Here is a 72089-nt window from a genome sequence, read left to right on the forward strand (position 1 = left end):
ACCCCAATGTTCATAGCAGCAATGTCCACAATAGCCAAACTGTGGATGGAGCTGAGATGCCCTTCAACAGACGAATGGATAAAGAAGCTGTGGTTCATATATACAACGGAATATTACTCAGCCATCAGAAAGGATGAATACCTGCCATTTGTATCGACATGGATGGAACTGGAGGGTATTTTGCTAAATGAAATAAGGTAATCAGAGAAAGGCAATTATTATATGGTTTCACTCATATGTGGAATATAAGGAATAGTACAGAAAGAGAAATCATGGATCGATCCCATTTACAATTCCAACAAAAACCATAAGATACCTAGGAATAAACCTAACCAAAAAAGTAAAAGATCTATACTCTGAAAACAATAAAACATTTATGAAGGAAATTGAAGAGGACACAAAGAAATGGGAAAAAATTCCATGCTCATGGATTGGAAGAACAAACATTGTTAAAATGTCTATAATACCCAAAGCAATCTACACATTTAAGGCAATCCCTATCAAAATACCACCAGCATTTTTCACAGAGCTAGAACAAACAATCCTAAAATTGGTATAGAACCATAAACAACACTGAAAAGCCAACGCAATCTTGAAAAAGAAAAGCAAAGCTGGAGGCATCACGATTCTGGACTTCAAGCTATACTACAAAGCTGTAATGATCAAGACAGCATGGTACTGACACAAAAACAGACACATAGATCAATGGAACAGAATAGAGAACCCAGAAATGGAGCCTCAGCTCTATGGTCAACTAATCTTCGACAAAGCAGGAAAGAATATCCAATGGAAAAAAGACAGTCTCTTTAACAAATGCTGTTGGGAAAACTGGACAGCCACCTGCAGAAGAATGAAACTGGACCACTTTCCTACACCATACACAAAAATAAAATCAAAATGGATGAAAGACCTAAATGTGAGACAGGAAACAATCAAAATCCTAAAGGAGAACACAGGAAGCAACCTCTTTGACCTTCACCGGTACAACTTCTTACTAGACACATCTCCAAAAGCAAGGGAAAGAAAAGCAAAAATGCACTATTGGGCCTTCATCAAGATAAAAAGCTTCTGCACAGTGAAGGAAACTATCAACAAAACTAACAGGCAGATAACGGAATGGGAGAAGATATTTGCAAATGACATATCTAATAAAGGGTTAGCACCAAAATCTGTGAAGAACTTATCAAATTCAACACCAGGGGAAAGGACACAGGGTTTAAAACATGGTGGATGACATGGACTGGCAACAATCTACCAACACTGCAGAAGAGTCCCTGGATCTCATCGGGCTCAGCCTGGATGAGCAAATTTATGTGAAAATGAGAAATGACTGAGAGCTTCAAAGCAGATTATGTGTTATGATCAGCATTTAAATATCATGTGGAGGAAACGGTGACCACTATAGAAATTGATGAGGAAACATACTAAGAGATATAGAAATCAACAAAATGGACTATTCTGATGCTTGTTGTCTGAGGACATGGCATTGTATTAGTTGTCCCACCATTAAGGTTAAGAATTTATTGTGTATAGAGTATAGAAGACTTTGTATGACTGCCTCTTTAAATGTAGAAGACATTCAAAATAGAAACCTGTGTAAATTTTGATATAAGAAATGATCAAGGATTCTTCTAACTACTGAAATGAGTTAATTCGCAGATAACTCAAAAATTCTTAATCTAAAGGGCTTTTAATTTTTTTCCAACTGTTTCAATAAATGTGATCACCAAGATGCAGAACTCTTTTTTCAGGAATTGATTTGCTCTGTTGTTTTCTCAGACAACTTCTGATTTTTTTTCCTTTAAATTAAATTCGATGTTTCCTTTTTTGAAAAAAAAAAAACAAACTCAATACCCAAAAAACAAAGAATCCAGTTAAGAAATGGGCAGAAGTCATGAATAGACATTTTTCCAAAGAAGACATCCAGGTGGCTGACAGACACATGAAAAGGTGCTCAACATCACTCATCATGAGGGGAATACAAATCAAAGCCACGATGAGATAGCATCTCACACCAGTCAGAATGACTAAAATTAACAACACAGGAAACAACAGGTGTTGGCGAGGATGCTGAGAAAGGGGAACCCTCTTGCAGTGTTGGTGGGAATGCAAGCTGGTGTAGCCACTCTGGAAAACAGTATCGAGGTTCCTCACAAAGTTAAAAATAGAGCTACACTATGACCCAGAAATTGCACTACTAGGTATTTACCCAAAGGATACAAAAATACAGATTTGAAGGAGTACATGCACCCCAATGTTTACAGCAACATTATTAATAATAGCCAAATTATGGAAAGAGTCCAGATGTCCCTCAGTGGATGAATGGATAAAGAAAATGTGGTAGATATATACAATGGAATATTACTCAGCCATCAGAAAGAATGAAATCTTTCCATTTTCAATGACATGGATGGAGCTAGAGAGTATTATGCTAAGCTAAATAAGTCAGTCAGAGAAAGACAAATACCATATGACTTCACTAATATATGGAATTTAAGAAAGAAAACAGATGAACATATGGGAAATGGGAAAAAGAAAAAAGAGAGGAAAACAAACGGTAAGTGATTCAACAATAGAGAACAATCTGAGGGTTGATGGAGCAAGATAAGTGAGGGATCGGCTAGATGGGCAAGGGGGGAACTTGTTGTGATGAGCACTGGGTGTTGTATGTAAGTGATGAATCACTGAATTCTACTCTTGAAACCAATAATGCACTATATGTTACCTTCCTAGAATTTAAAGAAAAACTTGAAGAGAAAAAAAAGAACATTTGCTTATCAAAAAACACCACTGAGAATAAAAAGGAAGGCACAGACTGAGAAAAATATATGTGCAGTAGATACAAACAAAAAGACGTTATACCCAGAGTATGTTTTTTAAAGATTTACAAATCAAAAGACAAACAACCCATTTCTTAAAATGGGCATATACTTGAGAACAATTTCCAAAAGAGGATATCCAAATGGCCAATCATTGTATGAAAAAGCTTGCCTGGCTTCATCCATGTCTGAGTTCTAAACATTGCAACCAGAACCCCCACCTCTCATGGTTTTGACCTATAAATTTATTTTTCCATCCTAGACCTCTCCTCTAAGATCTTGACCCACAGATTAGATTACTCACTGGATGTCACATGGACAGCTCAAAATAAAAGTGTTCAAAGGTGAATTCATTATCCTCACACTCACAGTTCATTTCTCAATTTATTTCTGTAACTCTAAATGGCACCTCCTTCTGTTCTGTTACTCCTGCAAGAAATCCAAGAGTCACCTCCGGGTTCACCTCCTATATCCATTCTCCTCTTCATCTTTAACAATAGAATCCCACATCATGTTTTATTTATGCATGAATTAGTTTATTTATAATATAACGAACACTCTGACACAAGAACTACATATTTCTAATAATTTATATCTCTCTATTGCACCCTGTTCCTATTTTCTGCACCATTCTGTCCCCATACCACCCCACTGGTGGTAAGTGCTATTCTACATTTGTGTTTTTAATTCCTTTGCATCACAGATAAGTAGGGAGGGAGGTACACAGAGATGTATGCCTAATCAACATTGTTTAGCTTTGCTTGTATATAGTCCTTCTACAAATGGTATTATACTGTACATATTTTTCTAGGACTTGTTTTTTTTCACTCACCATTGTTACAAAGACTCAGCAAGGTTGCCACCATTAATTGTGGGGCACTTCCTTTCATTGGCACTACCATTTCATGGTGCAGCTATACCATAATGTATGTTATCTGCTCCCACAAGTGGGCATCGCAGTGTTTTCAATTTTTTGCTACCGTGAACAGTGTTGATATGGACATCCTTGCACACATCTCCTGAGGCTCATGTGCAAGAATTTTCTAGGCTCTATTCATAAGTGTTAAAGTATGCAAGTATTCAACCATCCAAAGTCATCTCAAATTGTTTTCCAAGTAGTCGTTCTAAATCACATTCCCTTGACCCCCAACAATGGATCCACTTCTGTGTTTGGTAATGTCAAATATCTTAATTTTGATCAATGAAGTGTCTGTAAAATTATCTTAATGTGGTTTTGGTTTTCATTTCCCTGATTAATAGAAATTAGGGATCGCTTCATATATTTATAGGCTAAAAGCTTTTCCTCTTTTCAGAATTGCCTATCATATCAAAGGGGGGTTAGATGGAGTGAGGTCATATTCTTTTTATAAATCTGATAGAGACCTTGTTATGTAAATGTGAATAGTTGAATGTGCTGATTTTCAATGAGGCATAAGTTGGTGGAAAAAAGAAGAAAAGTGAAATGAATTCATGCCAGTGGTCCCAAAAGGTGGGAAGTGTAAACAAGACGTGTTTGGAGAAAACGGGATGAGAAGGATGAACCAAAGGAAGAAACGGAAAAAGAATCCGAGAAAAATCAGGGTCATTACTTCAGTGGGGGAAGATGGGTGTTTGGAGCCACACGTCTGTGTCATCCTGGGGTGGAGAACTGCCAGGACCTGGATTGGAGCCTGTGTCCATCATTCATTCACAGGAGTAACATAATCAGATCAAGCAAGTCCGACTAGCTGTTTGAGCTCAGGCCTCGCCCAAGACCCTGGTAAAATCCCCAGATAGGGGTCCCTAAGGATCTGTTCTGTGGTTTCAAAAACTCAACTTTCTTGATTCATCCACTAATTAGGAATCTGAGGAATCAATTCAAGCAAAACCCGCAAGAGACTGTGAGTGAAAATCCCACCACTTGACAATTCACCCTGCTGTCGGTAGAGGGCACCCTTGCCCAAGGAAGACCGAATTCAGATGCTCAACTTGTCCAGCAAACCAAGAAATCAAGTCAGCTGGATTATGGGTAAACTATTTTCTTTCCTTTTTTCTTTCTTTTTCAGATCTAGAAGAGTTTATTTTGGAGAAGGTCTGTTTTATTTTCTATTTCTCTTTCTACATTTTACAAGAGCGATACTATGAGCATATATGACTTAAATGATCAGGGGGAAAAAAGGTTATTTGAAAATAAAATTCATTCTTCAACTTTCTAGTCAAATAGTACAAAAACTCATAGGTATTTGCCATATGGCAAATATTAATTGTTGTATCATCTCAGTAGAAGAAATATGAGTCTTCTTGGCAACTAGTCTTTCTTTTTCTTTTCTTTTTTTTTTTTTTTTAGATTTTATTTATTTATCTGAGAGAGAGAACATGAGAGGAGAGAGGTTCAGAAGCAGAAGCAGACTCCCGGCTGAGCGGGGAGCCTGATGCGGGACTCGATCCTGGGACTCCAGGATCATGACCTGAGCTGAAGGCAGTTGCTTAACCAACTGAGCCACCCAGGTGCCCTGGCAACTAGTCTTTCAACTTCTCTGTGGGTTTGAGACTTTTTGTAATAAAACTCTGGGGAATATCTTGAATATAAAATTGAGAAAAGTTTTGGGAGAAAAAAAGAGATTCACGTCTATGAATTCAAGGACCACTTCTGCCTACATATTAAAACGAGTCTCTTAGATACCCTCCCTCCTAGGTATTGATGAGTAAATGTTGAAAAATTCTTATTCTCAAAGTATTTGTTCAAACATTACCTTCTGATTACTAAAATCTTCTAACATTTCCATAACAGAACATAGACTACCAGGCACTATTGTCACTTAACAAATTACCCCAAAACTTAGCATCATAAAACAACCATTTGAGTTTGCTCATTGTTTGTGGGTCGTTAATTCAGGAGGGGCTTGCCTGGGCAGTTGTCCCTTCGGATGTCCCATGCAGATGCACTCAGATGTTGGCCAGCTGCAGATGCAAGATGGCTCACTCACATGGCTGTGGTCTCTCCAGCAAGACAGTCTCAGGGTCATGAGACTTCGGACATGGCAGCTCTGCACAAGATGCCAAGCTGGAGCAGCTCAGCAAACCAGGCAGAAGCTGGGTCCCTTTTCATGATCTAACCTCAGACCCGCTGCATGGCTTCATGGAGCTGGCTGAGCTGGTTGGTCCCACGGTGTGTTGCTCCTGTTGTCTTCATCAGGAGGGCATCGAGCGCTCTGGTGAGGCCTGATCACCACTCACCTACCCCATTTGGGGCTGATCACCACTCACCTAGCCATTTGGGGCTGAGGGGCTGCTCTCTTTTCCTAAATAGAAGCTTTAAAAAAAAAAAATAAGCAAACGTGATCTTCAAGGAGAGATTTTTTTTAATTAATTAATTTTTAAAATTATTATGTTATGTTAATCACCATACATTACATCATTAGTTTTTGATGTGGTGATCCACGATCCATTGTTTGTGCATAACACCCAGTGCTCCATGCAGAATGTGCCCTCCTTAATACCCATCACCAGGCTAACCCATCCCCCGCCACCCTCCCCTCTAGAACCCTCAGTTTGTTTCTCAGAGTCCACAGTCTCTCATGGTTCGTCTTCCCCTCCGATTTCCACCCCCGCTTCATTCTTCCCCTCCTGCTATCTTCTTCTTTTTTTTGCCATCAGGTCTGTGATTCAACAGTCGTGCACAATTCACAGCGTTCACCATAGCACATACCCTCCCCAATGTCTATCACCCAGCCACCCCATCCCTCCCACCCCCCCCAATCCAGCAAATCTCAGTTTGTTTCCTGAGATTAAGAATTCCACATATCAGTGAGATCATATGATACATGTCTTTCTCTGATTGACTTATTTTGCTCAGCATAATACGCTCCAGTTCCATCCACGTCATTGCAAATGGCAAGATCTCATTCCTTTTGATGGCTGCATAATATTCCGTTGTATATATATATACACCACTTCTTCTTTATCCATTCCTCTGTCGTTGGATATCTTGGCTCTTTCCATATTTGGCTATTGTGGACATTGCTGCTATAAACATCAGGGTGCACGTACCCCTTCGGATCACTACATTTGTATCTTTCGGGTAAAACCCAGTAGTGCAATTGCTGGATCATATGGTAGCTCTATTTTCAACTTTTTGAGGAACCTCCATACTGTTTTCCAGAGTGGCTGCACCAGCTTGCATTCCCACCAACAGTGTGGGAGGGTTCCCCTTTCTCCACATCCCCGCCAACATCTGTCATTTCCTGACTTATTAATTTTAGCCATTCTGACTGGTGTGAGGTGGTATCTCACTGAGGTTTTGATTTGATTTCCCTGATGCCAAGCGATTTTGAGCACCTTTTCATGTGTCTGTTGGCCATTTGGATGTCTTCTTTGGAAAAATGTCTGTTCATGTTTTCTGCCCATTTCTTGATTGGATCATTTGTTCTTTGGTGTTGAGTTTGATAAGTTCTTTATAGATTTTGGATACTCGCCCTTTATCTGATATGTCATTTGCAAATATCTTCTCCCATTCTGTCGGTTTTCTTTTGGTTTTGTTGACTGTTTCCTTTGCTTTGCAAAAGCTTTTTATCTTGATGAAGTCCCAATAGTTCATTTTTGCCCTTGCTTCCCTTGCCTTTGGCGATGTCTCTAGGAAGAAGTTGCTGTGGCTGAGGTCAAAGAGGTCGCTGCCTGTGTTCTCCTTTAGGATTTTGATGGACTCCTGTCTCACATTTAGGTCTTTCAGCCATTTGGAGTCTATTTTTGTGTGTGGTGTAAGGAAATGGTCCAGTTTCATTCTTCTGCATGTGGCTGTCCAATTTTCCCAGCATCATTTGTTGAAGAGACTGTCTTTTTTCCATTGGACATTCTTTCCTGCTTTGTCGAAGATGAGTTGACCGTAGAGTTGAGGGTCCATTTCTGGGCTCTCTATTCTGTTCCATTGATCTATGTGTCTGTTTTTGTGCCAGTACCATGCTGTCTTGATAATGACAGCTTTGTAATAGAGCTGGAAGTCCGGAATTGTGATGCCACCAGCTTTGCTTTTCTTTTTCAACATTCCTCTGGCTATTCGGGGTCTTTTCTGGTTCCATACAAATTTTAGGATTATTCATTCCATTTCTTTGAAAAAAAGTGGATGGTGTTTTGATTGGGATTGCATTAAATGTGTAGATTGCTCTAGGTAGCATTGACATCTTCACAATATTTGTTCTTCCAATCCATGAGCATGGAATGTTTTTCCATTTCTTTGTGTCTTCCTCATTTTCTTTCATGAGTATTTTAGAGTTTTCTGAGTACAGATTCGTTGCCCCTTTGATTAGATTTATTCCTAGGTATCTTATGGTTTTGGGTGCAGTTGTAAATGGGATTGACTCCTTAATTTCTCTTTCTTCTGTCTTGTTGTTGGTGTATAGGAATGCCACTGATTTCTGTGCATTGATTTTATATCCTGCCACTTGACTGAATTCCTGTATGAGTTCTAGCAGTTTTGGGGTGGAGTCTTTTGGGTTTTCCACATAAAGTATCATATCATCTGTAAAGAGTGAGGGTTTGACTTCTTCTTTGTCGATTTGGATGCCTTTTATTTCTTTTGGTTGTCTGATTGCTGTGGCTAGGATTTCTAATACTATGTTGAATAGCAGTGGTGATAGTGGACATCCCTGCCGCATTCCTGACCTTAGGGGGAAAGCTCTCAGTTTTTCCCCATTGAGAATGATATTTGCTGTGGGTTTTTCATAGATGGCTTTTATGATATTGAGGTATATACCCTCTATCCCTATACTCTGAAGAGTTTTGATCAAGAAAGGATGCTGTACTTTGTCAAATGCTTTTTCTGCATCTATTGAGAGGATCATATGGTTCTTGTTCTTTCTTTTATTAATGTATTGTATCACAGTGATTGATTTGGGGATGTTGAACCAACCTTGCAGGCCAGGGATAAATCCCACTGGGTCGTGGTGAATAATCCTTTTAATGTACTGTTGGATCTTATTGGCTAGTATTTTGATGAGAATTTTTGCATCCATGTTCATCAGGGATATTGGTCTGTAATTCTCCTTTTTGATGGGGTCTTTGTCTGGTTTGGGATCAAGGTAATGCTGACGTCATAAAATGAGTCTGGAAGTTTCCCTTCCATTTCTAATTTTTGGAATAGTTTCAGAAGAATAGGTATTAATTCTTCTTTAAACGTGTGGTAGAATTCCCCTGGGAAGCCATCTGGCCCTGGGCTTTTGTTTGTTGGGAGATTTTTGATGACTGCTTCAATTTCCTTAGTGGTTGTAGGTCTGTTCAGGTTTTCTATTTCTTCCTGGTTCAGTGTTGGTAGTTGATACATCTCTAGGAATGCATCCATTCCTTCCAGGTTATCTAATTTGCTGGCATAGAGTTGCTCATAATATGTTCTTAGAATTGTTTGTATTTCTTTGGTGTTGGTTGTGATCTCTCCTCTTTCATTCATGATTTTGTTGATTTGGGTCATTTCTCTTTTCTTTTTGATAAGTCTGGCCAGGGGTTTATCAATCTTGTTAATTCTTTCAAAGAGTCAGCTCCCAGTTTCGTTGATCTGTTCTGCTGTTCTTTTGGTTTCTATTTCATTGAATTCTGCTCTGATCTTCATTATTTCTCTTCTCCTGCTGGATTTAGGCTTTATTTGCTGTTCTTTCTCCAGCTCCTTTAGGTGTAGGTTGAGGTTGTGTATTTGAGACCTTTCTGGTTTCTAGAGAAAGGCTTGTATTGCTATATACTTTCCTCTTAGGACTGCCTTTGCTGCATCCCAAAGATTTTGAACAGTTGTGTTTTCATTTTCATTCGTTTCCATGAATGTTTTTAATTCTTCTTTAATTTTCTGGTTGACCCATTCATTCTTTAGTAGGATGCTCTTTAGCCTCCATGTATTTGAGTTCTTTCTGACTTTCCTCTTGTGATTGAGCTCTAGTTTCAAAGCATTGTGGTCTGAAAATATGCAGGGAATGATCCCAGTCTTTTGGTACTGGTTGAGACCTGCTTTGTGACATAGGATGTGATCTATTCTGGAGAATGTTCCATGGGCACTAGACAAGAATATGTATTCCGTTGCTTTGGGATGGAATGTTCTGAATATATCTGTGAAGTCCATTTGGTCCAGTGTGTCATTTAAAGACTTTATTTCCTTGTTGATCTTTTGCTTAGATGATCTGTCCATTTCAGTGAGGGGGGTGTTAAAGTCCCCCACTATTATTGTATTGTTGTTGATGTGTTTCTTTGCTTTTGTTATTAATTGGCTGCTCCCGTGTTAGGGGCATAGATATTTACAATTGTTAGATCTTCTTGTTGGATAGATGCTTTAAGTAGGATATAATGTCCTTCCTCATCTCTTATTACAGTCTTTGGTTTAAAATCTAATTTGTCTGATACAAGGATTGCCACCCCAGCTTTCTTTTGGTGTCCATTAGCATGGTAAATGGTTTTCCACCCCCTCACTTTCAATCTGGGGGTGTCTTTGGGTCTAACATGAGTCTCTTGCAGACAGCATATCGATGGGTCTTGTTTTTTTATCCAATCTGATAGCTTGTGTCTTTTGATTGGGGCATTTAGCCCATTTACATTCAGGGTAACTATTGAAAGATATGAATTTAGTGCCATTGTATTGCCAGTAAGGTGATTGTTACTGTGTATTGTCTCTGTTCCTTTGTGGTCTATGTTACATCTAGGCTCTCTCTTGGCTTAGAGGACCCCTTTCAATATTTCTTGTAGGGCTAGTTTCGTGTTTGCAAATTCAAGGAGAAGTTTTTTTGACAGGTTTTGCCATATTGCTTGTACCCAGAGAAGGCTGATCTATCTTATGGGGTGAGAGAAGTTTTAGCTGAATATATGGCTGACACTCCATTTCCTTAGTCTCCCCTGAAAGTTGGGGAGCAAGAACAAGTTCTTGTGAGTGGGAGGTGAGGGAAGGTCTTCTGTACAAATTCTGGGTTCTGTTCTAAAACAAAAGAGGCTTGTCCTCTCCTCTTCTCCTCTTTCCTGACGGGAGCCAGGACACTATCTTTGACTGGGGTCTGGGATCCATGTGTTGAAGATACTAGGATGACAAATGAAAGACAGCCCTGGTGGGTGTGGATGCGCTGTAGCAGCCCAGAAACACCACCCATGTGGATCCTTGAGCAAGTGAGAAACAGACCATCTTATTTAGGCCAGGATCATGCTGGGTCTCTATTCCAGCTGCCAGACTGACCCCCTATCAGATAAAGGACCTCTGCTTTTTAATACAGCTGTGCAGGGCATCTCCTGGGAAAAGGCACACAGCTCCGTTGGTACATGGCTTGGGCAATGGTCACAAGAATGTAAATCCCTTCTTCTTCCCTTAGAAAGAAAGAGCAGTAGGAATAATAACATCAAAAAAAAAAAAAGGAATAAAAACATCAAACATGGAGATCAGTCAGAAGGTGCCAAGCCCTGACTTTTCCTGGAAGTTTTCCCACAATAGTGCACCTGCAGGCAGAAGGTCCAGGAAGGATGTGGGGTATAAGGAGGGGCGCCTGGGTGGCTCAGTTGGTCAGGGGTTGGGCAGCTGACTCTTGGTTTCAGCTCAGGTCATGATCTCAGGGTCCTGGGATCGAGCCCCACATCGGGCTCCATGCTCAGTGGGGGGATATGCTTGTGGATTCTCTCTCTCCCTCTGCCCCCTCCCCCCCCACCCCCCGTTTGTGCTCTCTCTCTCTCAAATAAGTCTTTTTAAAAAAAACACCTAAGGGAAAATAATCTGCTCCCTTGTCAATAAGCATTTCTGGGGCTAAGTGGCCTTTAAGAATTTCAGTTGTCATGTGTGACCCTGGGAAAGCCTTGCCCCCGTAAGCACATTGGCCATGCTTCTCACACAATCCACTAGGATTAGGGCCATAGGAGGCTTAAAGTCGGCCCCTCTCCAGGTCAAGGTTCCTAACGCACTCCTCAAAATCTCCCCACCATCCTGCCCTCTCAAATCCTCTCTGTCATTGTCCCAAGTTCAGTCTCCCAGGACAGTGTGTGCCAGAAGTCCCGAAACTTCCCACACAATCACTGCCTTCTTCCTTAGCAAGAGGAATCATAATCTGATTCTGCTGAACAGTTACTTTTTGCAGCAGACGTATGTGTGTGTGATCCGATTCCGGCCCAGGAGCTATAATCGGGCTGTTTGCTGGCTTCCAAGAAAGGGGCACTGGCTGCAGGGATTCACCTTTTGCCCTTCTTCCTTCCTCTTTCTTCCTGCCTAAAATGTGAGCATGATGGCCAGGGCTCCCACAGCCAGACTGACACCTAGGATGGAAACCTCCTGCTAAGGGGTGAGACGAGAGACAGAAGACAGCTGGGCCCCTGGTGACACAGGAGTTGTTACGCAGCCCTCTCCCACCTGACTCTCACTTACATAAGACACCATGACGAGCCGTTTCTGCTGTGTGCGGCTGAACCTAATTCAACATCCTGTCTTAGCATTTTAGTATAAAGAGCCAGATTTCAAGTAAGCTGAAGGGACAGTGGGAGAGAGAGTAACAGCCTCAGGACCACCCAGGCCCCTTCCTCTCAACAGCTAAGCCTGTACCCACTCTGCTCCCTCCCACCATAAATAAGGTGGGATCAAAAATGAAACGGGAAAGACAGCACCAGAGACAGAGATTTCTCGAGGACGCACACGGTTGCTTTCACACATACTAATCTTCGCAATCACCCCAAAGGGAGGCACTACTCTCCCTGCCTCACAGGAAGAGGTTCTGGCAGGACAGACGGCTGGTCCAGAGTCAGACATTCAGACAGACAGGCAGTGAGCTAGAGCTGGGTCTCGAGTGGTTCCTTCACATGATGGGACTTAACCACCGGCCTGGTCTTCGTGCCTCCGAACGAAAGAGGGGGTGCTCCTCCCCTCCCCTCTGCTCCAAGTATAAATTCTCTGTGACTTGCCCAGGTGAGCCCAGAAGGTGGATGGGACAAGGTTCAAGGGCCTTGCAGATTCAAGGGCCCCACTGGAGGCAAACCACTGATCTCTACAGAAATCCCGTCAGGAAGCCTGAAATCCAGCATTTGTTGAAGATTATCAAGAAAGAGGGTAAATGAGGAAAATTATGGGGCAGGTAAATATTTGACATGGTTAGGAAACAATGTATAGGGTATATGTAAGTGTTCAACTCATCTAAAGCCAAATAAATATTTCTGTAACTTCGTGGGTTTTATTGATGAATAGATGTTTTATTTATTTACGCAAGAAAGAAACCTGGTAGGTATAAACAGAGATGAGGGGGAATGTGGAAGTGTGAATGTTTTTATTATTATCCACTTCCTGATTTTCTACAATGAACATGTATTGCTTTTGTAATAAGAAAAAAGTAAGTTACACTTTTCATTTTTTAATTATTTTTTTAAGATTTTATTTATTTTTTTGACAGAGAGAGAGAGAGGGGGGGAGAGAGCACAAGCAGGGGGAGAGGCAGGCAGAGGGAGAAGCAGGCTCCCTGCGGAGCAAGGAGCCCAATGTGGGACTCGATCCCAGGACTCTGGGATCATGACCTGAGCCAAAGGCAGCCGCCCAACCGACTGAGCCACCCAGGCACCCCTACTTTTCACTTTAAAAGGGCATTGTAACTAACATTCAACACAGACCCCTCCAGCCCAGCCAGGGCCCCAGCCTCAGCCCCTGCTCCCATCCTCGGTCCCCCCTGTCCCACTCCTAGCCCTGGCCCCTCAGCCCTGGTGGGATTCTGAACACATCCAGGGGGGTCAGCTCAGGAACAGCACTGTCAGGGACTCCACCCATGTGTCCACACCGAAGGTGACTCACCTCACAAATGAGATTCCACCAAGATGACCCAGAAAAGAGAGAAGACTGTTAAAAAGAAACAAGAGATCCAAAATGGAGTCCCTTGTGCTAAACCCACGCCACTAAACGGGGCTTCATACCTAAGCTGATTGCAGTTTCAATCTTCCCCAGGAATATAGTTTTAACCGGTTTGGAATTTCCTGGTCAGCACTGATGGGGTAATCCACCTAAGACCCTTTTGTTCCCCGAAGGGAGGGGACCTTGCCCAAAATAACTTTTTTGTTTATGACTTCCTTGTCCTGCCTTCAAAAACCTTACCTTCCTGTAGCGCTTTAGAACTCCTTTCTGCTTGCCAGATGGGATGCTGCCTGATCATGAGTCGTTCAATAAGGCCAATCAGACCTTTAAAATTTACTTGAGAATTTGTTAACCACGGCAAAGGACAAGAGACTGGTGGAGGGAAGACTCACGGAGGGACGGCAGACACAGAGGTTCTTGGGAACCAGGAGAAGAAGGGGGCTGGCAGGAAGTGAAGGAGGGGCTGGGGGACACAGGTAGGGGTGGAAGTGCCAAGGCCAAGCCAGACAAGTGGTGGCCTGGCCCGAGCAGCTGCTGGACCCACAACCACATGGCATCCCTGCAAGGCCTTCCGTAGGCAGCTGAGACCCTCCACCCATGGGAACTTGCAATGGGCACCAGCCATGCCAGTCGGTCACCAGCTATTTCGGGGAAGGCCCACCTGGCAGGGGAGCTGCAGGGAGCTGGGTGAACTCTTTGGATTTACCTTTAAATCTCTGAACTCAAGGTTCATCCTGAAATCTTTAGTACGTGGTGCTTTTGCATTTGGTGTTTGCACATGCTTTGCGTCCACAGGAGGATCATGGTTCTTAAGGGAGAGGAGCCGAGTACACATGAACCACACCTGAAGATGACAGGGCAAATGTGGCCTGAGGACCTACATGGGAAGGAAGAGAAACGGGACCCAGAGACCCCTGAAAGTTCTCCTTGCTTCAGGAGAACTGAGAAACCAGCAGGTATCTTCTAAGGGTGGCATCTCCTCTCAAATCTCTCCCGGGGGGGCTGCCCCTGCCCAGCCCACCACCTCAGGCAGACCATGTGCTGCTTGGCCAGGAAGTCAGGCCCCATCCACGACCCTGGGGCTTGATGGAGGGGAGGCCAGAGACTGAGGAGGCCTCCCTGGCGGAAGGCAGTAAAGGACAGAAAGTGAACGGTCCAGTATCAGGTGGTAGTTAACAGCACGCGCCCCTTTCAAATCCACCAGTCCACCCCAACTAGGTGTGTGACCTCGGGCAAAGGAACCTCCATGTGCCCGTCTCCTCACCTCTAAAACAGGAGTTCTTGCCACCCACAACTGCTCTGAGGATTAAATGAGTTCATGTTAACCACGGAGCACTCAGACCAGTGTGCTTGGTGAGCAGTCGTTTAGTGCACCGAGTGTGAAGAACATGGACTTTGGCAGCCAGAGTAGTCCCGCCCAGTGTGTCACTGGGCCTTTCCCTGCCTACAAATCATGGGTAACGACCACCTCCCTACCCCCAAACAGGGTTAAACGATCCATCGAGGAACACATGGGAAGACAAACTAGCTGTACAGAAATCCGAAAGACTAAACTGAACGTCCGGCCCCACTCCCCTTAGCACACCCAGCATTCCTAAGCCCAGGAGAGGGGAGGCCAGAGCTACTCCCTTTGGGACCAGGTGACCCCACTCCTCCCCAGCTCACACGTGTGAAGCTCCAGAACGGTATCTGTGAACAAAGTCGCCTACCCAGGGGTTTCAAACCCACTAATGAATCATCAAAAAAAAAGAACAGAGAACAGAGACTCTCAGCGTGTGTTTCACGTGCTGTACGTCTCAGAGGACGCTTGCCGCTCTGCGTGTGTTCTAGGCGGCCGTGGGTCGTGGTCAGCACTCTGGGTGCCACTCCCTGACAGAGCTTACCCTGGTATCAGCTCTGCACCCCGGAGCTCAGGGACAGGCCCAAGAGGCCCAGGAAATGCAGCGCCCGGCACAGAGCAGCCACTTTGTCAGGGACTGCCTGGGTCCCCTCCGACCAGGCCTTCAGCCTTACAGCAAGCTCAAGTCCACCGAGGGTTCACAGCCCAGCTCCAGAGATTAGCAGCAGGGGACTGCAGCCGTGGACCACCCCCCTCCCCCACCTCCACGCCTGGCCCTTCTTTCACACCCAGCCCCCCCAGCTCCCATCTTCCGGTCATCTGCTTTCCTTCCTTTAGCTGATCCACTTCCTCTTGCCATCCAGGCCTCTCCCTCAGCCCTTGTTCTCCCTTCCTTTTCCTTCTTCCTCTACCCTTCACCTCCTTCTCCAGCCCCTCGTCCTGTTCCAGGATACATAAACACACACACACATACACAGTTTTTCAGACAATTCAGCCTTTATTTTTGAAAATAATTCTGTAGCTTCAACTTTCTTCCATGAACTGAGGTCAGGCCAGAAGCAAAAACACACACACTGCTCCCCAACCCGCCATCCTCATCCTGATCTGAGCAGACAGGGGAATGCCTGGGGGACGGGGGAGGGAGGCAGGAACCATCCGGTCTCGGCTGCCCACCTACCCTGCGAGGGCCGCCAGAAGCCTCAACCTTCCGGGCAGAGTCTATGCACCAAACCCCAGGGGAGCAGGGACACAAGGAGCTAACTGCTCTCCCACGAGGCCAGCATGAAACCTCCTACAGCAACAGAGAAGGGATCAGTTTTTAGAAAGGCTAGGGCCCGGGAACAGAGTCTGTTTCTTTGAGGCAGGGTGAGGGATGCACGTCCCCGCACACCAAGGCTTTCTCCCTACCATGCCTCCCCCGCCCCTTCCCGCTTCTGGGGATAAGGTGACGAGAAGTCTTGCTTTTCCCCTTCAACTTTTCATCTTAGAATCACAAACTGCTAAGCTGCAAGGAAAGAAGAGCACAGAGGAGGTGAGGGATAAGGACAGGGGTAGCAGAGAAATAGGGGTGGGTGGCGGTAAACCCCGAAAGCCCAAGAGCTCCACCCGACTCTGATGATGACACCCCTTTGGTTAGTCTCATTTTGGCCACAGATTAAGTCCCCTTTTCAAATAACCCAACAACCCCTCAAACTGGGGGGAGGTGAGGATGGGGAGCAGATACAGGAGGTGAGCTCGCACCCTGGCTGGAAGAGCCAGGACAAGGGAAAGAGAGCTCAAGCTGCCCAGCTCTCTGCAAGCGCTCTAGGAAAAAACCTGGAACACGGCAGTCTGTGGCCCCACATGCCCGAGTCCCTCCCGACCACACAGTGGTTTCCTGCCTGACACCGCCCAACATAGCCCAGCGAGGTTCCCCTGATTTGACCCCCCGGAGAACAGGAGAATAACCCTCCCCTTTCCTCTGTGCTCTCGAATGCCATTCGGAAAAAGAAAAGACAGAAAAAAGGAAAAAGGAAAGGTAAATGTACCCGAGAGAGACACACGGAGAGGACGAGGTGGCCCAGGGCCCCGGCCCCCTCGCGGCCCACGGGACGGCAAGCAGGGGCCCGGCCGCGGCGGACGGCGCAGCTAGTTCCAGCTCGGGTCGTAGCCGTCCCACGTCTGCGGCGGGGCCAGGTGCACGCGGCGGCCGCGGAACAGGAAGCTGACGATGCCCCGGTAGCCGGCCCTGGGGACCCCGGACTTGAGGTCGTCCATGACCCCCAGCGCCTTGGCGAAGGCCTTGAAGCTGTCCCGGCCGGTGTACTGCACGCGCACCTCGCCCAGCTCGCTGCGCTCACTGGTCCTCACTGTCTCCACCTGCAGGAGCGGAGCACCGTAGACGCGCGCGAGGAAGGCCCTGTCGTAGGCCTCCCGCCGCAGGTAGGACAGGTCCAGCCGCGTGAAGGGCACGAAGTGCTGGTTCAGCTTGATGAACTTGAGGTGCTGGTCGAAGAACTGCCCGTGGCTCACGCCCTTGCGGCCGAAGGTCATGGTTCTGGAGACCTCGGGGCGCACGCAGGCCCGGCCCTGCCGCTGCTCGGGCCTGCGCATCCAGTCGTCCCAGAAGGCCCTGGGCCACTTGGGCTCCAGCTCGGCCCACAGCTCGGCCAGCAGCAGCCAGCCGAGGCCCGGGAAGAAGTCGGTGCGGTAGAGCAGCTCCGGCCGGCCCGCGTCCACCATCTGCTCCTTGCCGTTGTCGTTCCAGGCCGACACGCACCACAGCGTCGGGTCGGCGCGCAGCAGCGGGTAGGTGGCCTCGAAGTACTCGAAGAAGTCGGGCGCCACCTCCAGGTCGTCCTCCACGACCACGGCGGCCGGGAAGCCGAAGCGGCGGAACACCTGGCCCAGCGCCCAGCGGTAGTGGCGCGCGATGCGGTAGTAGCCCTGGAACTTGCGGTGCTCGGGCGGCACGGCGATGCTGCTCAGGTCCGGCTGCCGCAGGTGCGTCACGGCGCTGCCGTACGAGGCGATGACGCGCGCCGTCTCCTCGTGCCCGCAGTCCTGGCTGACGAGGATGGGGAAGTGCTCGGCCGACGGCCGGTAGCGCAGCAGCTTGTCCAGGCAGCGGCGCACCGTGCTGCGGTCGCACGCGATCACCAGGACGGCGATGGCGGCCGGCGGCGCGGACGCGGGCGCGCGCGGGGGCCCGGGGGGCGCGGCCGTGGGCCGCCGCCCCCGCCGGCTCCAGCGCGCATGGTGCTCCCGGATCTGCTGCAGCAGTCCCCTCTGCCGCTCCAGCTCCAGCTCGGCGTCCTCGGCCAGGCGGATCACCTCGCGCGTGAGGCCGGCGGGGTCGTCATCCAGGGCGCCGTCCGAGGGCGGCCGGCCGGGCGACGGGCGCGTCCAGAAGAAGAGCAGCAGCAGGGCGTTCCAGGCCACGAAGAGGATGGCGCCCCACAGCACGAGCCCTGCGGACTGCTTCTTCAGCATCCTGGCCCCCACGGGGGAGGCCGGCAAGGGTGGGCTCGAGGCTGCCCTCGGCTTGCCTAGTGGGCTTCCACCGCCCGAGGGACGCTCCCTCCGGCCTTCAGGGTCAGGAAGCAGCCATGCACCTGCAGCGAGGACAGAGAAAACCAACCTTCATCACAAAGACGGGGGCTGCGCCAGGCTGGAGGCCGGGGGGCCCGAGGGGCACCCGAGGGTAGGAGCAACAGTGGGGGACGAGGGAGGCCGGGAAGCTCACCCCAGAGCTCTCTTAGAATGGAGCTGCCTGTCTCCTAATCCAGGATAAACAGGATAGGACGACGTACTTCCCCCGCTCCACAGTGAGTCCATGAGTCCTCAGAACAGCAGTATAGTTTGAGGGGGAAGTAGAGAGTGATGTTGTAAAGGAGGAAGCAAGGGAATCCTATTTTCCCTTCCATACCTGGCAGACTTCAGTTCCATCCTCCATCCAGAGTTTGGGGGCAGGGGTGAAGGGGAGCCCCCCTGTCCCCCATTCCTCAAATCAAACTGCTCAAAGATGACGGATTTAAAAACCCTAGTATCAGGGGCGCCTGGGTGGCTCAGTCAGTTAAGTGTCGACTCTTGCTATCAGCTCAGGTCAAGATCTCTGGGTCCTGAGACTCCGGCTCCGCGCTCACCGGGGAGTCTGCTGCAGTTTCTCTCCCTCTGCCCCTCCTGCCAGCTCATGCGTCCATGTTCTCTCTCTCTCTCTCTCAAATAAATAAAATCTTTAAAAAAAAATAAAAATAAAAACTCTAATATAATCACACCTTTAGGCAAAAGCCAGATCCTACCTAGTAAGGAAGCACTAGAGGCCTTCCCACAAACGTCAGGGGCAAAGCCAAGCTGCCCACCATCTACATGACTATTTAACATCCCAGTTGGAGGGATCAGCCAGTGTGAATGGACTACAGAAGACAAAGGCAGAAGTAGAAAAAGAAGCATGACTATCTCTATTTGTTGATACTATAAGAATATGCCTGGGAAACTCTAAGAGAATCAATGATAAACTCAAACAACTGAAGAATTGAGCAAAGTAGCAGGATATAAAAATTAATATGCACAGGGGCGCCTGGGTGGCTCAGTCGGTTAAGCGTCTGCCTTCGGCTCAGGTCATGATCCCAGGGTCCTGGGATCGAGCCCCACATCAGGCTCCCTGCTCCTCGGGAAGCCTGCTTCTCACTCTCCCACTCCCCCCTGCTTGTGTTCCCTCTCTTGCTGTCTCTCTGTCAAATAAATAAATAAAATCTTTAAAATAAAAATAAATAAATAAATAAAAATTAACATGCACAAATCAATAGCCTTCATATTCACAAGTAATAATTCATTACAAGTCACAATGGATGAGAAAACCCTATTTACGACAGCCATAAAAATGATAAACTATGTAAGAATAAACTTAACAAGAAATATTCAAAACCTACATGAACAAGACTACAGTTCCTAAAGACATAAAGGAGGACTTACATATCCTTATTCTTGGTTAGGACATCTCACCATCATCAGAAATCTCAAATAAAAATACGTTTTTTGGGAGCTAGACAAACCAACACTAATGTGATGAGCACTGGGTGTTATATGCAACTAATGAATCACTGAACATTGTATCAAAAACTAATGATGTACTAAATGTTGGCTAATTGAACATAAATTAAAAAATGAAAGAAAAAAAAAAATACAAGACCATCTAGGAAAATAATGAAAACAACGTGTGAAAGAGGGACTAACCCTACCGGCCATTAAAATACTACACATGACAAAGCTTCTATAATTAAAACTATCTGATGCTAGTAGGTAAATAAACAGATCATCCAAAGGAATACAATTTAAACTACAGAAAATAGACCCAAATACATGTAGAAACCTAATATATGATATAGGCGGTATTTAAAATTACTAGGGCAAAAAAAAAATGGTCTTATTAGTTGTTATAACAACTATGTAGCTATTTGGAAAAACAAAATTAGATCTGTACAGAAAAATAACTTCCAAGTGGATTAGAGATATAAATATAAAAAATTTAACTATACAAGTGCTAGAAGAAAACACGGGTCAATTCCTCTATAACCTGAGTACAGATAAAGGCTTTCTAAGTTTGATTCAAAATCTAGATGCAGTAATAAGTAAAACACTTTTGCATGTTATGAACACCATTAGCCAAGTTTAAATACAAACTGGGAGAAAATGTTGCAATATACATACAAATAAAAAGCTAAGAGACAAAGAACTTTTAAACTGAGGGGGTAAAAAGCCAAAACTCCTCGTCTTTAGACAAGGGCAACTCACAAAAAGATATTGAAATGGTCCTTAGACATACGAAAAGATACTCACTTCACTTACAAGAAAAATGCAAATTAAACTCTACTAAGATAAAATTTCTCACCCATCAGATGCAAAAATCCAAACAGTTGTCCTCTTAAGAGTGTCAAATGAAAAACAGAAGTTCTTAATTTTATCTTTATTTTTTAAAAAATATTTTACTGATTCATTTGAAAGAGAGAGACAGAGCACAAGCAGGGGGAGAGGGAGAAGCAGACTCCCCACTGAGCTAGGAGCCTGACAACTTGGGGCTCCATCCCAGGACCCTGGGATCATGATCTGAACTGAAGGCAGACACTTAACCATCTGAGCCACCCAGGAGCCCCAGAAGATCTCAATTTTAATGGTATTCAATTATCAAGGGTTTCATCTTTTGTGGATCATGCTTTTCACATTGTATCTAAGGAATCTTTGCCAAAATCACACATATCTTTCCCTATGTTTTCTCTTTCAGGTTTTACATTTAGGTTTATAGTTCATTTTGAGTTAATTTTTGTATATGGTGTGAGGTATGGAATTAATGTCCTTTTATAGCAGTTTGGTAGTTTGTCAAAATGCCAGAGAGTTACCAAGTCCACTCTTACATATATAGCCAAGAGAAATAAAAACATGCATCCATACAAAAACTATCTGGAATGTTTATAGCAGCTTTCTTCATAATCGCCAAAAACTGGGAAAAACCCAACGCCCATCAACAGAGGAATACGGATAAACAAATTGTGGCTTACCTATAAAATGGAATAATATTCAAAGGAATAAACTACTGACACATACAACACATGGATGAATCTCAAAATATGTGATTTGTGAATGACCGAAAGAAGAGCACATACACTGATTCCACTTATGTAAATCTCCAGAAAATACAAAGTAATCTACAGTGACAGAAAGCAGATCAGTGGTTGCCTAGGCATGGAGGCAGTGAGGACAGTGAGGGGAGGTATTACAAAGGGACAGTAGGAAACTTTGCTGTTATTTTGTTGGGGTAACAGTTTCATGGGTGTATTCATACATACAAACTTATCAAATTGTACATTTTAAGTGTGTGCACTTTATGTCAACTATACCTCAATAAAACTTTTCCTTTAAGAAAAGGCATTATTGGGTCAAATGACAAAATTGGAATGTAGGTAGTCAATTAAAGTATCCATGTTGACTGATAAATAGCCATACTGTGGTTATGGAAAATAATATCCCAATTCTCCACCAATTCAGACTGAAGTAATTAGGAGTAGAGAGTCATGACAGATGCAACTTCTCAAATGGTTCAGAAAAAAATATCATGTACACATAGAGCGTGCAAATGTGGCAAAATGCTAATAGGTGAATCTGAGTAGGGAAGGAGTGTCCTTATACTATTTTAATTGTTGCATCTTTTTTGTAGATTGAAGTTATTTCCAAATAAAGTTTCATAAAATCAATATGGGGACGTGGCCCACAGTTCTGACTAGCTTTGTCCAGTATGGCCCCAGCTAGGCACGTCAGTAGGCGCAATTGAAGCAACCCATTTGTCCTCAACTCCTTAATCACTCATCACACACCTGCTGACTGCCGGGCTCTGGGAAGGGACTGGGACAGCATCTTACTAGAGAAAGGCATGGCCCTACCAACCCTCTTCCCCTACCAGAACTCCCTACTTGAAAGGATCTACCACACCCTCCAATTTCCAGACAGTTGACATTACGGACCATGCCACTTCTCCCTGGCTTTCCTACTTCTAGTCTCCACTCTTCACACCCTGAAGCTTCAGGTATGTGCCCTGTTGTGCCCGCTGCTCTGCCAGTTACCCTCTGCCTCATGGCCGCCAGAATCTCAGGTTCCAGATCTCATCTCTGCACTTCTGGGCTCTTGAGCAGGCAGATCCAGTGTCAAAGGATCAAAGTGTTGATCCTGAAGGATCTCTAAAGGAACCTGGTTCTGTCTCCCTCCTGGGGAGACTCCCCAAGCCCCTGCCAGCAGCACCCCCACCTCTCTTCTTCTGAGAAACCATCCACCTCAACGCCAGAGCACCAGTCCCTCAGAAAACTCAAGTCCGGGAGGGGGCAGAGCAAGATGGCAGAGGAGTAGGAGACTTGGATTTCGTCTGGTCCCGGGAACTCAGCTGGATAGGGATCAAACCATTCTGAACACCTACAAACTCAATAGGAGATCGAAGAAAAGAATAGCAGCAACTCTGCACTGCAAAGGGACCACTTTCTGGAAGGTAGGACGTGCGGAGAAGTGAATCTGAGGCGATATTCGGGAGGATAGATGGCGGGGAAGGGGCCTCCGTCGGCCGCTCCTGGCAAGTGATAGAGCAGCAGAGCACAAAATCGGAACTTTGAGAAGTTGGCTCCACTCAGGGACGTTGCTTCGGTGGCTAAGTGGGGGGTGGAACCCTCATGGGACAGCGTGGTCTCAGGACCCTCGGGGTCACAGAAAGACCAGGGCTGCCTGAGTGTAGCAGAGCTCCCAGGCATCGGAGCGGAGAAGCCGGCTGCATACACGGAGCCGACGCGCGGGCTCTCAGCTCCGGGTTGCCATAAACCGTGATCCGGGCACAGTCAGGCCACTGCTCCTCCAGCAGGGACCCAACAAGCGGCCGATCCGGGGAGACTCAACTTCCTCCCCCAGGAGGAGCCGCGCGGGAGCGCACCGCAGGGATCTGCTGGGTTTGGAGACTCCACCCGGGGTCGGGTGCCAGAGATAGAAACGCTCGGTCACAGGCCGGGGGAGCACGGAGTGCGGCCGGAGACCGGGGAGACGAGAGTGACTGGCGGCTTTTCTCTGGGGGCTCACTGAGGAGCGGGGCCCCGAGTTCTCGGCTCCTCTGGGGCGGAGATTGGGAGGCCGCCATTTTCACTCTCCGCCTCCAAAGCTGTACGGAAAGCTTGCAGGGAACCAAAGCTCCGGAGAGCAAACCGGAGCAGATTACTTAGCCCGGACCGGGCAAGGGTGGGGCAATTCTACCTCCAGCAAAGACTTTTGGAAACCATGGCAACAGGCCCCTCCCGCAGAAGATCAGCAAGAACAGCCAGCCAAGACCAAGTTTACCGATCAATGAGAACAGCAGAACTCCAGCACTAGGGGAATACTGCACATAGAATCCATGGCTTTTTTTCCCATGATTCCTTAGTCTTTAAAAGATAATTTTTTTAACTTTTTCTTTTTTTTTGAATTTTTTTTTCCCTTTTCCAACCAACATCTTATCCCTTTTTTTTTAAAAATCTTTTTTACTTTTCATTTTTAGAATCATATTCTATCCCTTCATAGTAGTTAACCTTATTTTCCATATACATATATATATATATAGTTCTCTCTTTAAAATTTTGGGATACAGTTTCTTCTAACAGACCAAAATACACCCTAAATCTTTAGTGTATGGTTTTGTTCTAGTCTCCTGCCTGATCACATTCTCTCCATTTTTTTTTAATTCCTCTTTTCTTTTTTCAACAAACTTATCAATTCCTTTTATAAAATCTTTTATAATTTTCATCTTTACAGTCATGTTCCATCCCTTCATCATATTTACCCTTATTTTTGAACATATATAAGTTTTTCTTTCTTTAAAATTTTGAGAGACACTTTCTTCTAACAGACCAAAATATACCCAAAATCTAGTGTGTGGCACTGATCTATGCATCAGCTTGATCATATTTGATCATATTCATTTTTTTTTTAATTTTTTTTTTGGAGATTTTATTTATTTGAGAGCCAGAGACAGAGATAGCGAGTGAGAACACTGAGCGGGGAGGAGGGGGAGAAGCAGGCTCCCCACCGAACAGGGAGCCCGATGCGGGGCTCGATCCCAGGACCCCAGGACCACGACCCGAGCCGAAAGCAGATGCTCAACCAACTGAGCCACCCAGGCGCCCCCATATTCATTTTTTTTTAAATCTTTTTCTTTTTTCTTTCTTTCCCTTTCTTTTCCCCCGGTTTCAGTTCTCTTCTGATTTGTTTAGTGTATATTTTTCTGGGGTCGTTGTTACCCTGTTAGCATTTTGTTCTCTCATTCATCTATTCTCCTCTGGACAAAATGACAACACGGAAAAAATCACCTCAAAAAAAAAGAACGAGAGGCAGTACCGACTGCCAGGGACCTAATCAATAACGGACATTAGTAAGATGTCAGAACTAGAGTTCAGAATGATGATTTTAAAGATACCAGCTTGGCTTGAAAAAAGCATGGAAGATATTAGAGAAACCCTTTCTGGAGAAATAAAAGAACTAAAATCTAACCAAGTCAAAATCCAAAAGGCGATTAATGAGGTGCAATCAAAAATGGAGGCTCTAACTGCTAGGATAAATGAGGCAGAAGAAAGAATTAGTGATATAGAAGACCAAATGATGGAAAATAAAGAAGCTGAGAAAAAGAGATAAACAACTACTGGATCACGAGGGCAGAATTCGAGAGATAAGTGATACCATAAGACGAAACAACATTAGAATAATTGGGATCCCAGAAGAAGAAGAAAGAGAGAGAGGGGCAGAAGGTATATTGGAGCAAATTGTAGCAGACAATTTCCCCAACCTGGGGAAGGAAACAGGCATCAAAATCCAGGGGGCACAGAGAAGCCCCCTCAAAATCAATAAAATTAGGTCAACACCCCGACATCTAGTAGTAAAACTTATGAGTCTCAGAGACAAAGAGAAAATCCTGAAAGCAGCTCGGGAGAAGAGATCTGTAACCTACAATGGTAGAAACATTAGATTAGCAACAGACCTATCCACAGAGACCTGGCAGGCCAGAAAGGACTGGCATGGTATATTCAGAGCATTAAAGGAGAAAAATATGCAGCCAAGAATACTATATCCAGTTAGGCTGTCATTGCAAATAGAAGGAGAGATAAAAAGCTCCCAGGACAAACAAACACTAAAGGAATTTGCAAACACGGAACCAGCCGTACAAGAAATCTTGAAAGGGGTCCTCTAAGCAAAGAAAGAGCCTAAAAGCAACACAGACCAGAAAGGAACACAGACAATATACAGTAACAGTCACCTTACAGGCAATGCAATGGCACTAAATTCCTATCTTTCAATAGTTACCCTGAATGTAAATGGGCTAAATGCCCCAATCAAAAGACACAGGCTATCAGATTGGATTAAAAAACAAGACTCATCGATATGCTGTCTGCAAGAGACTCATTTTAGAACCAAAGACACCCCCAGATTGAAAGTGAGGGGGTGGAAAACCATTTACCATGCTAATGGACACCAAAAGAAACCTGGGGTGGCAATCCTTATATCAGACAAATTAGATTTTAAACCAAAGACTGTAATAAGAGATGAGGAAGGACACTATATCCTACTTAAAGGGTCTATCCAACAAGAAGATCTAACAATTGTAAATATCTATGCCCCTAACATGGGAGCAGCCAATTGTATAAGCCAATTAATAACAAAAGCAAAGAAACACATCGACAACAACACAATAATAGTAGGGAGACTTTAACACCCCCCTCACTGAAATGGACAGATCATCTAAGCAAAAGATCAACAAGGAAATAATGACTTTAAATGACACACTGGACCAAATGGACTTCACAGATCTATTCAGAACAGTCCATCCCAAAGCAACGGAATACACATTCTTCTCTAGTGCCCATGGAACATTCTCCAGAATAGATCACATCCTAGGTCACAAATCAGGTCTCAACCGGTACCAAAAGATTGGGATCATTCCCTGCATATTTTCAGACCACAATGCTTTGAAACTAGAACTCAGTCACAAGAGGAAAGTCAGAAAGAACTCAAATACATGGAAGCTAAAGAGCATCCTACTAATGAATGAATGGGTCAACCAGGAAATTAAAGAAGAATTAAAAAAAATCATGGAAACAAATGAAAATGAAAACACCTGTTCAAAATCTTTGGGATGCAGCAAAGGCAGTCCTAAGAGGAAAGTATATAGCAATACAAGCCGTTCTCTAGAAACCAGAAAGGTCTCAAGTACACAACCTAACCCTACACCCAAAGGAGCTGGGGAAAGAACAGCAAATAAAGCCTAAATCCAGCAGGAGAAGAGAAATAATGAAGAGCAGAGCAGAATTCAATGAAACAGAAACCAAAAGAACAGCAGAACAGATCAAAGAAACTAGGAGCTAGTTCTTCGAAAGAATTAACAAGACTGATAAACCCCTGGCCAGACTTATCAAAAAGAAAAGAGAAATGACCCAAATAAATAATATCATGAATGAAAAGGAGAGATCACAACCAACACCAAAGAAATACAAACAATTCTAAGAACATATTATGAGCAACTCTATGCCAGCAAATTAGATAATCTGGAAGAAATGGATGCATTCCTAGAGATGTATCAACTACCAACACTGAACCAGGAAGAAATAGAAAACCTGAACAGACCTATAACCACTAAGGAAATTGAAGCAGTCATCAAAAATCTCCCAACAAACAAAAGCCCAGGGCCAGATGGCTTCCCAGGGGAATTCTACCACACATTGCAAGAAGAATTAATACCTATTCTTCTGAAACTTTCCAAAAAATAGAAATGGAAGGAAAACTTCCAAACTCATTTTATGAGGCCACCATTACCTTGATCCCAAAACCAGATAAAGACCCCATCAAAAAGGAGAATTACAGACCAATATCCCTGATGAACATGGATGCAAAAATTCTCACCAAAATACTAGCCAATAGGATCCAACAGTACATTAAAAGGATTATTCACCACGACCAAGTGGGATTTATCCCTGGCCTGCAAGGTTGGTTCAACACTCGCAAATCAAACACTGTGATACATTAATAAAAGAAAGAACAAGAACCATATGATGCTCTCCATGGGCAGAAAAAGCATTTGACAAAGTACAGCATCCTTTCTTGATCAAAACTCTTCAGAGTATAGGGATAGAGGGTACATACACCTCAATATCATAAAAGCCATCTATGAAAAACCCACAGCGAATATCATTCTCAATGGGGAAAAACTGAGAGCTTTCCCCCTAAGGTCAGGAACGCGGCAGGGATGTCCACTATCACCACTGCTATTCAACATAGTATTGGAAATCCTAGCCACAGCAATCAGACAACAAAAAGAAATCAAAGGCATCCAAATCGGCAAGGAAGAAGTCAAACTCTCACTCTTTACAGATGATATGATACTTTATGTGGAAAACCCAAAAGACTCCACCCCAAAACTGCTAGAACTCATACAGGAATTCAGTCAAGTGGCAGGATATAAAATCAATGCACAGAAATCAGTGGCATTCCTATACACCAACAACAAGACAGAAGAAAGAGAAATTAAGGAGTCAATCCCATTTACAACTGCACCCAAAACCATAAGATACCTAGGAATAAATCTAACCAAAGAGGCAACGAATCTGTACTCAGAAAACTCTAAAATACTCATGAAAGAAAATGAGGAAGACACAAAGAAATGGGAAAACGTTCCATGCTCATGGATTGGAAGAACAAATATTGTGAAGATGTCAATGCTACCTAGAGCAATCTACACATTCAATGGAATCCCTATCAAAATACCATCCACTTTTTTCAAAGAAATGGAATGAATAATCCTAAAATTTGTATGGAACCAGAAAAGACCCCGAATAGCCAGAGGAATGTTGAAAAAGAAAAGCAAAGCCGGGGGCATCTCAATTCTGGACTTCCAGCTCTATTACAAAGCTGTCATCATCAAGACAGCATGGTACTGGCACAAAAACAGACACATAGATCAATGGAACAGAATAGAGAGCCCAGAAATGGACCCTCAACTCTATGGTCAACTCATCTTTGACAAAGCAGGAAAGAATGTCCAAGGGAACAAAGACAGTCTCTTCAACAAATGATGCTGGGAAAATTGGACCGCCACATGCAGCAGAATGAAACTGTCATTCTTACACCACACACACCTTACACCACACACAAAAATAGGCTCAAAATGGTTGAAAGACCTAAATGTGAGACAGGAGTCCATCAAAATCCTAAAGGAGAACACAGGCAGCAACCTCTTTGATCTCAGCCGCAGCAACTTCTTCCTAGGAACATCGCCAAAGACAAGGGAAGCAAGGGCAAAAATGAACTATTGGGACCTCACGAAGATAAAAAGCTTTTGCACAGCAAAGGAAACAGTCAACAAAACCAAAAGAAAACCGACAGAATGGGAGAAGATATTTGCAAATGACATATCAGATAAAGGGCGAGTATCCAAAATCTATAAAGAACTTATCAAACTCAACACCCAAAGAACAAATAATTCAATCAAGAAATGGGCAGAAGACATGAACAGACATTTTTCCAAAGAAGACATCCAAATGGCCAACAGACGCATGAAAAAGTGCTCAACATCACTTGGCATTAGGGAAATCCAAATCAAAACCTCAATGAGATACCACCTCACACCAGTCAGAATGGCTAAAATTAACAAGTCAGGAAACGACAGATGTTGGTGGGGATGAGGAGAAAGGGGAACCCTCCCACACTGTTGGGAATGCAAGCTGGTGCAGCCACTCTGGAAAACAGTATGGAGGTTCCTCAAAAAGTTGAAAATAGAGCTACCATATGATCCAGCAATTGCACTACTGGGTATTTACCCCAAAGATACAAATGTAGGGATCTGAAGGGGTACGTGCACCCCAATGTTTATAGCAGCAATGTCCACAAAAGCCAAACTGTGGAAAGAGCCAAGATGTCCATTGACAGATGAATGGATAAAGAAGATGTGGTATATATACACAATGGAATATTATGCAGCCATCAAAAGGAATGAGATCTTGCCATTTGCAACGATGTGGATGGAACTGGAGGGTATTATGTTGAGTGAAATAAGTCAAACAGAGAAAGACATGTATCATATGACCTCACTGATATGAGGAATTCTTAATTGCAGGAAACAAACTGAGGGTTGCTGGAGTGGGGGGTGGGGTGGGAGGGAATGGGGTGACTGGGTGATAGACACTGGAGAGGGTATGTGCTATGGTGAGTGCTGTGAATTGTGCAAGACTGTTGAATCTCAGATCTGTACCTCTGAAACAAATAATACATTATGTTTAAAAAAAAAAAAAAGAAGAAGATAGTAGGAAGGGAAAAATGAAGGGGGGGAAATTGGAGGGGGAGATGAATCATGAGAGATATGGACTTGAGAAACAAACTTGAGGGTTCTAGAGGGGAGAGGGGTGGGGGGATGGGTTAGCCTGGTGATGGGTATTAAAGAGGGCACGTACTGAATGGAGCACTGGGTGTCATACGCAAACAATGAATCATAGAACACTCCATCAAAAACTAATGATGTAATGTATGGTGATTAACATAAAAAAAAGGAGAAAAAAAAAAAACTAAAGTGCATTTCCACTCCACTGTGTCATTAAATTTCAATGTTATCAGTGCTCATATACAAATCAGGGTTTCCTAGAAGAAGAGAGAGACAACAGATTTCCAGTTAACTTCCTCACTCCCCCTCAGGATGTGGTCATTGTTGGATCTTTCCCTCCAATCTCCTGTCCAAGGTTCCCAATCCCCTGAATTCTTGCCTCCTAACTGACTGGGCAGGAAGGGATGGAGGAAGGAAAAAGGAGACTGAACTCCATCATCTGAAATGCTACCTCAAGGTTGGAGGAACAGACCTGTCTCTGACTTATTGATGAGCCACCTCAGACCAGCAAGTTCTCAGACTGGTGGCAAAACCCCAAGGGATCACACATTCCCTACCCTGCAGATGACATGTAAAAGCCTTCACTCTTCTCCAGACATTAGGAACTAGGTGGCCCACATCCACTTCCAGAAGCCGAGAAGCCCTCCTGTCTCCCACCCTTCTAAGCCATGCAGATCAAAGCAATCTTCTCAGTCCCTCAGAGGACTGGACTCTAAGCATGTTTGTAAGCATCAAGCATGGCCGGACGGCCCACAGGAAACAGCTGTCCCAGTCCAGCCGAAGCCTCTACCTAAGGGCTCAGGCCCTCGTTCTCCAGACCATGACCATTTTTTTCTAAATTGTGAAACAGAACTTGGTCCTCTTTCCGGAGAGAACGCAACATGTCTATTCCCAAGCCGCACTGCTTCTCTACACAGAGTCCTCAAGAGCCAGTGCCATTTCCTACTGCTTCTTCACATACTCTCCAGGACAGGATCGTCCTGTGTGTGTGGAAGTTAATGAATGGTGTGTGCACACACACACGTGCTGTGCCCGAGGGACGATAAAGCCGGCAAGCCAACACATTCATCGAGGAAGTGCTGCTCTCAGTCCTACCATCAGGAGTTTGCTTGGCACCAGCCCACGTTTTTTCACATCTCTGAAACTCAATCTTCTCACCTCTAATATGGAAATCATAATAGAATACCTCACTGGACTGCTATAAAGATTGGGTGAGATAATGTGCATCAGGTGTTTAGAATAGTGCCCAGCTGTGACATAAATGTTAGCGAGTCATTCCTCCGTCCCCCCTCCAGCTGGCTCCCTCTGCTCCATTCTACTAGATCCTTCTGAGCCTGACTCAAGGCCTCTGCATGTGCCTGAATGCCTGGTCTGTTCCTCCCTCCCTCCTTCACTTGTGCTCTCACTCATGTCTCTGCCAGGGAAGATGTCAGACAATGTGAAGTCTACCCCCCCCCCTTCACAATCACAATCATTGGTATCAGTGCAACTTCTTGCTCAAGATCTGTTAAACCCCCTCAGCTACAAGCTATTCAAGGACGGGGACCAGCTCCCCCAGTGCAGCCAAGCTGTTGTGCTAGGATCTTTGACCATCAAGAGAGATTTACCAATGACCTAAAAAGTGACTTCTGTGCAAATGCCACTCACCCACAATCCCTTAACTACAATTCCCAAGCCCAAAAAGCCCTGAAAAAGAGAAGTTTTCTACACTCATTTGGCAGCAAAACCTTTGGTGAAATCTGGTGTGATCTAATGTAAGGCTATTTATAGTATTTATTATCCATTTAGTGTGACTATTTATAATTTGCCACAGAAATCAAGATGCTAGATTATGGTGTGCTGTTCCACATTTCATACTATATCATAAATGCACCAGATCATCTTTTTAAAATCCAAAAAAATTCCAAATTCTGAAACCTATCCAGCCCCAAGCATTTCAGAATTATGAAAATCGAAGAGACAGTTACTCATTCACTGCCACAGTCCCATTTCAAGCCCTTGAACCTGAACTCTCTTTCCTTATGCGATACTGTTTTAAGCCTGAACTCTTGATGTAGCTTCTCAGCTGGTCTACCTAACGCCAATCTTGCTCTCCCCTAAGCAACCTTCCCAACAGCACCAAGCATCCTTCTTTCCTAGAGTGCCCAGCTGGTCACAACACTAACCTGCCTTAAAAACCGGCAGGGGCTACCACTGCTCACAGAATTAAACTCAAATTCATTACAACACACAACGCCTTCAGAACAAATTAACTCCAACATCCTTTTTCAAGCTCACCCCCAGCCATTAACCTCTGAACCCCATCTCTGGCTTCAGCAAGCTACTTATTTCCCCCAACGAGTACACTTATATGCTGCAGTCTTTGCTCCAGCTCTTCCTTTATCTTGAAACATCACCCAAGGACCCACCATAGGAACTCGCACACCCTTTCGAGCCCGGTTCAGCAAATCCTTCCGTAACATCCCAGGTAGAGCCAGGCCTTCCCACAACTACCCTCACACCACACGCTCCCCACACCTCCTGTTTCTCCCCTTCACACTGTAACAGAATCTGTGGCTGTGCTCATGTGGTTCTCACTTTACTCCTGAGGGAAAAAGCTCTATGACCTTTAACCCTATCACAGTGCTTGACACACATATGAAGTTCAAGTGGCTAGCTGGTGGACTGCTTGCATTATTAGCTGAATCAGGGAGAAACCAAACCAGGAGCACGAGAGTGAAGGAGTACATTTTCCAAAGACGATCACCACATATCCCACCCCACACGTTCTTCTTACAAGAACGTAATGCCATTCTTCCCACTAGAAGAACGTGGGCGATGCGAGGTCTATGCTCCCTCTTTGATCTGTGGCTATGTGACCACGCATGATTCGCAAAACTAGTCCATGGAAGGCAATACGGTTTCCACCAGTTGCTCCTGAGATGCATGCTCTTTGAATGCGGCCACAAAAGTCGGAGGAAGCCCAAACCACAAGGACAGGCCACCCACAGGTATTCCAGTTCACAACCCAAGCTAAGGTTCTAGCCAACAGCAAGCATCAACAACTGCACATGGGAGGAAGCCTTTCAGATGATCCCAGCCGTGGCCACATCCGACTGCAACCACGTGAATGACCACGATCAAGAACCACAGAGCTAAGATAGGAATAAAATGATTCTGTTGTTTCAAGCCATTAAGTTTTGAGGTGATGTGTGATATAGTAGTAAGTACCTGAAATAATGAGTGAAAGAGAATCTAAGTACCCCTGATAAGCACAGCACTGCTCCTCCTGTCCTCTGTGCTCAAAGCCCCAAGTCCAAAATCTGAGGGTCTGCCTCTACTCATATTCCCTTCCTTATCAATAGCTATTACTGAACAATAAAAACATCTAATGTTCAATAGCTATCATTTATTCTCTCTCACAGTTTCAACAGGTCAGGAATTTGGACAGTGGGGCAGAGCGGATGACCTGTCTCTGCTCCATGATGTCTGGGACCTCAGCTGGAAGACTCAGAAGCTGGGGGGTGGACTCTCCCTCAAAGGCTTACTCGGTCATACGTCTGCAGGTTGATGTTAGCATGCTTTGATGCAGTGCCAGCTGCAACACCTCCACGAGGCCTCTTCACGTGGCCTGGGCTTCCTCTGAACTTGAACTTGAAGGCTGGGTTCCAAAGATGAGTGTCCCAAGAAACAGAGTAAACCAGGTGACACTGTATCCTTATCACAATCCAGCCTTGGATCACTTCTGCCTTTTAGTCATAGGTCAGAGGAATCATGAACGCCTGCCCACACTCAAAGGGAGAAAACCACAGATCCCACCACTGGTGGGTGGAGAACAATGTGCAATTGTAACAACAAGTGGAATGGGACATCTGTGGGGAGACCATTTTGGGAAAATACAATCTGCCACACCTCCTTTTTCTAAAATAGAACAAGAGTCCTTAACCCTAACCTGAGCTCCTGATGTTCTGTTATTAATGACATTTGCCTGCAAGGTGCAGATTCAAAACTAGTTCTGACTTTAAAATTTAAAAAAAAAAAAACAACTAGTTCCGATCTGCTAGAGTTTTCACACTCCTTTGGGGAAGTGGCACAGTTGATCCACACCACCAAGTACAAAGACATCTGCACCGTGGTGGAAGATAAGTGAGCATTTTTAGTGTGTAAACCCTAAGCCCAAACCCAGGAGGCTCTGAGCAGGTCCCAACTCCCGTGGGTCTCAGTTTTTTTCCTCTGAAGGACTGCCTAGAAGCTGTGATCCCTTTCCAACACCCTGATTCCATGGTATTCTGCAGCCAGTCCCCACTCTCTGGCAAAACTGTATCTTAAACAGCAAGAGAACACCAGATAGTTAACTTCCCTTCATGAGCAATAATGGAGAAGTCATACTTAGCTTCAAAAAAAGTATGGGAGTTAAAGTAATATTGCAGGCTTTCCCTTCTATCTTTGTCTTGCTTACCATGTTAAAAAGCATTGCCTAAAAAATCCAAAGTACAGAATACACCTCAGATAATGGAGACCTAATTGAATTACTTTCTCGTTCATTATTAGACCTCTGCTAGTCTCCTGCATATCAGGCTCCATACTTTCACAAGGACGGGAGAAATGAAAAGAAGTCAAGGAAGATACACTAAATAATTCAGGAGCTTAGAGAGTAAGACCTAGGAGGAAGGGATGCAGGTTACTCATCCTGAAAAAGAAAAGGCTAAAAGGAAGGACGACGTTAGTGCAGCAAAAAGTATGAAAGCCTGGGAAACCAGGTAACCTTGGGCAAGTCACTTGACCGACTTGTGCCTTGGTTCCCTTAGTTGAACTGAAAAAGAGGTGATTTGGATCTTCCCCAGGCTCCCTGGTTTCTGATGATGAAAAGGACAGGACAATTTCCCCCAACGGCCCAAACCGGAAGTGAGTTTAAGGTGTCACATATGCCCCTGAGGTTAAACATAACTACAGTGCTTTCTAACTCAGAAAAGGACACAGAAGCAGGAATCCAGACGAGCTCCATGGTCTCCAGGAATGGGGTCAGACAGGGGTGATTCACCATGGGAGGCGGACTCGGGATGTAAGCATCTAAGAGAAAAGGCTCCATGGTCTGAAAACTGTTACAAACGACAGAAAACAAAGCTGGCTCTCTCCGCCAGTGATGACCTAAAGCAGAGTGATTAAGCAGGCCACAGGGGCAAGGGTTAACCAAGGTGGAGCCTCACCCTGGGGCTCGCTGTTCAATACCAACGCAGATCAGCTGGCCACACGGCCCCTCTGCTCCAGTCTGTAAGATGGGGGCTCTGTACGTCTCAGAAGCCCCCGACTCCACACACGTCAGCGAACAGGTAGAAAAAAGTTTTCTTTCCAATTTACGTATTTTCATATTGAGTCAGTTCTTCCTTGCGGCTGAGAAAGAACCCCAGTAACCGGTGGAAAGGACGCTGGGGTGGGGTTTGGCGAAGGCCGCCATCCCCCCGTCCCGCTCCCCAAACCTTCCGCAGTAATCCCACCTCCCACCTCCCCCGGCCCCGCACCCACGCACGCCCTACCACCGAGCTGCACACCCGCCTCGCTCCCCGCGGAGCCCGCCCTCCTCCAGCAGCTGGAGGCCCGGGATTCCGAGAACGGAACGCGGAGTTCGACTTCCCGGCTCGGGAGGGGTGCGCGGCCGAAACCCGGGGCGGGCCGGGCCGGGTCCCTCTCGCGGGGGCTCCCGGGCACGCGGGCTGTCGGGGGACACGCGGCGCTCGGAGAGGAGCCGCTTCTCAAGCCGGGACCCGAGCCCCGGGAGCGCCCTCTCTGCTCCCGCGGGGCCTCCTTCGGTCGGACCTCCATCCCCTCCCCGGGACAAGCCTCAGCACGGACGGACGCCGGCGTTCCGGGCCCCTACTCACCAGGTCCTCCCCACCTCCCGGACCTGCGCTTGGGCGGCCCCGGGGCGCGGGGAACGAGCCCGGTGCCCCGGCGCGTTCCAGCGCTCGCGCGGACGCCGGCGCCTTCCTCCCGGCCGGCCCTTCCTACCCGCGCCGGGCCGGCCCGCCAGGCGAGCAACGTGGCCCTTCCCCGGGACGGGCGGGGCGCGGAGGCCGAGGGGCGGGACCGGCCGCCCGCACGCGCCGGGGGCCCTGCTTCCCCGGCCCGCCTCCTCCGCCCGACGCGGCGGGTAGCCGCCGTCCGGACATCCCCAGTTTTGCGGGGTCCTGAACTTCGGGAGGCGCTGTGTTGACAGCTGTTACACTGGGCCCTTCCCTGCTCTCAGTCCCGACCCCTCAACCCGGTCCGGTCGAGACTTCGGGAGTCCTGCTCTCCCCAGCCCGAGCCCGGAGCCTCACAGAGTTGACGGGGAGAGCCCTGCCTGAGGTAGGCGGGGCAGCCAGATGGTGCGTCCACCAAATCCAAGGCCAAGGTCTGGGGACAGCGCTCATCAACCTGCTAAACTCTAGCTTCCGGGAGGGAGGAGTTGGGGCCTCAGAGGGGCCACAGGGTGCAGGGATGTGAGAACAAGAACCAAGGTGCCAAAAAAGAAGCCAGAGAGGAAACACCTGCTGCCAAAAGCAGAAGGGGGACAGCTGTTGTTCTTTTTGTTTTTTTCTTTCCAGGTGGGTAATGAGAGCTGTCCACTCTGAGTACAGGAGCACAGGACAGACTTGTCCCTGGGGTAAGAACCATGAGACCTAAGGAATAAAGGACTTAATCTCAGGATGATGTGGTAGCCCTGTGAAAGGGGGTGAGGGAGCCCCCAGGAAAAGCCTTGTCTGTGTCTGATCCTGGGAAGTGAGTGTGGGGAACTGAGAACTACTGGCTACTCATGCACACCCAGTCTAGGGCCAGCCCTACCAAAGTGATGAGCACTTGTTCTACAGGCACGAGGCCCTTCCCCAACCCACTTCCCTCCTGTGTTCGACACAGCAGGCAGGAACTTAGCAGTGTGTGGTTACTGACAGATTCCGCTCACTAACTTGTTTCTACATGAAACCAGGAATTATGAAGGGTTCTAGAGACACAAAAAGGCAGGGCGTGCCCTAAAGGCTCCCCCCTGCCTGGGGCTAAGGAAATAAACCAAGTGCACAGAGGCCTCCGCATGCAGAACCCTCCCAGCAGCTCTGCAGAGTGTGCATTATCATCCCATTCTACAGATCAGAGGTGTGAATCTCAGAATAAGTGCCAACTGGCTGAAGGTCCCAAGACTTAGTGAGGGGTATGGCCAGATTTTAGACCCAGGCATTTCTGCACTCATTCCTTCCACTAACACACCCTTGAGTGCAAATGCTCTCAGATGGCTGTGTGTCCAGCATGACAGGTGCACAGTGGGGCAGCAGGGAAGTTCTGGCAGAAGCAGCTGGAGCCTAGCCCTGAAGAAGCAGAGTGAGAAAAGAGCTGGCACCTCACTGAGGCTGGACGTGTGTGTGTGTGTGTGTGTGTGTGTCCCCAAGGTTTCCAGCTGAGCTGACTTCATGGACCATGGCAGGAAATGCAAGCCCACGCCCATGTGCCAGCCAGTAGCCACTGTCTCTGCATCTCTGCCCTCTCTTTATGCTTTCCTCACGAAGGGAGTTGGGGGATACGGGAGGCCTACACACTCACACTCCATGTCAAAGTAAGAAGGAAAATGATAATTCCGAAAAGTGTAAAAAGCTGGGAAATACTGGTTTGTAGATACAAGATATCAGGAACTAAAATCACCCTCCAGGACAAAGGACATGGTAGGATGCTGAAAAGTGGGGCAGACCAACCAGCCCATGAGATGTCACATTCCCACCTCTAATAATAATCCTTCTCTATCGAAGGCAGTTCAATGGGGACAAAATGGGGAACTGTTTGTGCACCAGAACTCAACATCCAATGATGTTGGATGTTCAACAATCCTTTGTTGAAATTCCAAGGCTCACAGGAAGATCTAACGGTAGAAATTCCCCGGCTGCAAAAGGACTGTCCCAAGCAGAAAGAGCCTGGTTAGAGAACTGGTTTGGGCTGAATTCTTGGATGGAAACAAGAGAAAACCTTTGGTCTGAGAGGTAAGAAGCCAGGGTGATAGGTGCCACATTGACCTGGGAAAAGAGGCCCTGGGCTTCTGATGGAGATTTCATGAGGAGGTGTTATGGAGGGGAGAAGGGGGAAGAAGGACAGAAACAAGGAGCTAGGTACCTGAATTCTGGGAATGAAACTGAAATTGGGATATATGAAAATGGAAGAAACAGGAAGATCTGATCACAAGATAAGAGAGAATTAGAAGCGAAAATACTGTATCCTGCCCACCCCCACTACCTCCAAAAGAGGACTGGAAAGATAAGGAGAAGGAAGTGAAAATTGTTTCAATTGCCTTCCCATAAACCATACCCTAAGATACCCTGAATTTTTTTACAATTTGGAACGAATTCATGCTCTGAACTTAAAAGACAGATCTTGGCTGGAAGAAGTAAAATCAAAGTTTTAAATCAGTGTTGTGTCTATTTTTCCCTCTCCCATTCTCCCAACATCCCTACACCCCTTGGAGACCCAGAAACACAGCTCATCAAGAACAAAGAAAGGAGAAAAGATTTATACAAGGACCAGTGAGCAATGTCTGTGAGATGAGACTTCTGGTTATAGCCACATACAATTCCTCTTGTATGACAGAATGGTATGAATAAATTCAGTTAAAACACATCCACAGCTTTTGGTTAAGTCTATCACTGGTCCTGGCTGAGTGGTCTGAGATCGTGGTACCCCTGTGAGAAGGCTATCTTGTGACAGGGTCAGGCAGAGCACAGGACTAGTACTTTCAGTGAAAATGACAGGGGAGAGGAATTCTGGTTCAGTCTAGGGAGGAAAGGTCTTACCAGAGAGGCTGTCTGACGGGGCACTGAATTCCCCTCCCTGAAGGTTTGCAGCAGAATGCAGATGGCCCTCACAGTATCTGCCTGTCCACACTTAGGCAAGCCCTTTGTGCTCAAGGCTTCTGTAGCTTCCGTTACATATCAAACTGGGGAAATAATCCCTGCTCTCTCTTCCTTACAACAGTGTGGTGACAGAAAAGTGACCCAGCAGCCTGGACACTTCACGTAACATAAGTGCCATATAAATATAGCACAACTCTGTGCACTCACAGGCCTTCCAGGTAAGATGAGGGCTGCAGACGCATTCTGGGACCAGATACCCCTTGCAAGGACTGGCACCAGGAATTTGCTGGGCCAAGCTGGGGGAAGTGACATGCCACCCTGAAATCTGTACCTTCTGAAGTAGAAGCCTGGGCTGAAAGGTACTGCCCCAAGCCAGCCTCAGATCAGAGAAGGAACAGCTCACCACTGGGCTGGTGAAGGAGGGGGAAAAAAAGAAACAAGTCATAAATATATGATTTTCAGCTTGCAAATGACCTTAGTTACTGCTGCCAACCCCAATGAATGTGAGCTCCAGGTATTACACAGCTAGTAAGAGGCAAGGAGATGCTAGAAGCCAAGCTTCCTGCCCTGTGCCCCCAGGCCACCGTACCCCACTGTCTATCAAAATTCCCAACACACCTCCTTTCTGTTTGTTGTCACTGAGAAAAGCAGGTATCTTGGCGTAGGTAAACTGGAGTTCAAGGAAGGAGCAGGAAGGAGGTGAGAAGGTAACTATGAATAGGTCTTTGGAAAGAGAGCCTGCAAAAATATAAAGGCTAAGAGATGGCAGTCCAAAAAAACCTGTCATCTTCAAGAGCAGGAGAGAATACCAGGATATGGCACAGGAAGAAAAGGCCCAGCATTTACTCCAAGAAATGGAGCTCCGTCTCCTAACCACACACTTGGCCCTTGAGACTTGGACTTTCCTCCACCCCTCTTTAATCTGCTACCCCAAAGAGGGACACTTTTCACAAGTGTGGAGAGCCCTGAGGACCAGAATCCCTCCATCTAAGTTCTCCTAGGACCCATACACCTTTTCCACCATTTGATGGTCCCAGGTATTGTTTAACAGGAACAAGATGAGACAAATTCAGGCCAGGCTTTTAATTGAGGACATCCGAGGCTTTTGCCAATACACTAATTCAATAAAAGAACAGAACTCCTAATTCAGAGTTTTTTTGGATGTACTAATTATACAAGCATCATGAAGCAACGTCAATGGTACTGTTTTCCATGGACACGGCCCTGGATACTTTTCAAAATCTGTCATTTCATTTGCTTCCTGTAACAACCTGTGAGGGACCTGTAAAGTTAGTTATCCCCATCTTACAGGTGAACAGAACATGGCAGAGCTTAACCTATATACCTAGGGTTGCACACTAAGAAAGTCAGAGCTAGAACAAAAATTCAACTGATCTCAAACCTGTATTCTGTTCCTCCGCTATCTGCATAAGGTTTCATGGCCTAAACCCCCTTTAGAGGCAGGAGGAAGAGAGACAATTTAGGAAGTTATCTAGACCATCTTCTACCCTCCCCCAAGGCAGTTCTATTAGTTAGTTCCCCCAAAACACAGCAGCCTGCCTCTGCCTAGGTAATCCATCCTAGAGTACTACTTAGCCCAAAATGTGTGGACTCAGTGTTGGCCCTTATAAATAATCCAATCTCTAATCTAACCTCTCCTCAGAAGCCTGAATCCTTTTCACGTTCTCCTAGGCCTAACTTCACAACTGCATTGCACACAACCCCTTACAAGGTACTCCTTCTGCCTGGGTAAAGACAGGCTGGGAACAGTCTGCACCCTGAGAGAGTGGAACAGAGGTGAAGCTTCCTGCGTACCCATCAGGGTAGGGTTCTCATCAGGCACGTCCTAAATGGCAGCGTCCCCGGGTTTGCCCCACTCAACATTCTCTGCACGACAGCAGCCAGACACCCCGTGGGAAGTGAGGCAGGAACCTTACCTTTCTTCTCTCAGCTGCTCCCCTGGAGATCATCAAACCCCCTTCCAGCACTCCATTTCCAAAACTTAGAATCCCAAATCAGATACACCAGACAAAGTGCAGCTTCTCTCCTCTTATCCAGGTCCAAAGTCCATGGCTGAGTGGACTCTGAGGGGGAGGAGTCTGGGGGGGAAGGGGTATGTCCACGCCCCTCCCCCCCCACTGCAGGGTTCAGTGTCCCTCCCAGGGGTCTGTTACATTCCTTCATTCAGCTGGCTTATTAAGCCCAGAGTCTGGTGTTGGGCAGATCCCAGGTTCTATCCCATCTCTTGCTCAGGAAAGGGACGTCATCCACTGTGAGGACTGGCCGGTCCGTCTTCTGCTGGGGTTCATGAGAAGAAACAGGCCATAGAACCGGCATGGCCAGAAGGCTGATTTCAGTGTTAACCTGTGGAATATTTAAACATTACGACACTTTCTAATCTATTATATACCCAAATGGATTCCTAAGACCAGGTCCCTTACCTAAAAAAAATTAGATTCCTTTACCCTGCTCTACCATCAATGCAGACTGTCTTCTAAGAAACACAGAAAAGAACATCCTTCTTCCGCCTCCCTCTTGTCTTGTTAGCGCCACACACTAATCTCCTCCATCTCCCAAGCTTCTTAGAGTGTTCAGTGTTTTAATCGCAGGGTCAGCTCTCCCAGAGCGAACTAAATCCATTCCAGACCCAGACGCTGGCACCTTCCACATGCATTCTTTGCTGCTTTCCCTTCACCCTCGCCTCCCCCTCTGCTTCCAAAACTGTGCCAGGGATGGAATTCCTAATCTCAAACTCCTTCCCAGGGCCACTGAGCGCGCTCTCCTGAAGAGAGGCCCGAGTCCTGCCGGCAACAGCTGCAGACTGTTCCAGTTTCTCAGTTGGGAAGCCCACCCCGGTCGCCCCCTCTCTTCTAAGTTTATTCACACACACACACACACACACACACAGTCGCCCCCTCCCTTCTAAATTTATTCCCAAACACACACACACACCCCCTTCCTTCCTGTAGGGGCGTGGCGTTCACATGCCCCCCCCCCCCCAGTTTAACTCCTCCCACTCTTCTCCTCCGAGCCCCACGCTCCGTGTTCACGGGGAAAGGGAGTGACACTGCGACCCTCCTAGACTCTGACCCCCCCACCCCTCTACCGCCCGGACGACCCTCACCCCATCTGCGCTGGGTCGTTACCTGGATCCCGCCCGCCTGGTCTCAGCTGGAAGCCGTGGCCCTCCCAGGTCGGAGTCCAGGCCCCAAGCCGGGTCCCGACCAGCGGCCCAGGCCCCACCCCCTCGACCCCCGGCGGCCGGGCCCTCCCCTCGCGCTCCTTCCCTCCCCCGCCCCCATCCACTGCAGCCACTTCCGCCCGTGCTCCGGAAGTGAGTCCGCGGCAGCTGCCCCCTCCCTTCGTCCCGCCTCATTCTTCCAGCCCCCCCCGCCCGCTCCCCCCGCCCATCACCACCGCCACCGCGGGAGCGCGGGACGCGGGTCTGCACTGTCCACAAGACTGGAGACGCGGTGTGGGCAGGCCCGGGTGTGGAAGAGAACTGAGCTCGGGGCGACAGCACAAGAGGGGGCGGGGCACAGAGCACGGCGGCGAGGGGAGCGCGTCACTCCGCGCTGCGCCGTAGGAGGAGCGCATGCGCCGCGGCGCCTCGCCGGTTGCGGGTGTCGACGCCCGGCCGGCCCGGCGGGGTGGGACTGGGGCGGGAGGGGGCAGGGGAGCTTGGCTCCCGGCCCGCCTCCGGTCGCCTAGCAACCGCCGGCGGACCCGGTGCTGCCCGAGGCCCCGGCAGCTCGGCCCTGCGGCTGTGGGTCCTCCCGGCGAGATACAATGCGGGAAGCGCCGAGGCCTGCGTTAACCGTTCCTGTGCCGGCAGCTCCGTCGCGGAACCGGAGGGAAGTTTCACTGTGTTCATCGCTTACTTTTCCTCGCGGCTTCCCTCGTCCAGCAGGACGTTTCCTTGGGTGAGGAAAGAGAAGGGACAGGGTAAGAGCGCTCCAGAATGAACCCCCCCCCCCCCCCCCGCCTTCTGTGCTCGCTGTACCCGCCGTGCTACGCGCTCCACGAGTATCCGTGCGCGCGGCGCTGATGCCTGGGCCGCAGCCCCGAGCAGCAGGCAGCACCGCCCGGGGCTGCCGCCCTCGCGGTCCGCCCGAGACCTTTCCGAAGAAACCTTCCCATTCCTGCGGCGGACTTGCAAGTCCCGAAATGGCCCCGCCCCCCCTTTTTTTCCTAAATATTTTGGCCTGACTTGCTCTTGAGTGCAACTTGAATCCAAGAGGAGCTACTGCTCGTTTTTGGAGTTCATGTGTCCTCCCCTTAATGACATGCCCTAGACTCTTGCCAAGACTGTGAACGGACTGGCAGCCTCTGTTTTTACCTCCTTTCTGAAAACGGTAACCTAGGCTTCAGTCTTCTGGCCTACCTTATGAGATGTTACGATTTATAAGAAGGAATATGTATATTTGGTCTTCATTTCATTCCTGGCGCAAAGTTCCTAAAACCCTCGGAATTTCCTGAGTGATAAGAGCACTAGGAGCATCTTCTGTTCTAATATTTGGTCGTTGGCTGTGGTTGCATTGGTTCCAAGCTCTTGTACTTGGCACCCTCCCACACCCCACCCTCTTGTATCCCTTCATCTGGCTGTTCATCTGTATCCTTTATTATGTCCTTTAATAAATTGGTGACTGTAAATAAGTGCTTTCCTGAGTTCTGTGAGCTGCTCTAGCAAATAAATCCAAGGGGAGGAGCCAAGTCAGACAGAAGTTGTGGGTAACTTGGGGACCCGCTACATGTGATTGGTATCTGAAGTGTGGTCAGTCTCTTGGGACTGGGGGATCTGATGCTAGCTATCTCCAGGTAGATAGTGTCAGAATTGAGTCAAATTGTGAGACAACCAGCTGGTGTCAGAAAATTGCTAGGTTGGGGGGGAAAAAAACCCCACATATTTGGTGTCAGAAGTTATCAGAAGTGAAGAGTTCTATAGAATAGGAAAGAAGACATGGAAGGGAAAAGCCTGGGTTTTTCCTACTACATATATTGGTCTGACTTGCTCAACTCCAAGCTGAATCCAAGAGGAGCTATAACTGATTTTTGGAGTTCACATGTTCCAGAATATTGCCAGGACTGTGGACGGATTTGCAGCCCTCCGTTTTTTCCCCGTTTTTGAAAACTGGAATCTAGGCTCCAGTCTTCTGGCATATCTTCTGTTCCCATGATTTCTCCAGATTACTAGCAGTGACTAACGCATATTTTCAGTACTGGGAACATAATAATTGCTGAATCAGGAGTCTTGAAATGATTTATTTGGAAAGATGTCATCATAATATTAGAAACATTCTTAAAACAGAGTTTATATTGCTGTTACACTCAAACATAACAGGTCCACAAATAAGTTCTTTCCCCAGCTCAAACCTCCATCCAGCTGCCTTTCTCATCTGAGTTAATGGCAACTCCACTTCCTTCACTCAGGCCTAAACCTTAAGAGCCATCCTCATACACTTCTCTCACATCCTCTACCCAATTGGGAAATTTTGTTGACTCTGCATTCAAACTATATCTAGTATCCAACACCTCAGCATCCCCACAGCACCCTGCATCCCTCACCCAAACAACCAGGTCTCTGCAATACTGCCCCTCCCCCAAAAGCCTAATGTCCATACAACAGCCAAAGGGATCCCGGCATTTCTCCACTTAAAACCACGCAGTGGTTGCCCGGTTTACTTGGAGTAAAAAGCCAAACTCCTTACAGAGCCCAACACCAACTAACTGCCCTGCTTATCTCTGACTCAGCCACACTGCTTTCGTTGGTTTTCCTTGAACCCATTTCAGGGCCTTGACACTGGCTGTCCGCTCTGCTTATAAAGCTCTTCTAGATATTTGCCTAATTCACTCCCTCACCTCTTTCAAACCTTTTCTCAAATGTCACCTCAGTCAGGCCTTCCCTGACCAACCCGTGTAACCCTCCTCCTCACTCACAGCAGTGCTAGTCTATGTTAATCAGCTCCAGTTTTTCCATAGCACTCACTTACCAACTAACATATTTACTGTGCTTGCTACTTACTGACTGTCTACTCCTGCTAGAATATAAATTCCATGAGGGGAGCCATATTTGGCTACTTGATTCCTTGCCATATCCCAGGTGCCTGACCCTTAGTAGGTGCTCAACAAATATTTGTGGAATAAATGATCTAATAAATGAACAACTATTTTCATGATAGAGTATTCCCACCCAGGCCTTTCTCACATGTAGATACATGATCTAGTATATTTTGCATTCTGATTTTTTTTTCTCAACATACCATAGATACTGTTCATATTTCTAAATATTCATAATGTGCTTTGGAAAGATACTTAGATTTTTGCATGCTTGTTCTAATAAGTCAAACAATACAGACTAGCGTCAAGAAAAACTTACCTTCCTTCCTCCTCTAATCCCACCTGCTGAAGGGGACCGCTTTTAAATTTAGTGGATATCCTTCCAAATGTCTTCTAGGCCCCACAAATATAAACACGTAACAGGTACAGATTTCACAGTTCAAAGACAGCCTGAATTGTGACTTTTTTCTATAACTCAAGTCACTTTTTATTCTAGGCCTTATTACTTCTGATGGCAGAAAAACTAAATCTAATTAATTCAAGGTAAATGCTAGCACTTTATGATTTGTTCATTTATTAATGATCAGTTACAGTTTAATTCCAGTGAATTCAGAATTTATTAATGCCTTTACTTCTGTCCTTTTATTTTCATGTAATTACCCGGTTTTTTAAATTATTATAAAAGAAATGGACATTCATTACAGAAAAACAGTAAACCATAAATAAGCAAAATGAAAAAATTAAAACATCCAGAAATAATCAAATCTTAAAAAACAAAACAACCCAGTGATAGTCAAATCTTAAAATCTTAAATCTTAATCTAATCAAATCTTTAAAAAAAAGCATTTTATTTACTTATTTGTCAGAGAGAGAGGGAGGAAGAGCATAAGCAAGGGAAGCTGCAGGCAGAGGGAGAAGCAGCCTCCCTGCTGAGCAGGGAGCCTGATGCGGGACTCAATCCGAGGACCCTGGGATCATGATGCTTAACCACTGAGCCACCCAGGCATCCCGCATGGAACCTGTTTTTATGTCACTTTTGTGAATTGCCTACTTTTATCCTTTATATTCATGTCACTCATTTGCTAGAACTCTTTATAGAATATAATATAAGGGGCGCCTGGGTGGCTCAGTTGGTTAAGCGACTGCCTTCAGCTCAGGTCATGATCCTGGAGTCCCGGGATCGAGTCCCACATCAGGCTCCCTGCTCAGCAGGGAGTCCGCTTCTCCCTCTGACTCTCCCCCTCTCATGCTCTCTCTCAAATAAATAAATAAAATCTTAAAAAAAAAAAAAGACTATAAAATAAAATATTGTTACTTATGTTGCCAATATTTTCCCAGTTTGTTATTTGCCTTTTAAGTCTGTCTTTGTGCTCATTTGACACATTGCAGGTGTTAGGCCAGAAGTCTGGTCTTGCTGCCCATGCTCTGCCTTCAGAATACATTAGTACTTAGGAGTAGACTAGAGACTTTTGTATCTGTTTTTGCCAATGTGATATAAGGAGTGAATAAGACAAGACCATAGTCTCCACAGAAAAGGCCACAGAATCCCCAGATGAAGGAGGAGGCGTTTGGGGACAATTTGTGTTTTCTGGAGAGCATTGATACCCAGTGCCATCCTAGATTTTTGGAAATCTCAATTTTAAATGATCTGTCATCCCTATTAGTTATCCCTCTCCATACACACATAATTATCACACCATGATTCTTCTGTCAGGTGAAGATAGTCCTGACTGTGGGCATGTTCTGGCTTTGTCTTCTCTCACTCTCTCTTTGGCCAGGTCGGTATTCTTTCCTAAAACACCCTCCTCCTAAATGTCTTTCTTAGTATCTGATTCATGAGTCACCACACCATTCTCTAAACTCTACTCCCTTCAGCAAATCCAGGAGGTGAGGGTGGGCTTTTCTGGAACACCGAACACAGATATCCCCCACTCCCTTTTTCATGTTCCTTGTGGCTTAAAACAAAAAACAAACAAAAAAACGGCAGGAGGGTGCGGAGCACCAGAGGTTGCACTGCAAATACAGGACTGAAGAGGATGTGACAAGCTCAGACATCACCATAGCTAAGTGTAAAGCTGGACTTCTGATAGACACGTGAGGAATCCTAGTAAAACCTGGAATATAAAGCAGAGACTTGAGATGAAGGTTAGGTGGCAGGTGAAGTACACTGGGGATTTCAATTCAGTTATGGGATGAAAGCTGCTTAAGTACACTTAGAATCATAGCACTTTCTTCATTTCATTTCACAGTGAAGGATGCACTGACCCTCTTGTATCTGGTCTTTCCTTATTAAATTGTATTGTTAAATTATTTTAATTTTGAGCATTTCTCCCCAAATGGACTATGAGTTTCTTTAGGGCAGAGACCTGTTTACCTTAAAACACTCATATATTTCTGTATTTGTTTAATTCAGTTAAAACAAATTTGTAATTTGTTTAATGCCAGCTCGGCTCCTGGCTCCTCTGATTTTCGTGGTGGAAGATTTGGTTACCTTTTCCAAGGTGCAGATAATGAAATGTATCCTTCACCCCTGGCAAGGTATTCATGAGGATCAAATGAAACCAAGGCTGTGAGAACTCTTTTAAAACTACAGACAGCAATGTAAATATCTATGGGGTTTAGAAGTTTACAGATAGCAATCGGAAAGTGCCAGGGTCGTGGTCACATTGAGTTTTCGTGGGAGATCACTTAATGCCCTCTCCATCTGAGAAGAGAGAAAGCCCTGAGGCCCACCTTCCCCCTTGCCCCCTTAGGAAGCTACTCCTGTTTCTCATCTGGCCTGTCCCTTTTTCAGGGCTCTCAAAGTATGATTAGGCCATAGTGAAAGCTGGTCTGCCTTTAAACACCTTTCTTTAACAATTACAAGTTCTGACTATCACTGGGTTGTTTTTAAATCTGTGAATTTGCATTCAAACCAAGAGGAGCTTGGGCCAGCATTTCCATAGACCATCTCCATTAGTGAGGGTTGTCCAGTTACCTAGTGAGTGAGAAACCTTGACTCCTGATGCCAGGAGCCTTTTTCCCTGTACTGAGCCTGTACGGATGGTGGGTGTAGCTGGGAGAGCGGAGGAGAGGGCGAGGGAGCAGTCAAGGGAGCACTGTCCAAAGCAGAAGTACCTTTTGCCTTCAGGATGTATCAGTCACAGGGAAAGAGGAGACTTATTCTCAAAAAGAACAAAGAAATTTTCAAGTAAAAAACTGAAGTACTGAAGAAGTGTTTAGAGGGACAAAAGAAATGAATCCAGAATATCTCCAGGGGTTCAGTGGGTCACCAACAAGGTCTTAAAGGGAAGGAGAGAGTAACTCCTGGTTTGGGGTCATGCATGCTTTACTTCAAGCAGAGCCAAGTTCAAACAGGAATATTCCTACTCCTTATAATCTACGCTGGTTTTTGTGTCAGGGTTCTTGGACTCTAAAGGTCCTGACTGCAGCGACCAGCGCTCACACACCCCAACCAAATCCTTCAAAGCTCCTCATACAGGAGCCGTTCAAAGTGCTTGGGAGAAGACGATTACAACTATTACCCCCAAACTATCATTATAACCTTACCATAATTCCCTTATCTTTTTTGAAATGGGTTTTAAACCAGAATAACCATTTCTAATTATTGGAAACATTTTAAATAACTTTTAGTAATGATCTTTATTAGTCATAAAAAGGAAAGGACATACATAAATCTTTCAAAGGACCATCTCTGATCTTTTGCTAGATGTGTGATTCACTGTTCTCCATCTTACTCTGGGACAAGGTGTCCACATGTGTCCCATTTCCCCCCACTCCACCACACCCCCACCATAGGCTACTTTGGAATTGGAAGAATGTAAGTTAAAGGCAGCCCAGCACCCCTGCAAATACTCGTTAGGAATCATCTGGAAGCTGTTGAAGGAAAAAAAGAAAGCCACAGGCTTCTGGGAGCTAATAATCCTTTCCTGCGCCTCCCAAATGTCTCACTGCAGCGTGGCAGTCACCTCTGTGTTGTGTCACACACTGATTGATTCCTAGTACCTGTTAAAGGGCTGACCTTTTCAGATGATTGACCCTGCTGAATAATCAGACCCGTGTGAGATCATGTCTATGGAAATACCAGGATTGCATGCTTGCATTCTTTTTTTTTTTTAAGATTTATTTATTTATTAGAGAGAGAGCATGCACACAAGTAGGAGGCGCAGAGGGAGAGGGAGAGAGAATCTCAAGCAGCCTCTGCACTGAGCATAGAGCCTTATGCAGGGCTTGACACGGGGCTAGATCCCCTGACCCTGAGATCGTGATCTGAGCTGAAACCAGGAATCCGACACTTAACCTACTGAGCCATCCAGGCGCCCCACATGCTTGTGTTTAACATGCTTTCTTGAGTGGGAAAGAACAACTGGAATTTCAGCAGAGAATTGGGTGTGTGTTTGTGTCTACATGCTATTTTATACATACACATATGTATTAAATAGATCAGATATACTCAGCTACAACCTAGAGTGAGGAGAATATCCTAAGAAAAAAAAAATAATTTACTCTTTTCTGGACTTTGACAATACCTAGGCACTTCATTCCAGGGAAGAGACCAGGGATCTTTGCTCTGAGGGACACGGAGACTCCGAATTCATCTCCCTCCCGCAGCCTGGGCTCTACTTTGTGCTTCTCTTTCCCCCAGAAAATCTTCGGAAGTCTTCCATTACCAGCTCAAATGCCACTCCCTCCTTGAAACCACGGTAGTTGTCAGCACTGGTTCTTCTTTGCCTTGTGTTGGAATTCGTCGCGGTGCAGCTGTCGTCCCTGGTCTTACTCCTTCCCCTCTTCTTCAGTTCCACCCAGCCCCCAGCGGAGACTGGAGTGGACTGTGAACGGCTGTAAGATGTAGCTAGATGTGAGCAGCCACTGAGGAAACCAAAGTTTTAGTGAAGCGCGGTGTGGAAACCCTGCTTGGGAAGCTGTGGAATCAAAACCAAGAAAGAAGGGTAGGAGAGAGACAGAGAATGTTGAAGACTTAACCTGATCAATTTTGAGTAAATGAGGAAAGAAACATGACATAGTGAATGAGGCAGGACTTTGGGCTTAAAATCTGAGTGAAATTTACGGATTCCAGTAAACCAAATCCCTAGAAAGAGATACAGCCATTGTTCCATAGATACATAGTTTCTAAAATGTTAGAAACTGGGCTGCAAAATTGTGCCAGTTTGAACCCAGAGGACCCAGTTTGTAGGGTAATGGAAAATAGCAGAGGCTTTCCAAGAACAGTATATGGTCTCCCCGTTTACAACGCAAGGAAGTGCAACCTGAAAAGTAAGTGTGGGAAAGCCTGCGTGAAGGCCCGCAGAGACTTAGGATGGACGTGTGTTGTGTGCACGTGGCAGCCTGCTGCCTCGGGTTTATATACCAGCTCCAGCGTGGGGTGCTGTGCGTGGGCTGGTTGTCAACCCCACGCCTAAATTGCCCCACCTGCAGAGGGGGAAACGAAGATCTCGTGGAATTCTTACGAAGACCGGAGGAGTTGCCAGCAATCCTGCCTGGCGCAGAGTGAACACAGTATCTTGTTATTTTATTATATAAAATTTGAACAATCTATTTGGAACAAGTAAGGAAACTTTAGGGAAAATCTGATCAAATGCTCTGATTCCACATCATTAGATGAGCTTTAGAAGCCGTGTAAAAGGCATCTTATTATCTCCTAGTCTTTTAGGGTCGTCCTGAAAGGGCTTTGCAATGTATTCAAATCCTGACTTCCACTATGAGTCTTGAATGCAGGTACTTGTGTCTTAACCTTACGTGACCCTAACAGTGCTAGCCCCAAATAGCAGAACTTCATAAACGTCTATGAGGGTTTTGTTGTTGTTTTTTTTTTAATAGGGAATTGCAGATTTATCCCAGTGGCAGCCATTTGGACATCAGTTTTGTTGTGTTTTTTTTTTTTTTAATAGCACTTGGGACAACCCAGACGGCCCTGGCAGAAAGGTCTGGATAAGTAAGCGTTAACGAGGGGAGAGAAGGCCCCGGAAGAAACTGTGGCCTGGGCAACAAGTCTTGATGGATCTCGGCAATCAGAAGGAGGAAGGTGTGTTTCCTGAAAAGGTCTTAGAAAGCAAAAGGAAGGGACAGTAAGGATCATGGCCCATACTTTTCAACCGCCCCTCTCTGTCCACCTGCAGCAGACTCTCCTTCATGTACTAATTCCACAAATGTGGAGCCCCTGTCCTTGTGCTGCTCACCGCCCACTGAAGAAACACAGTGACTACCTCACAACCCAACCCAAGCCACGGAGGGAGGCCCTGGAAGGCCCCCAAGCTCACTCCTCAGACTCAAAGCCTTTACCGGGAGGTGAGATTTATTCTTGCCGTTGATCAAACGTGAGGCACAGAGGCAGAGAAGATCCAGCACCTCCCTAAACCATCCATTTGTGAGCAATTTCAGGCAGTGACCAGTTGTCTTGGGGTGGTGTGTGGGGGGGGGGGCAGTAATGAGAAGAAAAACCAAGTCCAAAGGTGCTAATCCTCAGGGGATGAAGAGGCTTTGAGGGAAAGGCAAGCATGTATCTTCGAGATACATAGACTTGGAAGCAGGAAGGAGGCTGGCGAGGTCGACTCGGGAGGCGTGGAGTAGGACACAATTCTCTGTCCTCCCTGTAGGCTGTCCCTCACGGAGAGGATCCCTTATGGAGACTCCAGGAGCAGGGCTTGAGCAACCTTGCCTATCCAAGGGTGACTGCTGGGCGGGAGAACCCTGAAGGGGGCTGTGGGGCACGTCGCCAGCAATTAAAACTGAGGAGAGCAGAAGGCGGCTAAGCCAGAATGTTCCCCCTCCCAAGAGCAATGCCCGCATCCTGTCCAGCCTAGATCTATCCTTAAGATTTAAGATGTTCAAAGGGAAACAGGGTATGCAGCCACTTGGGTTGTCGGATACAAAACAAAACACCCAGTTAAATGTGAACTTCAGATAAACAAGGAATTATTGTTATTGCAGAAGACATACACTAAAGAATTATTGTTTATCTGAAATTCAAATGTAACTGGGCGTCTTGGTTTTGTTTGCTTGCTTTGCTCTGCTAAATCTGGCAATCCTAGTGATGTGTCAACATGCTAAGTGAACCTGAACATTTGTGAGGATGGAATTAAAGGAGTAGTGGCGGCTTCTATAAATAGCACTGAGTCCTCCAGGCTCCAGGGTTTGGTTACTGATTCTGGGGTGACAGTACCTTCTCCAAGCACTGAGCCTCTCCTCCTTCTGGGAGCTGTGGAGCAAAGAGAGAGAATAGGTAATTGACACAGGCTGGTTTGATTGGCCAGCCAAAGCAGTAAGCAGTGACAGCTTAGGGACTTCACACCGCCAGTCTTATAGGGTATGAGTGCAAGCATGCCCGCATTTGGGGGAAAGGAGGGGATAGAGTAGGTTGAGGGGAGAGGGTCAGAGTGTTTTGCTTGTATTACGTCTCATGAAACTGCATCTGTGAGTGGCTGTGTGAATACACGGCTAATAATATTTCTTACCGTAGTTAGGGTCCAAGATGTTTGGAAACCACTGACAAGAGGTTGATGCTTGCAAGGCATTATTGTGAAAACTGAGATGGATCAACAGCCAGGATGAGTTTGCTTCACACTCACAGGCAAGGGTGAGCTTTGCCTTGTTCTAGAACAGTCACCTTCCGGAACCATCTTACCTTTTCATGGAATCTGCAGTCCCTTGCGTATATGGATGGCCAACGCTTCATTTAAAGTGGAGTTCCTAGTTTTGTGACTTTTGTTCATTTTGCCGCAATCACTTACTAAAAACATACACTGGGATCCAGCATTGTTGCACCCAATCTTAGGCAATAAATCTAATGATAGATAGTATACAAATATAATAAATAATGTGGGACTAAACACACTGTCCAAAAGACTTTAAATTTTATTTATTTCCTCCTCTAAAAGAAAGATTTTTCAACTTTAAAATCTCTGGAGCTCACTTGGCTTAATTCCTCAGAACTATCCCAAATGGTTTTGAAAGAGTCATTATTTCTCTCATGCACTGAACATACAATGCTCTTACTTAGGAAGAGGAAGAAAAAAATGTTTACAGTCCCACTTTGTACATTAAGAAATGTGTATAACATTAGCTCTTGATTCAGAAATTATAAATAAAGCTGTTTTATCATCCAGTGTTACTGAAACATTGTGTCCTGTGATGTTTTAGTCTTTATTGTTCCAGGGATTTCATTTTTATTTTGCACTTTTTTGGTAAGAAATAGCTTCTTAATCCTAAGCCTAAATATTTGTTGTCCTACACCACTCGCTCTGATCTCCAACGTTTCTGTGAATTTTGCTTTTGTGCATGGATGAAATGGGTTTGCTGTGTTTTTTTTTTAATGGACAGTACCAGATACACCTGGATCTGAAATTAATCCCGACACACAGGAACACTATGATTTTGAAAGGCATACAGAAGCTTGAAGCCTCAGTGTCCTTTGCTGTAAGATGGGGATAATAAAAGTACCTCCCTTGTAGAGCTGTGGTGGGATTTCCATGAGAGAATGAACGTGAAGTCTGGAGTGGCAGAGACAATACTATATATTTCACCAAATGCCATTTCTGTTTCCTCTTCATGAAGAATGAGACACATTTCCAACCTCCCTTGTGTTGGCTTGGGGCCACGGGACTGGGCTCTGGCATGACTACTCAGCCTGGTGACCATGGGGGACATCTGTTCCAAGTCACATGGCTTTAAGACACAGGAGGTGTCCTACCCCACACAGGACTTTATGTGAGCAAGACGCCAAACTTTATTTGTAAAGACTTGGGGGTTCGTTTGTTACTACAACCTTGCCTGGCCTACCCTGACTAATACACTGGACACACATATGTAGTAAATAGTTAATGGATTTTAGCATTTGACTTAAATCTATGAATGAGTATGGAACAATTCCTTGTGTATATGTTATTAAAAGAAAAAAATCGAGACAAAGAGGGCGCCTGGGTGGCTCGGTTGGGCGACTGCCTTCGGCTCAGGTCATGATCCTGGAGTCCCGGGATCGAGGCCCACATCGGACTCCCGGCTCAGCGGGGGGTCTGCTTCTCCCTCTGACGCTCTTCCCTCTCGTGCTCTCTCTCATTCTCTCTCTCAAATAAATAAATAAAATCTTTAAAAAAAAATCGAGACAAAGAATATACAGTGTTCTGCATTTGTGTAAGAAAGAAGGGGAAATTAAAATGTATATATTTATATAGAGAGATACATAATCGCTATATAATAATCCCTATATATATATCCCTGTATACATAAATATATTCCTAGTTGTGTTCCGGAGGAGCCTAGAAGAAATGACAGCCTAGTACAGTTGCAGTGGGTACGACTAGCCCCATACCTTGCAACTCCCGATGTAACAAGTGGTTCAGGCAAGAATAATCGGTGGGTAGTAAAACCAGTACATAAAAATAGTTGGGCAACAGGATATTCCTATGGGGCAAATTGTCACTCCACAGATCATTACTAGTTTCAAAGAGAAAGATGTTCCTTTGGGCATTGGGTCCAGTGTATGCCCATTCCCACAGATGCGTCTGTCTGGCCCTGCCTGCCTGCCTCTCAGGACCCGCTTGCCCTGGTGAGGTCCCCGTGATGGATGCAAAGCTCCAGGCTCCATCTCGTCACCTCACCTCCTACAATGATAGACATCTGTGCCTTTGGCAAGGCTGTCGTTACACCAGAAAGGTCTACAGAAGCTCCATACCCAAGTCAAACACAGTGGGACCCACAGAAGCCCTGGCTTTCCCAGTGGCTGCCCGGAGGCACTGGAAACAATCCAGAAGTACAGGGGCATTTACACGCTGTGGGCTTTGTGCCAGAGAACAACTCTTCCCATATGAAACGGTGCATAGAGCACCTCCAAAGACGCCCCACGTGAGCAAGTGGGGCTGCCTACAAAACCATGACCAGCTTGGCAACAAACCACGTTGCATTCATTTTCCCTCCTTTTCTGCTTCAATTCTTTTCCCCCGCCTTTTTTGCAGTCATAGGATTGCATCTGTCATAGAACATTAGCCTGTGAACTCGGCCTCAATCTCCGTTTCCGGGCAGACCATTCTCTGTGGAGGTTTCGCAGTCACTTTCTCAACCAAGTCATCACCTTCAGCATCTCCACTAGTGGAAAAACCGGATGCATGAACATTTTTCTGAGATGCCTGCAAAGTATTCCTGCAAAAAAAAAAAAATGTTTAACCTAAACCTAATCGAGTCTCCAGACCTAACTTCCATTTTAAGGATAATACAGGCTTAAAAGCAAATGTTAAAGAACACCATCCAGATACAATCAGACAAATGAAGAATGGGTGACCTTCTTGAAGTTACTTGGCCTGGATTCTTGAAAAATCAGCTTCATAGGTCAAAACCAAACCGAAGTTAGAGTGGGGGAGAGTTTCGAGATGAACCTCCAGGTGGAATCTACAAACCTTGATTAGATCATGGGGGAATTGCCTAGAAATCTTTAGGAGACAATTGGGAAAATGTAAATATGGCTTGGATATTAGCTGTGATTGTAGAATGATTGTTAATTTTCTTGGGTGTGATGGTGGCGTTGTGGTTATATAGGAGATTGTCCTTGTTTTTAGGAGATTTGTGCTGAAGTATTTAGAGATCATGATGTCATATTAGTAAGTTATTTTCAAAACTGGTGTATTTTGGTATGTTGGGAGGAGGGAGAGAAGGAGAAAAAGCAAAGAGGGTAAAACATTAACAACCATTGAATCTAGATGGAAAGCATTTGTGGTTCTAGTCTTTCAACATTTTTAAGTGTTTTTAGATTTTCAAAACACAGTAGGAAGATAAATACCAAAAAACAAAACAACAAACAACAAACAAGCAAAGACAACCTAGATAAAATTTAGGTTGTATTCGTATTTGAAGAAATGTTTTAAGCTATGTTTTATTTTCCTCAGTTTCAAATAAGCAGCCAATACTTTATCAGGGACGAAGTCATCTACCTCAGAATGGATATTCACCCCTCAATCGCTGTGCTTTCAAAGGCTTTTTACCTCTTGCATATTTCTAGCAGTTTCCCACGTAGAAAAAATTCGATGCCGAGTCTGTACACCCGAATTCTTGGCAGAATAGTCAGCAAGTAATACGGAGAACTGCTTCCTTTAAAAGGCTGCATTTATCATGCAGATTGTGAGTGCTGAGGAGCTGAGGCACCTTGGAGAAATGATCCTTTAGAGGTGAAGTTTGATGGATCCCACAGATGCAGCAGCTGTCTTCCTGTGCATTCCTAATCTTGTATAGGATGCAGACCAGAATGGCAGCTTTCTCCAGCTATACTGGCAACAGACAGACACTGATTAACGATTTAATACAGTGGAACACATTTATTTCAGGCTTCTAGTATTAGCACCATCTCTTGCCTCGCAGAGAAAACTCTTCCCAAACTTTGTTTAATATGACCGTTTTATTCGTTAAGGCACAGACAGAGGGGCTCCCGGTGTGCTCTCACCATTCCAGTTGGCCCAGGTCAGCCCATCTCCAGTGCTTCCATCCACAAGAGAGTTCCAGGAACGTGCTCCCCCTTACGTTATATTCATGCAAACTGAGCCCTCCACAGCTTGGGCGGTCTCTGCTTTGTCCAGGAAGGACCCCTCTCATCCCCACGGAATTCTCATGGTACACTAATGTGTGTTCTTCCCTTCTTCTTCTTCTTCTCCTTCTTTTTAAAACTTTATTTATTTATTTGAGAGAGACAGAGGGAACCCAGAGGGAGAGGGAGAAGCAGGCTCCCCATTGAGCAAGGAGCCTGATGCAGGACTCGATCCCAGGACCCTGGCAGACGCTTAACAACTGAGCCACCCGGGCACCCCATGTTCTTGCCTTCTTTAACAGTAGAACTCCTCAGTGAAGGCTGACCTCATGGCCACTGCATGAAGGTTCTGCCACAATGATGTTGCCTGACAAGTAACCCCAAATCTCAGTGGCTTCTCCTCCCCCCACCAAAAAAGCCGCTTATTTTTCTTGCAGCTCTGCTTCAGGCCATGAACAGATTTAGGGGGGCTCCACTTGTCTTATCCTCTGGACCCCTAGCTTCCTGCAGCAGGCTCTTCTCACTGTGCCAGTGGGACGGGGAGGAACATGAGAGGCCACTTAAGGCCTCGGCTCAGAACGGACACATTGTCACTTCTGCCTGCATTCCCCTGGCCAGAGCTGAAATCAGTGGGGTAGGGAAGTACCCCCCGCCTTGGGGAGCCCTGCTGAGCGCAGGGAGGGGAGAAATAACGGCAGCCCCATAACACCAGCAGCCTCCATCTCCCTTGTAGCCCGATATGTGCTTGCAGCTCAGTTCTGGCCAGAAGGATGTGAGGGAAAGCAATGAGTGCAACCTCCAGGCCTTGCACTTGGAAGGACTGGGCATGTCCTGACTTTCCCTGCCCACCAGCCCAGGACACGGTGGGCTGCAGCAACCACCCGGCCCAGTGGCACATGGTAGGACCCCAGCAGTCCTACCTCTGGACTGTTGTATGTATGTCACTTACACTGGCGGCTTTTTGCATCTCCTTTGCGGCTTCTGAGAACCCTCGCTAGCACAGCATTCATCCACTCACTCAACGAGCATTTGCGGAGGGTCTTCTTTGTGGCAGACGTTGCTCTGGCAGCTGGAGGAAGGGAGAGTGAACAGAAGCCAAGTTGGCCTTTCTGCGTCTCGACGGTGGTGGTGGTCACACAAATCGACACATGTGATAAAGTTGCACAGAACTAAATAACATACACGTGAGTACAAGTAAAATTGAGGACATCTGTACAAGATCTTGGCCTTGTAGCACTATCGACAGCCTAGTTGTGATATTATATTAGAGTTTTGCAAGATGTTATGATTATGGAGAAACTACGTAAAGGATCTCTGTGTTCTTGCAACTGCTTATGAATCTAATGATCTCAAAATAAGAAGTGACACTGGGGAGGGTATGTGCTATGGTGAGCGCTGTGAATTGTGCAAGACTGTTGAATCTCAGATCTGTACCTCTGAAACAAAACATGCAATATATGTTAAGGAAAAAAAAAAAAGAAGAAGAAGAAGGTAGCGGGAGGGGAAGAATGAAGCGGGGGAAATCGGAGGGGTAGACGAACCATGAGAGACGATGGACTCTGAGAAACAAACTGAGGGTTCTAGAGGGGAGGGGAGTGGGGGGATGGGTTAGCCTGGTGATGGGTATTAAAGAGGGCACGTATTGAATGGAGCACTGGGTGTTATGCACAAACGATGAATCATGGAACACTACATCAAGAACTAATGATGTAATGTACGGTGATTAACGTAACAATAAAAAAGAAACAAAAAGCCTTGGACTCTGATCTCTTTGTGCTTACAGTCTAGAATGGTGTCAAGAGAAAAATCCAGAGAGACTTACTTGATATGAATATTTTATTGAGCCAGAAAACAAACTATTCGTGAACAGGACGACTTCAAACCGAAAGTGGTTATCGCCTACCTCTCAGCTGTTCCAGGGCAACTTAGCATGAGGAAATACATTGTTTTCTCTTGTGATTGGTTTCTAGAAACTGATATTCCTTCTAGCTTAAGTGTGTGTAGGTGAGTAGGAAGCTATAGGTTATGCTGACGTGAAGAAAGCTTAATTTTGGTTAAGGTGAGAATCAGCATTATTGAAAAATCAGGACAGTTTTATGTTTCAATTACATGACTAAGAGTGCTTGGGCTAGGGGTATATTCAAACTGTGGCCTCCACTTTGGTCTTTCTTTAACCATGGGAATCAGAAGATTAAAAAGTCAAAAAGTCATTGGGGCGCCTGAGTGGCTCAGCCGGTTAAGCAACTGCCTTTGGCTCGGGTCATGATCCCAGGGTCCTGGGATGGAGCCCCGCATCGGGCTCCCTGCTCAGCAGGAAGCCTGCTTCTCCCTCTCCCTCTGCCTGCCACTCCCCCTACTTGTGCTCTCTATCTGTCGAATAAATATCTAAAATCTTAAAAAAAAAAAAAAAGTCAAAAACTCAGGGCGCCTGGGTCGGTCGGTTGGTTCAGCATCCAACTCTTAATTTCGGTTTAGGTCACGATCCCAGCGTGATGAGATCAAGCCCCATGGCAGGCTCCGCACTGGTTTTTTTGAAGTTTGCTTGAGATTTTCTCTCTCTCTCTCTCCCCCTCTGCCCCTCCCCCCCTTGAGCACACTCACTCTCTCTCAAAAAAAAAAAAAATCGCTGATGACAACCTCAGCATGGCAGCAGCTCAGCTCCAACCATCCAGATGACAGCAGTGCCCTGAAGCTTGCAGAGGACAGAGCTGCCAGGCAACAGTGCTCACTTTGGACTGGGAAGTGAGAGAGATTTAAAGTTCTTTTTTCCTTAAATAGGGCGTCCCTATAATTTATCATCCAAACTGAGACACCTGCAAAAATAATCACACTGGCCCAGCTTGTGCAAACAGATCAGTAGGTTCCTCTGTTTTAACAACATTGCATCATTGACTCTCTTTGTTCCAGCAGCCTAGCTTCCTCTAACCAATGGAGGCTAATGGATGCTGCCTTTGTCAGCACAGACCAGCCTAGGAAGCGAGTTGATGTGCTTCAAGGTTTATTTCTTGCTCATACAATGTCTAATATGGTGCAGGTGACCCTCCTCCATCTTCTAGTCGACTCATTTTGAGTATGAACTTCCCAGGCGGCGGGAACAGGTGAAGAGAGAGCTGGAGGTCTACAGAAAATTTTGTGGGCCAAGCCAGGAAGTAGCTTACATCATACCACCCACCTTTCACTGACCGGTCACATCATCACCCCTACCTGCAAAGGAGCCTGGGGAAAGTCGTCCCCCTACGAGCCCAGGAAGAGGACCTCCACCACGGATGCGCGATTACACACTGGGAGAGGACACTACTCTGGCGTCAGCCTCTTTACCTAGCTCACTACCCCCTGTGCCATTCACAGAGAAACCACTGAAGATGCAGGAAAGCAGTTTAGTACTGGGAACAGGAGCAGTTTACTCCTCACACATGAAGCAAATCAACTCACTTCCTCTCTGGTTCTTTAGGTTTGTGATCTACCGGCACTGATCTCTGCGAACACTGTTTTCTCCAAAATCTGCAGGCTGGAGACCCAAGGAATAGCATTGATGCTGGGGTTGAAGTCTGAATGCTCAATGCTGGCAGAATTCCTCTTGGCTCAGGGGAGGTCAGTCTGTCTGGTCTACGCATGCCTCCGATTAATCGGATGAGGACCACCCCCATTATGGAGGGCAATCTGCTTTCATCTGTCAATGTAAACGTTAATCTCTCATCCAGAAACATCCTCACAGAAACATCCAGAAGGATGTTTGGCCACATATCTGGGCACCATGGCCAGCTAAAACGACACATAAAATCAATCACATCCTCCAAGGCCAGCTTTTAATACTTTATATTTCTTGTCTGAAGTGGAAGGAAGGGTGGTATGGGGGTGGGGGGGGAGGAAGGGTCAAGGCTGGGTTCAAATCCCTAATCTTACTCTGAACTCCAGTCTCATTTGTAAAGTGTGAATAAGAATATTCACCTTGAGTAATCCTGTAAAGATTAGATGCTGTGTATGGGAGACTCCTAGACCTATGGCTGACTCATAAAGGATGGCAATTATTAACATTTCAACTTGAAAAGAAAGTCTGCTAAACACTTCACGTTTCTTTTTACAGCTGCTTCTTACCTGGAGGTGACTCTTGACATTTTCCGTTTTCCCTGAGGTTTAGCAGTGTCTCAGCAGGAAGGTCCCTGCTCTCGTGCGGTGTCACCATCTCCTGGTACTCAATCACCATCAGCCAGCTATATCCTACTTTTCCATGAGCCGTCACTGCGGACCCACGTGATGTCACATGTTTGAACAACTTGTGTAGGCACTCCAGGGAAAATCCAAGGGGAAAGAGGAGTGAGGAAAATTCGCCTTATAAATAAAGAAAGAAAGGTGGGAGCTAGCAGGAAATGATGCAAGAAGAAAAGGAAATAGAAATCAGATTTTCTACTGATTTCCTTTGTTTTCTTACACCATTTCAGAAATTAGCATCTACATTGATGCCTGATTGGATGATGAACCAACCCTTCTGATCCTCTCATTCAACAAACCTGCAGACTTCTTTATTGGGGGGGGGGGTGTTGAGGAAGTTTTAAAAGTGGGCCAAATACAGCCACTTTGGAAAACAGTGTGGAGGTGCCTCAGAAAATTAAAAATAGAGCTACCCTATGACCCAGCAATTGCACTCCTGGGTATTTACCCCAAAGACACAGATGCAGTGAAAAGAAGGGCCATATGCACCCCAGTGTTCAGAGCAGCAATGTCCGCAATAGCTAAACTATGGAAAGAGCCAAGATGCCCTTCAAGAGATGAATGGATAAAGAAGATGTGGTCCATATATACAATGGAATATTACTCAGCCATCAGAAAGGATGAATACCCAACTTTTACATCCACATGGATGGGACTGGAGGAGATTATGCTAAGTGAAATAAGTCAAGCAGAGAAAGTCAATTATCATATGGTTTCACTTATTTGTGGAACATAAGGAATAGCATGGAGAACATTAGGAGAAGGAATGGAAAAATGAAGGGGGGGGGAATTCAGAGGGAGAGATGAACCATGAGAGACTATGGACCTGAGAAACAAACAGGGTTTTAGAGGGGAGGTGGGAGGGGAATGGTTTAGCCTGGTGATGGGTATTAAGGAGGGCACATACTGCATGGAGTACTGGGTGTTATATGAAAACAATGAATCATGGAACACTACATCAAAAACTAATGATGTAATGTATGGTGACTAACATAACAAAATAAAATAAAATAAAATAAAATAAGTAAAATAAAATAAAATATAAAATAAAATAAAATAATAAAAGGGGGCCAAAGCCACATGGGAACACATGTGAACATAAGTGAAATGGCCTTCCATACGTTGAGCATGGCTGAGGGCTGAGAGTAGAGAACGTGTAAGTTATCAAACTCGTCCTTTGAGCCTTGGTCTCCTGGTTATGCAACTGGCTGAGCCACTTTCCAAAAAGACCCAGACACACTGGCTTTAACGAGACCGACTCTCCAAGGTCACTGGGCAATGATGCTGACGTGTTGGTTTCACATCGTCAATACGTGATATCTACCCGTGGGTTCAAGAGCCACTCCAGCTGTCCCCTTTCCCAGCCAGGTGCAAGAAGTAAAGGAAGCAGAGGACTACGAGATTTCTTTTCAGGGAATCACCTGAGAGTTGCCCTTTTACTTCTGCTCACATCGCGTTGGCCAGAGGCCTGAGGGAAGCTGAACAGGTGCCCTGCCCAAACTCTGCCGGGTGGGGTCTGACTGCTCAGCGAAGAAGGTGAGCCCGGTGCCTGGGAGTGGTCAGTAGTTTCTGCCCTACCTGGTTCTTGGGAGGTGATTCAGCTCCCCCTGGAGAGCCTGTCAGACCCGTGGGCAACCCCCCCAACCCCCCACTCTTAAGAAAGAAGCCCTACTTGCGTCTGTTTGAGAGCACTATCTAAATTTCTATCTGAAAAAAAAATAAGTTTCTACACATAAACATTTTACAGATTCGTGTGCCGAGGCAGGAAGAGAAGCTCCAATCAATGAAATGACTTAGCCAGAGGCACTGGCTACGCCCCGGAGCCGGCCACCACGTTCTGACAAGCAGAACCCGAGGTAAGGGGGTAGGTAACTGTCCAGAGCCAGGCCGCACCTCCTCACACATGAAGCTCATCTGCTCTGCCACCCGATCCCTCTCCCACACTCATACCAAAGAGTTCTCGATCTCCGGAGAAACTAAGAATCCCAACGTTGAAAAATCCCATCCTGCTCTGAGTGCAGTCACCAGGGGTGGTGAGCAGAATCAGGGAGTGGAAAGATACACATGCGGGCTTAGGCCATCTGGGTTTGCTAACTGGTGCTTACGGAAGCCAGGCTCCTACCCTCCTAAGGAGCCGGGGAGGCAGGGCCCTCATCCTCACGTGTTGGCTAGAAGAGCTGGAAGTTGTCCCACGCAGGAGCTTCAGAGGGCTGGAGGAGACGTCCCGGGGACACGGCCTTGACCTGTTGGAAACTATGCTAGCGTCTGCTCCAGTCTCCTAATGCAGGGCTTGGACGAAGTGGTTATGTGCCAAGAGCTGTTCTGCAGGGCTCACAGCCCCCTTCCCCCACTGCCATATCTGGGATCTTTGTGGGTGGGCCCCAGAACAGCTCGGCCCTTGGAATAGGGAGACTGAATCCAACCCAGGGCTTCTCTGCTCGCAGCCCCACACATCCCTGCCTTCTCCTAAGCTCCTCCGCTGGGATGGAAATCTACCCCCGCACAAGCTGGGAGACAAGGAGCCTTGGTGGCCATCACCCATCTTCTCGGTCATCCTTCCATTTTTACAAATTAGAATGGGCTGGTAGTCACAACCCGGGTCCCCAAACTTCCTAAAGCGGCCGAGCAGGGCGCAGGACCCCAGGTCACACTTCTGGAGGCCCCTAACTGCTTTGGCTGGGTTGTGGGTTTGAGCTCCGACTGCAGAGCACGGCCGGGGGTGGGGCCTGGCAGGCCGCAGAGCTTTGCAGAGGCGACAATCCAGGCTGTCTTTGGAGTTCTAGCCCCCTGCCTAGCACACCTCGCTCCCCAACGCTTCTCCATACCCCAGCTCCAACCCCTGCCCTGTCCCTGGAGCACTTTCCTTCTTTTACACACGTCCTTGACCCACCCCAGTTACCACGTGTATTTGCTGGTGCAGCCTCTTTCTAGTAGTGTGTCTGCCTGTAACTTTCTTCTTCCTCCTTGGCTTGGCTAATGCCTCCTCAGCCTCAGCCTCAGCCTCAGCCTCAGCTGTCAGCTAGAACACTGCTTCTTCGTTGTGTCCTTCCCTGAGGCCCCAGACCAGGTCAATCTCCGCTCCCTCCCATCTCTGGACTTCTACCAAAATGAGGCCCCAGCTCATGTGGAGTCTGATTGTGGAAAGAGGCAGAGGAATAGAGAAGTGGTTTGCTGGCTCAGCAGAGCAAAGGCAAGGCTGACTCAACACTGGGATCAAGGCCAGCAGGTTGGAAAGCGGAAGCTAAAGTGCCAGTGGAGAGGAGAAAGCTGAAGAATCTGGTGAGGGCAGTAGAGTTGGAGAAGGAGCCCTGGTTTAAAAAGGCAGCAAGAGAGAAAGGAAAGTATGCCCAGCAAGACAAAAGAGGCAGGCATTCCACAGGCATTCATTTCCATCACCTGCCCTGTACCTGTTGTCCAATAAATTTTCAAAGGGAGGAGGTGAAAAACTATGGTTGCCTATTTCAGAGGACCCTGGTCTTCTTAGAGAAGTAGGAGGCTTAGGTCTTATAAAATATGGGCATTAGGAGTCAAAGGCCTATGAAGAAATATTCTCATTTGTTGATGTATTAGTTAGGATTGACTGACTACTGAGGGGTCAACTACTAAAACAAGTAGACACAAAATGCAAGGCTCTAAAATGTAGTGTCTGTGCTACGGAATTTTAATTTTTGCTCACTTAATAGTCCAGGATGGGTATTGGGGTCAGTGGTTACCCAGGCCCCCCGTCCTCTAAGGTCCCAAGGAAGCAGAAAGAAGAGGAGGCGCATGCAAGGGAGGTTCTCGCAGGCCTGGTATGGAAAGAACACACACTTACACTCACCTTCCTTTTGAGAGACCTCACCCATTCGCAGAAAAAGACTGGAAAATGCAGTCTAGCTGTGTGCCCCTAGAAGGGAAGGACAGAGTTTGGTGGACAGCTAGTGGTCTTCACTATGGTAGGCAGAGTAATGGACCCCAAAGATGTCCTAATCCTCAGAATCTGTGAATACGTTGCCTCACGTGGCAAAAGGGACTTTGCAGATGTTTAGGATCTTGAAATGAGGGTGTTATTCTGGATTATCCCAGTGGCCCAATGTAATCATGAGGTTCTTGTAAATGAAAGAGGGAGTCAAAATTGATGCAGCATGAGAAAGTCTTGTCTGGCCATTGTTGGCTTTGAAGATGGAAGGGGGCCATATGAGCAGGATGCAGACAGTCCGTAGAAGCTAGAAAAGACAAGGAATGGATTCTCCTCTACAGCCTCCAGAAAGAATGCAACTTCTGCTGACCTCTTGATCTTAGGCCTGAGATACCCATTTTGGACTTCTGGTCTCCAGAACTCTAAGATAATAAATGTATGTTGTTTTAAGCCACCGAATTGTGGCAATGGGAAACTAATACAACCACATTTAGTACTTCCTTTTTTAAAAACATGACCTACTGGTAGTAGGAAGCATCATTTTAAATTCTTTTTTTTTAATTATGTTATGTTAGTCACCATACATCACCAGTTTTCGATGTAGTGATCCATGATTCATTGTTTTCGTACAAAACCCAGTGCTCCATGCAGTACGTGCCCTCCTTAATACCCATCACTGGGCATTATTTTAAATTCTAAGAAAATAAGACTACGTCTTCACCTTCCACCTTGTGCACAAGCCTACTGATGCATGAGCAATCAGGGGCCAGTCAGGCTGGTGGACTTTAATGTAAAGAGGCTCTAGAACAGTGGTTCTCAAAATGTGGTCCCCGGACCGACAGAATCTGAATCAACTGAGAATTTTCTGCAAATTCTTAGCCACTCCCTAAATCAGCTCTAGGACCCAGTAGTCTGTGTTTTAACAAGCCCACCACATGATTCTGACACTTGCGCAAGCTTGAGAACCACTGTTCTAGGATGGGAGCACTGTTCTAGATTGAAGGAGACCAAAAAGATGCAGATACTAAGTTAACAATGCAGGATTCTGAACTGAATATTTTTATTCCAAAGGACATTACTGGGACAATTAAAGAAACTTGGATGGGGTCAGGACATTGGATGGTAGTACTGTCAATGTTAATTTTCTGGTTTTGATGATTTTATGGTGGTGATGTAGAAGATCCTTGCCTGTAGGAAATATACACTAAAAGTATTCAAAGGTGATGGGGTGTCTGGTCAGCTACTTAGCTTTCAAATGTTCAGGAAGAAAAGGAGTTTTATATTGTACTTTCTATTTTACTTTGAGACAGTTTCAAGATTTAAAAAACCAGTATAGGGCGCTTGGGTGGCTCCGTCATTAAGTGTCTGCCTTCGGTTCAGGTCATGGTCCTAGGGTCCTGGGATCGAGCCCTGCATCGGGCTCCCTCCTCCACAGGAAGCCTGTTTCTCCCTCTCCCACTCCCCCTGCTTATGTTCCCTCTCTCACTGTGTCTCTCTCTGTCAAATAAATAAATAAATAAATCTTAAAAAAACCCCAGCATATACCATTTTTCAAATATCAGCTTGTCAAAGATGAAAAATGTTGATAATACCTAGTGTTGGTGAAGGTGTGGGGAAATAGAAGGTTCTATACGCTACTGTTGGAAGTATAAGTTGTTGCAATATTTTTGGATAGCAAGTTTATACTATCAAAAATTTAAGGCAAATTTTGACTCAACAATCTGTCTTTAGAAATGTAACCTTCAAATATAGCCAATGATATTGTAATAGTGTTGTATGGTAATACTTGTGCTAAGCATATCATAAGGTATAAACTTGTCAAATCATTATGTTGTACTCCTCAGACTAATGGAACACTGTGTGTCAACTATAGTCAGATAAAATTTTTTTTAAAAACAAAAAAAAAGTTTAATTTTTATGATTCTAAAAAAAAATGTATCCTTCAGATAAATTTCTGTAAGGGTGAGAAAATATATTTTATTGCAAAACTGCTTATACTAGCAAAAAAACTGAAACAACCCAAACGTTTATCACTGGGAACTGGTTCAGTTATGGTAATACAGTAAGTTACTAGGAAGCCCTTAGAAAGAATGCAAAAGATGTCTATGTCCTTTTGCAGAAAGGAGAACCACCACATTAATGCATGAAAAATCGAAAGCAAAAGTTTGGAAGCAAAAGTGCCCCCTTTGAACAGTGCGAAGCGCCATTTCAAGTAGACTTCGCTTCATGTACTCCTGGTGCTGCTGGGTCGGTTCAGGACCAGTGAGAACCTCTTGTCTGTTCAAATTCTTGAAAGCATAACTGCACAGATTATTGGTTTGGATTCCAAAACAGTTATGTTATCTTGAGTTTAAAATGGTTGTGTCCTGACCAAAAAAAAAAAAAAAACCAACCTCCAGATCTGGTCAGATCCTAGCCTCTTAGGGACCCTGGGCACCAAGGTGAACATCCCTGTGATGTGCTGAATCCTGCCCAGATGCTATCTTGCTTCTTTTTTTTCTTTTTTTAAAGATTTTATTTATTTATTTGACAGAGAGAGACACAGCGAGAGAGGGAACACAAGCAGGAGGAGTGGAAGCGGGAGAAGCAGGCTTCCCGCCGAGCAGGGAGCCCGATGCGGGGCTCGATCCCAGGACCCTGGGATCATGACCTGAGCCGAAGGCAGACGCTTAACGACTGAGCCACCCAGGCGCCCCGCTATCTTGCTTCTGATAAGATTTTGAAGCTGGTTGGGGCACCTGGGTGGCTCAGTCGTTGAGCATCTGCCTTCGGCTCAGGTCATGATCTCAGGGTCCTGGGCTTGAGTCCCACGTTGGGTTCCATGCTCAGCAGAGAGTCTGCTTCTCCCTCTGCCTGCTGCTCCCCCTGCTTGTGCTCTCTCTCTCTCTCTCTGACAAATAAATAAATAAAATCTTAAAAAAATATTTTGAAGCTGGTTAACTAAACGAGGTACTTATTCTAACCCTACAATGGGTGTATGTTTCTGGTACCTTCACACCAGTCTGCAGCCCACCTGAAATACTGCAGTTCGGGACTGGCTAAAAGAGGTGAGCGGGGATCCCCAGATGGAGGCCCCATTTAGTCATCAAGACTATGTTCTGTGCAGAAGTTCTAGGATGGTGTTTGTCTGCTGTCCCCTCCCCCTGACTGATTAGGCACTAAGGCACTGTTAGTCTTGGAGAGTGGTCTAAGTCGAGGGCTGGTGTGCCCAAGGGCAGATCTCCGCACAGGCCACGAGAGGGTCAGTCGACTTCAGAGAGGGCTAAGGGGCTGGGGGACGAGGAAGGCCCTGAGGTTGCTCCTCAAAGCCCCACTAGTCAGCATTTCTCCAGACAGAATAAACTAGGTAACATCCAAGATTCTAGATGTTGGGGGGAAGTGAGAGCAGAACTGGGGAATGATGTAACTCTTCCTCTTAAAAGTAGCTTAAAAAAACTTTTTTTTTTTTTTGATGGGGAGGAGGGTAGTAAGATCACAGGAAGAAATGTTAGAGTATTGCTATTATAGTATTTCTGTTGTAACATACTTTTATCTTTATTTTTAGAGGGAAAAAACCCTCCTGATAAGGAAGCTGGAACCTAGGAGCTCCAAGGTTTGTGCTCACTGAAGTGTTTGTTTTGTTTTATTTATTTATTTTATTTTTTTTTTTAAAGATTTTATTTATTTATTTGAGACAGAGAGAATGAGAGACAGAGAGCATGAGAGGGAGGAGGGTCAGAGGGAGAAGCAGACTCCCTGCCGAGCAGGGAGCCCGACGCGGGACTCGATCCCGGGACTCCAGGATCATGACCTGAGCCGAAGGCAGTCGCTTAACCAACTGAGCCACCCAGGCGCCCCGTGACTTTTTTTTTTTAATTAAAGTTTTATTTATTTATTTATTTAAAGATTTTAATTCTTCATTTGAGACACAGAGATACAGAGAGAGAGAGAGCATGATCAGGGAGAGCGGCAGAGGCAGAGGGAGAAGACGACTCCCCGCCGAGCAGGGAGCCTGATGCAGGGCTGGATCCCAGGACCCTGAGATCATGACCTCAGCCGAAGGCAGACGCTTAACCAACTGAGCCACCCAGGCGCCCTCTTGTTTTGTTTTAATTGTATCTTCAGACGACAGGCTCTAAGAAATAACATTAAAAAAAAATTTTTTTTTTAAAGATTTTTATTTAACAGGGATAGAGCACAAGTAGGCAGAGAGGCAGACAGAAGGAGAGGGAGAAGCAGGCTCTCTGCCAAGCAGGGAGCCCGACGCGGGGCTCGATCCCAGGACCCTGGGCTCATGACCCGAGCTGAAGGCAGCCGCTTAACCGACTGAGCCACCCAGGCGCCCCAACATTTTTTTTTTAATAAGTGACTTTGATTGAAAAATTTTAAATATGTAATTGAAACAGCTTCAAGATGACTTAACTATTAGTAAATAACTAACATATGTATCTCAGATATTGTTTTGTGGAAGGAGAAAGGGAACTTGCCTGATGACAGGCCAACTGAAACAAAATTGGGAGGATGGCAGTGTCCCCCCAAAAAATGTTATCCAAAAAGTATTTACTAAGCCTAGGGGTCTTTGAGAAGGGATTCTTTTTTCCAGTGTGTGTTCACTTTAGACTCCTAGCTTTAGACCACAAACTTTGTAGCTCCTGAATCAAGTTCCCTTTTGCTGAAAGTTAACAAAATATAAAGGAGAGCTTTAGGCAGTGAAAAAAAAATTTGTAGAAAGTTGTAAGGCCCAGGGCTGAGAGCTTGGCAGATAGCAGTGTATCAGTCAGATTCCAACTAGGAAAACAGAAACCACTCTAAGTATTTGGGCAGCGGGAATCTAATACAGGGAATTGGTGACACACTCAGAGATCAGCATCAGAGAAAGCCCCTGCCAGACGTCATCAGATACAGCTTTTAAAATAATGTTTAAGCAAAATAGACATATTTGGCATACTATAAAAAAGGAAACAAATGGAAAGTCTCTAACTGAAAAATAGGGTATCTGTTTAATGGTAGATTACACAGCTAACGAGAGACTTGGTGAACTGAAATACAAGTTATATCCAGAGTGAAGCCTGGGCAGGGCGGGGGAGACAAAGGGATGAAAGTGAGAGGTTAAGGTTACTACTTAACCACAGGGATTATGGTGAGAAGGTCCAATATACCTTCACTGGAGTCACAGAAGGAAAGAGAAAGAGAATGAGGGCGCCCAACGGCTGAGAATTCACCCAAACTGAAGATACGGACCCACAAATTTAAAAGCCCAAAGAATCTGAAGCAGCATTACTATAAAAAAAAAAAATCCACACCTAAACATACCATAGTAAAACTGGAATAAACCAAAGACACAGGAAACAAACTTAAAAGCATGCATTAAACAGAAAGATGAACAGCCAACTGCTCACCAGACCGTACGGAGGTCAGACCTTGGTGGCTTGATGCCCTCTACTGTGACAAAAGGGCTCAACCTAGAATTCTATTCCTGGGGAAAGATATCTTTTAAGAATGAGGTGGAATAAAGTCATTTTTAGGCAAACAAAAATTGGAAGGTGTTCCCTCTAACAGGACAGAATGTCCTAAAGGATGTTTTTCAGACAGAAGGAAGGAAAATGACCCCATATGGAAAGTTGAGGAGGCAGAGAAGGAGTAGATATGAAGATAAATCTCAATAAACATTTCGTATAGAAAACAGTAATACTGTATTTCAATACATATCCATACACCTGTATATGTACACAATGAAAGTTCACAAAAACGATAGCATATAAAATGACAGGTAAATGAAGTTAAAGTATTCTAAGATCCTTTCATTGTCTAGTATGAAGATAAAAGTGCCAATTAACATGAGGCTTTGATAAATCAAGAATGGATCTTTTAAGTCCTTGGCCAGTAAAAGAAGAGAAAAAGTGTATAACTTCCAGACCAACAGAGGGAAAAGTAGAATAATAGACTAATCGTAATAGAATCCTAACGGAAGATTTCTAACCCAATCTGAAAGAAGTCAAGAGAAGAGATCACAGGGCCACCTGGGCGGCTCAGTCGGTTCAGCGTCTGCCTCGGGCTCAGGTCATGATCCCAGGGTCCCGGGATCGAGCCCCACATGGGCTCCCTGCGCTGCGGGAAGCCTGCTTCTCCCTCTCCTCTGCCCCTCCCCCTCTGCTCGTGCTCGGTCTCTCGCTTTCTCTCTCTCTCAAGTAAATGAATAAAATCTTAAAAAAAAAAAAAAAGAGATGACATGACCTAGGTCAGGAAAGCAGTGAATAAGATTTAAGCCCAAACGTACTGGAAATTATACATGGAAGGCCTAATGTTCCTGTTAAAAGAAATTATCGGACTAGATTAAAAGCACAACATGCTATTTCCAAAGGACACATATCCAAGAGACACATCTAAACACATCTTTGGGCTTTTAAATCTAGTGAAAGAATGGAAAGATGTGCCACGTAACAGTAATTTTTTTTGATGTTATTAACAGAAAAAGATAGACTTTAAATAAGAAAAGGCATTACTACAGAGAGAGGCTTTCTTCTTACAATTTCAATTCACCAGGAAGATGCGACAATTCTATACTTACATGCATCTAATAACATGGCCTCAGATACATAAAGCAAACTTCACAGATCTGTAAGTGGAAATCATTAAATTAAATTAATTATGTCATTAATTGACAGAAAGCAGATAAAAATCCATTCAGGATAGAGAAGATCTGAACAATGCATTACAAACTTGATCTAATGCTTTATCTAGACGAGTGCACCCAGCATCTGCAGAACACACATTCTTTTTCAGTGACCATGGAAGCTTCACTGAGATCAAACACGTGTTGGGCCATAAGCAGATTCCGGCAAATGTCAAAGGGTAGCAATTGTGCAGATACGTTTTCTGACCACAATGTGGTAATAGAACTAGGAAGGCCACGTACATTTATTCTATGGGATCTGTTGTGATTATTTGTGATTTTTATTCTTTCTTTATTACACCAGAGGTTTATCAATTTTAACACCCTTCCCAAAACACCAACCTAACTTTTGATCCTTTCTATTGTGTTGTTTTGTTTCATTAATCTTTGCTCTTATTTTTATCTCCTTAACTTTAAAAAACAAGACAGATCACTAGTCAATTTAACAAGGATGTTCGTATAGAGATTTGCAAAATACAAAATGCTTTTTCATGAATCCTTAAAGCAACCTTGTGAGTTGGATCATTTCCCTCATTTTACAGATGGGGAAATTATAGACAGGAAAAGAGATTCATAGTTGTTGCATTCACTGGAATTCTGGCCCTAAAGTTTATATCCAAGACCAGAGGAACTTCTGCTCTCCTCCAGGGCTTTGCCCTGCCAACCCCTGGACCTCTTCTTATTCTTTGAGATCTTAAGGGACACTCACCCCCAAACAGCCATGGTTAAGATGGTGGAGGCTTGACTCCCACCAACCCTCTCTGTATTAATTTCCAGCCCATCTATTGCCAGGAAAACAGGGGGCCGGGGGAGAAGCAAAATGCACATAGTATGAGTGGGCAGGATGCCTAAGCTGGAGAAGCAAGTGTGAATCAGCCCTGGTCCCATCCAACACTCTTGGTCACTGGAGGAGCTGGAGGCTTCTTCTGCTGACCTTTTCCAGCCTGAAAAAGCAAAGCATCGTTGCTTAGAAACAATGGATTGCTTGCTTAGAAGCAAGATACAGCTGAGTAGCCAGATCTAAACAATCATTTTTCTCGAATCTCATCTTAGG

The 72089-nt window shown here is 45.7% G+C and overlaps 1 protein-coding gene, 1 long non-coding RNA gene and 1 pseudogene across 2 annotated transcripts; 2 read left to right on the plus strand and 1 right to left on the minus strand.

Annotated features, from left to right (window-relative positions):
- Positions 1–1223: 1223 nt before the first annotated feature.
- LOC110581201 lies at positions 1224–1533 on the plus strand (annotated as a pseudogene).
- A 14403-nt stretch (positions 1534–15936) lies between these two features.
- Positions 15937–35829, minus strand: MGAT1 (alpha-1,3-mannosyl-glycoprotein 2-beta-N-acetylglucosaminyltransferase). Its single transcript, XM_021690910.2, has 2 exons — positions 35711–35829; positions 15937–18552 (listed from the first exon to the last, which is right to left on the minus strand). Exon 2 carries the CDS (start codon positions 18428–18430, stop codon positions 17087–17089), a length of 1344 nt encoding a protein of 447 aa, XP_021546585.2. The 5' UTR covers positions 18431–18552; positions 35711–35829; the 3' UTR covers positions 15937–17086.
- A 6471-nt stretch (positions 35830–42300) lies between these two features.
- On the plus strand, positions 42301–52877 carry LOC110581165. The gene is made up of 3 exons (XR_002480378.2): positions 42301–42640; positions 50662–51058; positions 52230–52877. It is a non-coding gene; the product is annotated as an uncharacterized LOC110581165 (long non-coding RNA).
- The last annotated feature ends 19212 nt before the right edge of the window (positions 52878–72089 follow it).

This window comes from Neomonachus schauinslandi, chromosome 7, assembly GCF_002201575.2.
Source record: "Neomonachus schauinslandi chromosome 7, ASM220157v2, whole genome shotgun sequence".
Classification (NCBI taxonomy): domain Eukaryota; kingdom Metazoa; phylum Chordata; class Mammalia; order Carnivora; family Phocidae; genus Neomonachus; species Neomonachus schauinslandi.

Excerpts from the sequence above, each read along its gene's own strand:
- MGAT1 (XM_021690910.2), bottom strand. The coding sequence starts at position 18,430 with ATGCTGAAGAAGCAGTCCGCAGGGCTCGTGCTGTGGGGCGCCATCCTC.